Source organism: Chiloscyllium plagiosum, unplaced genomic scaffold, assembly GCF_037043375.1.
Source record: "Chiloscyllium plagiosum isolate Xiang-an unplaced genomic scaffold, Cpla_swu_hap1 HiC_scaffold_5, whole genome shotgun sequence".
In the NCBI taxonomy this organism is placed as follows: Eukaryota; Metazoa; Chordata; class Chondrichthyes; order Orectolobiformes; family Hemiscylliidae; genus Chiloscyllium; species Chiloscyllium plagiosum.
Genome location: NW_028270143.1, coordinates 34,147,369 through 34,219,457, shown reverse-complemented (window position 1 = coordinate 34,219,457; position 72,089 = coordinate 34,147,369). Strand labels below are relative to the sequence as shown.

Here is a 72,089-nt window from a genome sequence, read left to right as displayed (position 1 = left end):
CATCCTGAATCATGTACTCCTTGGAGGAGCTATGTAGCGATAATTGGTATAATGGGAAGCACAGTGGTAGTGTTCTTACCTCTCAACCAAGAGGCCTTCGGTTCAAGTCTCATCATGCTACAGAGGTGTGTAACAGTAAGTCTGCAAGGTTAATTTAAAAAAAAATCGGTTGGGAGTAATGGGCAGTGTGCCTGTTCTACAGTTCAGCAGATTTCCAATGCATTCATTTAAGCAGGGAGAGAATCTGAAAAGCTGCAAATCAGGCATTCTACACCATACTGACCAATATTCAGATCCAGGCTCCAGGCTTGTGATTTTCTGCAGGGGGTAGAATTGAAAATCTACCCTTATACTACAGGAATGTTCAATATTCTACACTGTAAGTAATCTAAGTGATCTAAACTTCAGCAGAGGATGATAGAAGCTTGTCAGAAACTGTTGAAGAAAAGCATATAAGGACGAAGGAATATGACTATTATTTATCAGTGTGAGGAGCCACCATTAAAACTCACCTTTATGCCACATCATCACTTAACTTTGGATTATATAACAATAAAACCTTTTTTGTTATTGAGATAAAAGAGTGTGTTTTAAATTCTATCTTGTTAATTATTTTTAGCATGAAATTACATCTTTACCAAACGTGAAATTTAGCTAGGGCAATAATTTCTGCAAATCATGCTCCAACTGTTATGGATGCCGTTCTAACAGCCAAAGTTTCCAGCCTGCTTAAATTTCTATTTCACATTCCTTTCAAAGCCAAAATGCTTTTTGCCAAACTTTTAAAATAGCAGTACATAAATTCATTTTCCTAGCAGCAGTATTTTAGGAGAGTCTGCAATCTACCCCCTGGTGGTAGTTGCTGCTTTTACTTTCCTTGTTTTCTTTGCTAACAGGAAACATGATGCTCACATTCCAGCAATTGCTATGACAATGCTGAGAAACTACAGCTGCACTGGGGTAGCTGTGCTATGAAGTAATCTCAGGCACCAGAGGCTAGGTAAACACTGCTTCAGAAGAGCAACTATAAAACTGTAAGCAATACAAGCACAGTGAAGGAAACTTGGCCATAACTCTCCTCCCTTTTTCCAAATAGTTTTTATTATAGTCCTTGATAGAATTCAGTTTTCACTTTCTCATCATCATTTAACACTCAGATTTGTTTCACAAAGTTCCACACAATTAACTTAACTGTGAGTCAAATGTACATTGTCTTTAAGAGACCCTTCACTTTGAGGATTATTTTCCTATGATATTTTATTTTAATGTGTTAAACACTTGATTTTCCTCAAATAGTTCTCATTTTTTTGACATTGTTATAGCTAACATGATGTCAAGCAGGGATGTACAATGTCAGCTAATTTGTCCGTGCTAGATTTTATTGTGGCTTTTATAGTTAAGGTGCTTTTTGGTGTATAAGTCAGTTACTGACTTGAAAGTATTAGAAGAGCTTCACCCACTCATTTATAAATGACCGTTTATGGGAAGGGCAAGTCAATTCTAGTTTGCTGCGCAATTTACAGTTTGCAGCCAACAGCATAGACCAAGGGATGAATTTTATCCATTTCCAGTGAAATTTATGCTGGGCAGTCTGCCATGGGCCAGGTCATCTTCTCTCACTCATTAATTATGCAATCAGACTCTTTGGCACCCATTTCATTAGATTGTGTTATGAAAGAGGCCAAATGTAAGCAATACATTTGTGAGCGGCACGGTGGCACAGTGGTTAGCACTGCTGCCTCACAGCGCCTGAGACCCAGGTTCAATTCCCGCCTTCGGCGACTGACTGTGTGGAGTTTGCACGTTCTCCCCGTGTCTGCGTGGGTTTCCTCTGGGTGCTCCGGTTTCCTCCCACAGTCCAAAGATGTGCAGGTCAGGTGAATTGGCCATGCTAAATTGCCCGTAGTGTTAGGTAAGGGGTAAATGTAGGGGTATGGGGGGTTGCGCTTCGGCGGGTCGGTGTGGACTTGTTGGGCCGAAGGGCCTGTTTCCACGCTGTAATGTAATCTAATGTAATGTAAACCCCAGCTACACACCGCTTTAGATGCTGCAAGCCCCTCACACTGTGGTGTTCCAGCTTTATCCTAAAAGAAATGACCCCCCAGATGGGTGTTAGATTCCCACTTTGTAGACAGGACTTGGAAATGCTGGTGAATGGTCCTGTGGAATTTGGTGGGTAGTGTTGGGGGGGTTAGGGTTAGGGTTGGGGTGGGGGGAGGTCATCCTTTATCCTGGTGACCAGCAAAGGATGCTATACTACCACACCTTGCCAGCCTGCAGTGTCCCAGTGAGATACAATGCATAGAAAAGCAGGAAGAAGGTGAATGATCTCCCACTCTCCACAAAGATCGGTGTCATCATTTTCTCTCCACTGCCTCATACTCATGGGGTCACTCACTTTAACTTTGCCACTGCAGACACCTCTCTCCAACTCAACTGGGCTACAACTCTTATGATTGTATGCAGTATGTCCACTTAAAGCTTTTAATCATCGCATCCTCTGAAACTATTACCTCCTCCTGGCCTATATGCTTCCTACTCACTCACTGGGAAGATCCCACAACTTCTCCTCCCTGCAGCACCAGTAAGGCTTTTGAATCCACTTCCATCATTCTCAACCTGCCTTTTGTATCATTGCAGCAACAAATGCTTCACAACCAGACTTGGATGGCCAAGAATAGTGGAGGCGTGAAGATCATAAAGCTCCACAGCATGAGAAGAGAACATTCCTGATCTGGCTGGAGCACAGTGATCATATGCGGATGCACAGTCCAAGAGAAACCAGGAAACTTCATTGTGCTGTTTTGCGGTGTTATCCCACTAACACTGGCGTTACCTCATTTTTAATTTGCATTTGCTTTAACACAGCCAATTCCCTCACTTCTTTAAATAGACACCCAAGCACCAGAGATGGTCAGATCCATCTCCAAGCCATTCAACCCTCAGATTATGCTTCAACAGGGTTTTCACTCCTCCAACTCAGAGACCTTCACCTCAGTGGGCTTTAGTTTTAGATTGGACCCAGGAGTAAGATCCAGTAAGCACTCATGAGCACATCTCTGCAGATGGCTGGGGAAAGAACAGTCAAAATCTCTGACACTCAGAACTGCCAGAAACCAGACAGCTGCTCGGCCCCAGGCAGAGGTTGATTCCACACTCTTGGCTAATAATAACAGCCAAAACACAGAGACAGACACAGAACTAAGAGGTAGGTATTCAGAGGCAGTCAGTACAATGGACTGGAGGATGGAGGAGTCCTTCAACTTTATTAGTGTCCTGTTGGCTGTGGATAGGCATGTGTCTGGCTGCTTTCTTCGACAGCTTTGTGATCTCCTCGGAGACCCAGGCCCAGCATTCTCAGTGTCTACAGAATATACATACAGACCAACACTCCATCACCCTCGCTTTAATTATTCATCAATGGTAAGGGGAGATGGCACGAGGGACCTTGACCTCACTCCATGAGCCCTTTCTTTCAGGGATTCAGGGTTCTTTCAGCAGGAACCCATAGGGAGGAGGCACCATGAACCTCTGAACCATCCTGTCATTATGTTCCTGAGGCGCTCAGCCCTTCTAACTACCCACTACCTCTGGTGCCAAAGCCTGAACTAGTCCAGACTGAGGAAGGTGAGCCTGCATTGAGGCAGGACACTATCATCAGGCCTCGACCCTTTAGGCTCTTAAGTTCCTGGGATGACCAGCTAAGACTTCCCAGTGCACAGGGCCAACTCCAGAGCTGCCTCCTTCCACCTTAACTGCAGAAGCTGACAGTGCACTTACAGATAATGGGAGGAAAAGGAATCTTACTGAGGGCACATACGCAACATGGCTGACACTTCATTATTAAGTATTTTGCATGTTTGGAATTATATGTACACTTGGTTTCTTAAAATGCCCACTTCAGTTTATTTGTCATTGCTGAACATTGTGAAGTCACACCTGTTTGAGAAATGAGCAACCTCTTTAGATATCTAAAGGATAAAGAAAGTTGTAATGGTAAAACATTGGTCATTTCTCACAAGCCACCATCTTCTTGACTGCCGATAGAATTAGACATCAGGGGTCTTTGAACCATGATGTTGTTGACTGCAGCACTTCAATGCGGATAACATTGTCGTAAACAATGTGCAGCAATTGTGGTAGGCGATGCCCCGCAAAAATCATCCACACTTAAACCCACCTTGGGAGCGATATCTCAGGATCAGTGATGATTCCATACATCTCTGGAGGCAAAGCTTCATTAGCTTTTCAAGGGAGCGAACCACCATTCAAGACTGGGATGTGTTTATTGGGCAGTTAACATTGTGCTCTCCCTTATCATGCAGTGGTTTGCTGAGAGAAGCTGCACAAAGCACTTCCTTTCTCAGATTCACTGTCCGACAGGATGCTTAAGTGTAAAGGAAGAGGCAATTAAATTGAGAAATTAAGGTGTTAATTAAATGAAAATAAATGAATAAAACAAATATACACTGAGCAGCATTTGATCACTAAGTAGCTGGTGAGAAGACACTGTTTGGAAATTAGGGTCTCTTAAAGACCTTGTAGGCTTTGCCTTTGGAAAACCTCTCGACACCTGTGACAAAAACCAGATAAAGGACCAGTGAAATCAAACATTCATAAAAAGACAATTCAGGAAAAATGATGTCTTAATTTAAAATAAATTGTTTTCTTGTCTTTACAATGAGCAATAAAAATCTGTTTAGTAGCAACAATGAGAAATTTTGAATTGCAAAAAAGCCAGCACACATGCACACGCATGCACACATACATGCATGCACACACAACAGACGCAGGAACACAAATAGACATGAATGCTCACACACACAACACATGCACACACGCACACATGCATACATACATGAACACGCATGCACACACGGTCATGTACAAACAGGCAACACATTCAAGTGCACGCGCACGCGCACACACACACACACAGGTGCATACACATGCACGTGCACACATACATAACATACGTACAACATACACAGGGAGAAAATTATCTTGGAGATCAGAGTCAAAAAGTGTGGTGCTGGAAAAGCACAGTCGGTCAGGCTCCTGCTCCTTGGATGCTGCCTGACCGGCAAACTCTCCTTGAAACTTCAGACAGATACACTAAAGAGATTATATTAGATTGTGAGTACAGTTTTCTTTAAATTGCAGCTTTTTGAATATTATAAAAGGGTTTTTAAGGAGGATTTAAAAATTGTTTGTAAGCCAGAATACTTACGTTTAAGCTATCTTTGACTGTTATAAGAACTTGTCATTGATATTTTGTGCCTTTAAACTAGTGGATTGCAGGGAGAAAGAGCTTTTAAAAAACAGGAATTCACCAGGATGACTGCATAATTTCACATCAAGGAGTTCAATACTTTGTGAATTCTATTTTTGTTTCTGTGGTTGCTTGCAATGTTTACAAGTGAAGCTAATTGATTCTCAGCTAACTGAGCAGGTTGGAACTGGAAACAAGTTACAGAGATGAGGCACAGAGAGAGGAAAAGACAAAGTATGTGATGTTCTGCCTAACAGAAGCTGTCTGTTCTCTACAGGAAGAAGAAACTCAATTTAAATTTGAAGAAAACCACAATTATCTTTTCTGCAGCAGTTGCTGTGAGCTGAAAAGTCAGATACATTTTCCAAATGAATCAGTTACTCTATACTTACAAACCAGGAGAGGCTTCCAGAAGAAAGACATATGAACACAAAGGGGCTTAGCTAGCCAAAGAATGATCACCTCAACATTGAATTCAGGAAGCGAAGACCATCAAATTAAATTTTCAGTTTCTGTATATTCGCCAATAATCAATTTCCATATTTGTTTGCTTTCATGTGTATAGGGTGGTGTTTATAAGGAAATAAGAGTTTTAGTTAATAGTGTTATTTGCCAATGGTTTATGTCTAGTTGTAGCTCTAGTCTAATTATTTTGAAGAAATAACTATTCTTCTTATGTATAGAACCCTGATCTGTTCTTTCTATCAACCTTGTTCTGAAAGTCGGGTACATTGGGATGCTATATGAAAATGAAGAAAATAACATGTTATCATTTGGCACAATTCTAGACAATGGGTCTTGATTTACAGCTACTGCAGTGGATCATAACAATGTATAACTAACACTCATTATTAAGAGAAAACAGCATTTGATATTTATTTTCCCTAGGTAGTCATGTCTGTCTAAGTGAATTGATAGTCTTCATGTATCATATATTATGCGATATACTGTATTACTAATTAGTGACAATTATAGAAGAATGGTAGTATCATGAAGCATCACAGGCTGAAGGGTGATCTTATAAATGTTTACATGTTTACAAATCATGAGGGGCATGGATAGGATAAATAAAAAAAAGGTCTTTTCTGAGACTGGGGGAGTCCAGAACTAGAGGGCATAGGTTTGGGGTGAGAGGGGAAAGATTCAAAAGGGACCTATGGGGGAACTTTTTCATGGAACTGGAACTGCAACATTGAAAAGGCAGCTGGATGGGTACATGAATAGGAAGGGTTTAGAGAGAGATAAGTCAAGTGCTGGCAAATGGGACTAGATTAGGTTAGGATATCTGGTCGGCATGGACTAGTTGGACTGAAGGGTCTGCTTCTGCGCTGTACATCTCTATGACTCTACACCCTCATGAGTCTGTGTCTAGATGATATCCTTAAGCTAGGATTCTCAGTACTGATATTAGTAAACTTTAAAAAAAAGCTGTTTTTCAATAATACACCTTTGGATATAGTCTATCTTGATAAGTTTGCTAGTTTGAAGACTCCAAGGAGGGAGGACACCTCATTATAGAACCAGTTAAAGCTGATAAAACTGACAACTTCTTTTGTTATTATGTACTTTGTCTTGGTTGAGTTTTAAGTTGACAATGAGTTTGACTGGGTAGGTTCACCTTGCCTAGCTGGGTAAAGATTGGAGATGTTTCATTCAGAGGAATTTAAAGAATTCAAAGAATTATACCCTGCCCAAAAAAGGAAAGCACTCTGCATATGGCGGTTGCCATATTGTTTTGCAATTGGGTTTGGATTGAAGATGGCATGTTTACAGCTTCATAGGTGGAATCTTATAGGGATCTGATCAAAATAGGCTATGGCAAGATTTGTTTCAGTACAGTCAGTTCTGATATAACATGATAGCTCCGTTGTCATGTGATCATGCATTATAAAAAAAATTGTGCAATAGCCGCGCCATTTAAACTAATGGGGCCGGAATTGCGTTCTTACCAATGCAGGTAAGGAAAACTTGCATTCTACAAATAATGGTCTAAATTCTTCAATCACAGTAAAGCCAAAGAAGAAACATGCATTATAGCAGAACAAACTGTATTGAGAAACCAGTGCAGTGAGATTCATCTTGATATTGAGATCATTTTGCTCCAACTCTTATGCTTTTCACTAGCTGAAAGGTGAGATTCTTGCTAGGCAAAATGCCAATTGAAAGTTATTACTGATTGTTAGATAACTTGTTAATGTCATGTTTCACCTCATTAATAGTTATTCTCCCATCTTATCAAACTCATCAAGCAGGCTAGACATTGAAATTTGTCACCATCCAATTTCTCAGGGAAGGAGAGAATAATTGGGAGCTGCATAGAAATGAGGCGAGCTTAGCTAATAATTAGATATAGGTGTAGGGAAACTAATCCATCACTCCTCATTAGCCAGATTCAAGACTTGGTGTTTAAATTCTAAAAGGAAAATTAGAAATTTGAGAAATTTGTTTTCAAATCTTTTTCCACTTTTGCTATATTTTCTGATTTCATACCATTGCCCACAATGCTCAAGGTAGTGGAAAATTCCAACCATTAGGCTCTCTCTTGTAGGCAATAACAGCATTTAAAAACAATACGGCTTTGCTGCAGCTGTATAGGGTGATGTTGAGGCCACACTTGGAGTACTGTGTACAGTTTTGGTTTCCTATCTTGGGAAAGGATGTACTGGCACTGGATGGGTTGCAGAAGAAGTTCACTAGTTTGACTCCAGAGTTAAGAGAGTTGGCTTGTGAGGAGAGATTGAGTAGACTAGGAGTATACTCATTGGGATTTAGAAGAATGAGGGGGAATCTCAGAGAAACATATAAAATTATGAAGGGAACAGACAAGAGAGTGATAACTGATGGTGGTTTAAGCTGAGGGTCACCATAGATGTCCTTATTTAAGTACACTATACTTAGAATATGTCTGAAAAATTTTGTGATGAGAGGTCAGAGATTTTTTGAGGGATTCTTGCATGTGGGATGTTGGTGTCCAAAGCTGAATGGAAGAAGGAAAGGCAGGAATGAAAGAAAGGAAGTAAAGGAAGACAGATTATCAAAAATAGATAAATAAATAATATGGATTAGTCGTGCTGGAAGAGCACAGCAGTTCAGGCAGCATCTGACGAGCAGTAAAATCGACGTTTCGGGCAAAAGCCCTTCATCACATCTATGGTGACCCTCAGCTTAAGCCACCACCAGTTATCACTCTCTTGTCTGTTCCCTTCATAATTTTATATGTTTCTCTGAGATTCCCCCTCATTCTTCTAAATCCCAATGAGTATACTCCCAGTCTACTCAATCTCTCCTCACAAGCCAACTTTCTTAACTCTGGAATCAAACTAGTGAACTTCTTCTGCAACCCATCCAGTGCCAGTACATCCTTTCCCAAGATAGGAAACCAAAACTGTACACAGTACGATGAAGGGCTTTTGCCCGAAACGTCGATTTTACTGCTCCTCGGTTGTTGCCTGACCTGCTGTGCTCTTCCAGCACCACTAATCCAGAATCTGGTTTCCAGCATCTGCAGTTATTGATTTTACCAAATAAATAATATGGTCCATTTTGTAACCTCAAGATGTTCCAAACGGCTTTCAATCCAGTGACATACCTTCAAGTATAATTATTGTTATAAGTGAAGAAAAAGTCCTTTTTGTACAGCAGGTTCTGACAGAAAACAGATAGAGAATGACCAAATAATCTGTTTTAATGATGATTGAGGAACAATGTGGGAAGAAAACACCAAGAATTCCCTCACTATTCTTCAAATAGTGTAATTGATCTTTTGTATCCATTTGAGAGGGCAATAGAAGTTTTGTCGCCTTCTTCCTACATGTTATTATAAGATGAAACCTGTGACTGTATAGCTGTACTTGAGGTGTCAGTCTACCTTGAATCTTCAAATCTTTGGAGTAAAATACAAAACGTTTGACCTTTTGACTCAGAAGCAAGAGGGCTACAATAAAGTCAAGCCTGACAATTTGTTTAGACATGGTCATACATGTCATCAGCATGTGGAATTGACACAAAGAGATTAATCGCTACTCCAATAAAAGCACACTGCCCACTTTAGTTCTGCACAAGACATTAATCAAAATCGTTGAAGGTCTTTTTCCCTACACACCCACTTTGAGGAAACACATTTGTACAAGAAATGGGAGCAATCCCTCCCCACAGATTCAACTATTTGCTTCAGATCACTTCACATAATTCTAACAGTTCTTCCTTCCCCCTGACATTTTTTATTTAATCCTCATGTTCTGAATGCTAGTCTCTTGAGCATCCACATTTGAAACCACTATCAGCCTGGCTTGGACTGTTCTTACTATATAAATTCAGCATGAAGTGTTTGCAGATTTTTATGTATTTTTGCACTGCTTTGATAGGAAACTTGGCAATGGTGTAACACAGACACCAAAGCAATCAATACGCGCATGACAAAATGTAACTCCTTCACACTTGCCCAATCCCATCTATATTGGACAAGTGGAGAAAGAGGCTGTCCAAAACGGAGGCCTCAAACAGGCAATAGTCTCTTTTGTAAAAAGATCGGTTGCTTTGAGTGCAGATGGTGTCAGATTGCCTTTATGGAAGGAAAAAAGAACAGCCCATTTTAGGCTATGCTAGCAAGCACTGATGTTGTAAAAAACTTTTCTAAATTTGAAGGCAGAAGACCTTCCTAGCTCCATTGCAATGATAAACACAATTGCTGACTTCCACTCTGCTCCATTGCATCTCCCTCTTTTCAATTGTGCACACTGACTTTACAAATTTCCCCAATTTCCAATTCCTCCTTTCTTCCATTTCTCTCTCCTTTTACCTGGCTTTGCCCTGCCCCTTCCCCAGATTTATCTGCAAGCTGCTATTGCAAAGCAGTGATGGAAAACGCAGATACCTATTCCCTACTGAGATGCATAGGGATATCCAGAAGGCAGGCACTGCTACTTTAAATGAGACCTCAGGCTCCATATCAGATTTGCACCAATGCAAAAATATCAATTTGTAAATCTATATTTCAGTACACCTCGAAAAAATGCTGTCCCAATGTTAATCAAATGTTTCATTCATGTCTTTGTCCAAATTCCTCTCCTCCCCATTGTTTCCCTACCCCATCCCCAAGCTGTTTACTTATTCTAGTGATTCAAAAAATGGATTTTGATTTGCCAAATGGCTGCACCGAATTTTTCATAGTGTGATACTTCAAGGAGATTCAGAATTGTTGCAGGAATGACCAATACAGAGTGATGTGTGTGAAGTGGTACATTAATTAATGCTGCTAGTAATGCTGTTGCCCTTTTTCTTTTAAAGCCTTTTTTTGTAAATTCTCAGGCTAGGGATAAATTAATAAAGTTGCAGTTTACATTGCTGCCTCAGACTTTACTGGAGCCCAGTGATAAATGAAACATCATTTTGATGACATATTTATTCTTTTAGTTAAGTATAATCAATGCAGTAATGTGTTTGTTCAGTGGACTGTATACAAAGGACGACTATATCATTGACAGACTCAGCCTGCAGTCATGTAAATTTACAGCACTCTCCCACATCCATTACTCCTTGGTTGCCATACAAAACATAGTGATAACATCATAGAGATGCTATCAGTGCCTGCTTAAGATGACATTTGGTAAGAAAAGACAATCCTAGGCTTATTTGCTGTGTCATATCCAGAACTCGCAGCTTAGTCCTTTTGTTGCTGCTACATTGCCCACCTTCAACCACTCAATCCTCCGACCACCCACATCTCTCCACATGCACATATCCACTCAGATGCAAACACACTCATCAAGTTAATGTACTCATATTTTCTGCATTTATTTGTCAAAGAGAAATGAATATTTTTTCATGCGCATTGACCTTTAAATTCAGAGTAGCAAAAGCTGACTCTTGAAAAGCAAATGTAATATCGGTTATATTGCTTGCTCTTCCTGTTTCAGATAGCTATTGGTTTGAGTAATTGATCATTCTGTCAGTTTTTTGATTGACTTTCATGCAAATTAAATGATCTTTTTATTTCCTATAGAATATTGTTTCTCAATTTTATCACAGAATTGCGAATAGCTTTCTGGCTATTAAACAGCGTTGCTGACTATTGGGTAGTAAAACATTCAGCACCAAGCCTTGGAATGGGGCATCAAACATGGTGGTGAATGGAGAGATGTCGGAGAACCTAATCATATAAATGTGATAGATCTGTTTGGTGGTGGAGAGTAGCATGTAAACTTCCACAGCTTTGCTCCTCTTTGTCCACCAATTCTAGTCAAGCACTCTTTATAACAGCTGTCTATTTCCAGCGACCCAGGAAATCTGAGCAAGCACTATTAAATCTGGAACAAAGACAAAACTTTAAGCGTGCAGCCTCATTAAAATATTTTGACGATGGCCTCCAGTTAACTGGACAGTTACCCTCCCCCAACACACTCCCAACCACCCTGCCTCTACTGAAACTAAAAGTGAACAGGTTGAGGTCTAGTTTCTCAACATTTTTATCTTTAAACCCCCGTGTCACCTGCCTTTCCTTAGGAGCTAAGATCTTTCATTCTGGTAACAAGGGACGCCATGCAGGGTGCGATGTAATTACCATGTATTTGTGTTCCATCTTCCTCTAGAACATAGAACATAGAACATAGAAGAATACAGCGCAGTACAGGCCCTTTGGCCCTCGATGTTGCGCCGATCCAAGCCCACCTAACCTACACTAACCCACTATCCTCCATATGCCTATCCAATGCCCGCTTAAATGCCCATAAAGAGGGAGAGTCCACCACTGCTACTGGCAGGGCATTCCATGAACTCACGACTCACTGAGTAAAGAAGCTACCCCTAACATCTGTCCTATACCTACCACCTCTTAATTTAAAGCTATGCCCCCTCGTAATAGCTGACTCCATACGTGGAAAAAGGTTCTCACGGTCAACCCTATCTAAACCCCTAATCATCTTGTACACCTCTATCAAGTCACCCCTAAACCTTCTTTTCTCCATGAAAACAACCCCAAGTGCCTCAGCCTTTCCTCATACGATCTTCCTACCATACCAGGCAACATCCTGGTAAACCTCCTCTATACCCGTTCCAGTGCCTCCACATCCTTCCTATAGTATGGCGACCAAAACTGCACACAATACTCCAGGTGCGGCCGCACCAGAGTCTTATACAACTGCAACATGATCTCAGGACTCCGGAACTCAATTTCTCTACCAATAAAAGCCAGTACGCCATATGCCTTCTTCACCACACTATTTACCTGGGTGGCAACTTTCAAAGATCTGTGTACGTGGACACCAAGATCCCTCTGCTCATCCACACTACCAAGTATCCGACCATTAGCCCAGTACCCCATCTTTTTGTTACTCTTACCAAAGTGAATCACCTCACACTTAGCTACATTGAACTCCATTTGCCACCTTTCTGCCCAGTTCTGCAGCTTATCTATATCCCGCTGTAACCTGCCACATCCTTCTTCACTGTCAACAACTCCTCCGACTTTCGTATCATCCGCAAACTTGCTCACCCAACCTTCTAGCCCCTCCTCCAGGTCATTTATAAAAATGACAAACAGCAATGGTCCCAAAACAGATCCTTGCGGAACACCGCTAGTAACGGCACTCCAAGATGAACCTTTACCATCAACTACTACCCTCTGTCTTCTTCCAGCCAGCCAATTCCTAATCCAAACCTCCAACTCACCCTCAATGCCATACCTCCGTATTTTTTGAAGTAGCCTACCATGGGGAACCTTATCAAACGCTTTACTAAAATCCATATATACCACATCTACTGCTTTCCCCTCATCCACCTCCTTAGTCACCTTCTCAAAGAATTCAATAAGGTTTGTGAGGCACGACCTGCCCTTCACAAAACCATGCTGACTATCCTTGATCACATTATTCCTATCCAGATGTTCATAAATCCTATCCCTTACAATTCTCTCTAAGACTTTGCCCACAACAGAAGTGAGACTCACCGGCCTATAGTTACTAGGGTTATCCCTACTCCCCTTCTTGAACAAGGGAACCACATTTGCTAGCTCTAGTAATTGTGCACCTTCAATTGCTAAATATTAAGCTGAGCTCTGGCCAATATTGTTTTGTTTTTGTTTTGGCTCAGCCTGATGGTACAATTGCCCTTGTTTTCCACTACTCTGTCGGTTTGATGCAGTAACTCTGCAATTTTGTTCGGTCATGATAAAGTTATCCATTCTGCTTTCCAACTGAGGCAGCATTCTTCGGGCAAAGAAAATAAAGTTACTCAGTAACAAAGACATGCTTTAACTTCTCAAGAGTGCTTGATACTGAAAATTGCACAAGTTAATGCAAAATCTCTTCACAATCAGAATAGTGTTGGGTAAAACTTCACTAAATCTTTATGCCAGACTTAAGTGCTCTGGCTTGTGAGTTTCATGTTCAGAATCATTGCTTTCTTTCATTGTTTGATAAGAAATATAGTCAACAAAACATCAACTCCGTGAGATTTTGTGGTCCAATACGTTGCCCCCCATTTTGAGTCATGATATGCTATTCTCGTATTATTCATTATTCTTAATGTTTTTACCCAACAAATGCTTGTTTTAATTACCATTAACTGGATGCAAGGGATTGAGCAAGTGACATGGCTGCACTATAAAAATATGCAAGTGTTTAATATATTCTCACACAGAGCAGCCTCCGCATGGCGAATGACAAAGAGAAGGCACCTGACAACTTGGCATCCTTCCCAACAAGGCAAATGAAGTTGGTTTCGAGCTAAACATTGCTACATTTGCTAACTTGTTAAATCCCTGAACTGCAACGAGGGAATTACTGTTTGACAAAAACTTATATGAGAAAGAGAGAAGAAGGAATGTACTCTGGAGAAGATGTCCAAGAATCAGTATCCAACAGCACAGGGACAGCTACTGGCCAGATCTTGAGAAGCGTGTATTGGAATTGGTCCTTGAGAATTGTCAGAATGGTTACATCATCACCAGAAATCCCATGCTTATATGTAGACTTAAATGAGCCAAATCAAACACTGATCCCAGTGAAAATTTCAGTGCAACAACTCATTGGTGTCTCAACTTTATGGAACAACTTGTCTCTTGCTGCAGTGGAAAACCAAGACTGGCAAAAGATTGAAATGCTAAAAATGACCAGTTTTCAATGATCCATGATCAGCCAGTGGTTAAAACATGAGGAGCCATTATGCTCCATCTGCAGTATGGATAAAAATGTCTATGAATTTCTACATACCCAGCAATTGAACAATGGAGTGGAATAGTCCAAAAACAGTTCTAATGAAAACCAGAGAACATGAGAAGGCAGGATTTCCAGTTGCATAGATGATGGAATGAAATTAAAGTCTATGTTACTTTGCAAATATAAAACCATGCCAAAGATCAAGTTCCCTTTATGGATTTCTGTGCAACCTCATGCACATGTACATCTTTGGAGATGTTGATGTCATGTTAATGATAATGGCCTTTTAATCATTTCTCAGAGATCAATTAATTTGAGGCACGGTTTATTTATGGCCCCTAAAATGCATTGGCACAGAAATTCCATCTTCATTTGGAGGGTCATAGATGGAGTTCCATGTCTGGAACATGCGGAAACCCAGATGTAGCAGACTCCATAGGAATTACAGGAAATTGATTTTTCAAGTGGGCAATTCTCCAAGAGAATCCATTAAAGACAAAGGATTTGGAGGGTACTGCTTCAAGTAAGCTAATAATTGCCCAGGAAAGGTTAGGTGTTCAGAAACCTAGCCTAAATCCTGATTAGACTGACATAGCCCCATTCCTTCCAAAGCTACACTCACCCCTGGAAATGCACCTCCCCTGATTCATTATGGGCTCCTGATAACCACCCTTTTGACTAATCCCTCCCTAGCCAACACATTTCCACTTTTCCCCATTCCAAGCCCGGTAACCAGAACAATTGGACACCAGTCTGAATGCCTAGACCTCAGCTATCCCACAGACAGACCGAACACCTCTCCTCTGCTGGCCCATCATCTTCTGACAGTCAGTTATGATACCTCACTTCTTACCGAACTGGACATTCCTATAGGATTTGAGAACCCCAATCTCACCAGTCTGCCTACCACTGTCAGAACCTACCCCTTCATTTTCCCTGCAAAGTTGAAACCTCCCTTTCCTGCTGGACATAACATCTTGCCCCCACGAGACCAGAGTCTCACTAAGAAAGGATTGCGAGGATGATTCAAGAGAAGAGTGAAAGTAATAGGGTGGTTGTTATGGGGGACTTTAACTTTCCTGATATTAATTGGGAAAGCTATAGCTCAATTTCTTTAGATGGGTCAGTGTTTGTCCAATGTGTGCAGGAGGGTTTCCTAACACAATATGTAGATAGGCCAACAAGAGGTGAGGCCATACTGGATTTGGTTCTGGGTAATGAACCAGGCCAGGTGTTAGAATTAGAGGTAGGTGAGCACTTTGGGGACAGTGACCACAATTCGGTGACCTTTACTCTAGTGATGGAGAGGGATAAGTGTGCACTACAGGGCAAGAGTTATAGATGGGGGCAGGGAAATTATGGTGCTGTGAGGCATGACTTAGGATGTGTGGCCTGGAAAAGTAAGCTTCAAGGCAAGGGTGTAATTGATATGTGGAGCTTGTTCAAGGAGCAACTATTGAGTGTCCTTGATAAGTATGTGCCCGTCAGGCAGGGAGGAAAGGGTCGTGTGAGGGAGCCGTGGTTTAATAAGGAATTAGAATCCCTTGTTAAATGGAAGAGGGCGGCCTATGTAAAGATGAGGCGTGAAGGTTCAATTGGGGCGATTGAGAGTTATAAGGTAGCCAGGAAGGACCTGAAGAGAGAGCTAAGAGCAGCAAGGAGGGGACATGAAAGGTCCTTAGTTGGTAGGATTAGGGAAAACCCTAAGGCTTTCTATAGGTATGTCAGGAATAAAAGAATGACTAGGGTAGGAATAGGTCCAGTCAAGGATAGTAGTGGGAAGTTGCGTGTAGAGGCTGAAGAGATTGGGGAGACACTGAATGAATACTTTTCGTCAGTATTCAATCAGGAACAGGACATTGTTGTCAATGTGAGTACTGAGTCACAATTAAGTAGAATGGATGGCTTTGAGGTATGTAGAGAAGAGGTGTTGGAAATTCTGGAAAGGGTGAAAATAGATACGTCCCCTGGGCCTGATGGCATTTATCCTAGGATTCTCTGGGAAGCAAGGGAAGAGATTGCAGAGCCATTGACCTTGATTTTTATGTCCTCGTTGTCTACAGGAGTAGTGCCAGAAGATTGGAGGCTAGCAAATGTGGTTCCCTTGTTCAAGAAGGGGAGTAGGGATAACCCTAGTAACTATAGGCCGGTGAGTCTCACTTCTGTTGTGGGCAAAGTCTTAGAGAGAATTGTAAGGGATAGGATTTATGAACATCTGGATAGGAATAATGTGATCAAGGATAGTCAGCATGGTTTTGTGAAGGGCAGGTCGTGCCTCACAAACCTTATTGAATTCTTTGAGAAGGTGACTAAGGAGGTGGACGAGGGGAAAGCAGTAGATGTGGTGTATATGGATTTTAGTAAGGCGTTTGATAAGGTTCCCCACTCCCACTGGACCAGAATCCCCCTCCCCCACTGGACCAGAAACTCCCTCTCCCACTGGACCAGAATCTCCCTCCCCCACTGGACCAGAATCCCCCTCCCCCACTGGACCAGAATCTCCCTCCCCCACTGGACCAGAATCTCCCTCTCTCACTGGACCAGAATCTCCCTCCCCCACTGGACCAGAATCTCCCTCCCCCACTGGACCAGAATCCCCCTCCCCCACTGGACCAGAATCTCCCTCCCCCACTGGACCAGAATCTCCCTCTCTCACTGGACCAGAATCACCCTCCCCCACTGGACTAGAATCCCCCTTCTCCACTGGACCAGAATCTCCCTCCCTCACTGGACCAGAATCTCCCTCCCCCACTGGACCAGAATCTCCCTCTCCCACTGGACCAGAATCTCCCTCCCCCACTGGACCAAAATCTCCCTCCCCCACTGGACCAGAATCTCCCTCCCTCACTGGACCAGAATCCCCCTCCCCGATTGGACCAAAATCTCCCTCCCCCACTGGAGCAGAATCTCCCTCTCTCACTGGACTAGAATCTCCCTTTCCCACTGGACCAAAATCTCCCTCTCCCACTGGACCAGAATCTCCCTTTCCCACTGGACCAGAATCTCCCTCCCCCACTGGACTAGAATCTCCCTCTCTCACTGGACTAGAATCTCCCTTTCCCACTGGACCAAAATCTCCCTCTCCCACTGGACCAGAATCTCCCTTTCCCACTGGACCAGAATCTCCCTCCCCCACTGGACTAGAATCTCCCTCTCTCACTGGACTAGAATCTCCCTTTCCCACTGGACCAGAATCTCCCTCCCCCACTGGACTAGAATCTCCCTCGCTCACTGGACTAGAATCTCCCTTTCCCACTGGACCAGAATCTCCCTCTCTCACTGGACTAGAATCTCCCTTTCCCACTGGACCAGAATCTCCCTCTCTCACTGGACCAGAATCTCCCTTTCCCACTGGACCAGAATCCCTCTCTCCCACTGGACCAGAATCTCTCTCTCCCACTGGACCCGATCAGTGTATCTCCCCTCAGAACCTATCACTTACCACAGTCTCACTGCCGGGCACAACATCACTTTGCCCTGCCATTGACCCCAACATACTCTGAGCACTCTATCACTTTCCTGGCTTCCTGTCACCTTACCCGCCTGGCACATTGACTTTCTTCTTACCTGGCACTCTACGCACCTGGGTCTTAACCCCACCCTTACCTACATGCGTACTCTTTCACAGCAGCTGTCAATCTGGTTTACTGTGATGCTGGGCTTTTACATCAAAGAACTGAGTATCTATTGCCCCGATAAAGGGGGCATGGTTTGACTTCCTTTGCCCTGAGTATTCTGGACTATGAAAGTATTGTTGGATCTCAGGTCCACTCTGCAGTTCAGAAGGAGCTGAGGTCAGGATTACTGGGGAGGAGTACTAAGCTCCAGCCTCATGCAAAAATACCATGGAGTGGCAATCTGACTGCGATCTGAATATCTGGGTCATTATATGTTATGGAAACAGACACTAGTGCAGACCAACTGGTTTTTGTATATGCAGCCTGCAAGTCCCAGGCAGACTGGCTGGCAGGGCAGAGTATGTACAATATCAGGAGTTCTGAAAGATGAAGTTTCTTAAAAGCAAGATACACATACAATGTCCCTCTTCTGTTCAAAGCAATATTTGTCTTTGTACAGGAGTAATGGAGCTTATGAGTCTCTATAACATGTAAGATCTTTGTTGCTCCATTGAGATGTCATGATGGTGGCTTATGCATCTGATCTAGCCATTGCTATTGGTGTTTTCATATGCTTTTGGTGTATATAGGGAAGACAATGGTGAAAGAGAGTGCAATTACAAAGCTATCAACAAGAATAGCAACTTCCAGTGGTTACCACGCAGTCTCTCAAGAGAAAAGCAGCAGAGATGAGCCCTGTAGATGTGGACAAGGACAAGCTTCAAATCTACTAAATTCCATATTTGGTGTGAGGTTAAGGTCTCTCTTTCCCGTTCTCCTTGCCAGATGTCCATGTGCAAATCCAGCAGGCACTGCGTGTGTGTGGAATCTGGGTATCCACAGCAGCCAGACTGTCCACAGAATAAACCTCACCTACGCATACTGGACATATAGTTTGGTATACATAGCATTGGTGGACTCCTCCACCCGTTGATCCAGTTTACTGATCATCTCTGTCAAACCTGCCTGTCTGTACAGGCAGTAAGGCAAAAGATGGGAAATTATAGACCAATCAGACTGTTCCATAAGAGTCAGTGTTGGGACCACAACTTTTCATTTTATATGTTAATGATTTGGATGAAGACACTGATGGCATAATCAAGAACAGAGATAGATGAGTTCTGATTGCCAAGGGGATCAAAGGTTAGGGGAGAAAATGGGAAAATGGGGTTGAAAAACCTATCAACCATGATTGAATGGTGGAACGGACTCGCTTGGCTGAATGGCCTAATTTCGGTTCCCATGACTTATGGTCTCATGGTCTATTTTGACAGTTATTAATGGCCAGGACCATGAGATCATCTTCTACCTGGGATTGCGCAGGAGCCTGTTCTTTGGCATTCCTCTGAACGACAGAGACCTGGGGCATTTCTTCATCAAACAGCTGTGGACACATGACAGAAATATGGTCACCAGTTTGCTCTCCCAAATGTAACTTTGGAGAAAATACCCACTGTGGTGGATGTCTTTGAACTGGTGGAGAGTGTGGGTGAAAGCCTCATCATTGCACCCTCTGAGGGTTCACTGGTGACCTGCTTCGCAGTGGCGTTTCAATAGAATAGACCTTCATAGAACCTCTACAGTGTGGAAATGGGCCATTAGGCCCAACAAGTCCACATTGATCCTCGGAAGAGTAACTCACCGAGACACATTCCCCTACCCTATTACTGTACATTTACCCCTGGCTAATGCACCTAAAGTCCACATCCCTGAACACTATGGGCAATTTAGCATTGCCAATTCACCTAACCTGCAAATCTTTGGACTGTGGGAGGAAACCCATGCAGACACGGGGAGAATGTACAAACTCCACACAGACAGTCGTCCGAGGGCGGAATCGAACCTGGGTCCCATATGCTGTGAGGCAGCAGTGCTAACCACCCTGCCACCGTACTGCCCCAGTTGGAGCTGAGAGTTGGTGGTGCCAGGGAGGAAGTTCATTGGGTGCCACTAGAACCTGTATAAAAGAACAGATGGAATTAGTTATACATAAGAGATAAAAGCTTGTGTAGACTAAAGATGAGTTTGCACTGGTGTTAATGGGAGAACAGTTCTGTGCAGCACAATGGAGGGTTCACTGAGTTGGTGGCCATGGAGGTCTCTGTATGCCCATATGAGTGGTCACTCTGCTGTCCCTGCTGCTCGTGTGGTGCAACAACCCTTATGTCTGCCACCTCATGCACATCTTGGCCTCCTCAGCCTTTTGTGAGGGTTGAGTACCTTTAGAGGTAACACAAGAGTGATGGTTTGGTGTTTCCAGTGATCGAGTAAGAAGTACAGAGGGGATGAAGGGTTAGTACCTTTGGGGGGGTGGCTGGGTGTGGGGGGGGGGGGAGGGGGGGGATGTTGAATAAGATGAGTGAAAGCCATTGAGTGGACATGCTTCAAATTAGAGTACATGAGCCTTGGTGAGAGCTATGTGCAGTGACAGAGCTACAGTGAGCGGTGGCCTTGTGACTTTGAGGCAGCAGAAACAAAATGGTGGCACCTACCTTTGCAGAGCACGGAAGGTCATTAACTTTCTTCCTTCCCGTTATATGTTGTGTTGTGTCACCTGGGCCACTACACCGAGTCAGGCCGCTATCTCAGTTCAGGCTGGATAAATCTGGTGGTGCCGTCTGGTTGCTGGTCAGAGGAGAAAAGCATCACCCTCAGCTCCACTGTCCTGTACACTAGGGCCTTCAAATCTCTCTCAGCAAAGCAGCTATGAGCTTTCCTTTCTCAGCATTTCTGGGTCTGAAGTGCGGTGTAGCTGCAGTTTAAATATAGTCATTGACAGGAACATCGCAAAGACACTGAAGTGCTGGGAATCTCTGCCTCTTGTGTTACATGATTCTATGAGATGGGTACTGAAGGAGCCAGTTCTATACTTAAAACCTGAAGAGCAGCAGATTACATGAGAAAAGTCAAGATGGACCAGAGTGGACGAGGCGCCAAGTGTCTCAAAATACTTTGTAAAAAGTGGGAAAATTCAGCCCTCTGTGAAATGGGCAGAGTCAGGAATAGAGTGAGGAGAAGGAGAGATAGTTAATTTTCCATTCAAAATCAACTCAGTTTTAAAATACTTATGTGTATTTGGTCTGTTCAATGAATATATTTATGTGGGATACCTTAAAATGGATGTCAGATAATTTTTGCTCACTCTTACCGATGTCAAATCTGTTCTATGCTATGGCTCCACCATGCGGTTCAAAACCAAACTGCAGCCTAGATGATAGTAATCTCGCACTTTCTGAAGGTCGGATGTTTGCTGTTGAAATTTTGCTTTCTTTTCTTATTACCCAATCTCAGAGTTCAAAGTTATGCAAGACATTATAAAGGCCAACTGCACATTAAGTTAGGCTATTTTATAAGGTAAGAACACATGATGTTGGAGATAGTACATTAGCATGTATAAAAGATTGGTTAAGACAAAGCAGAGAGTTAGGATGAGAGGTGCATTTTCAAGATGGCAACCTGAAATTAATAGAGTGCCACAATTATTTACAGCAGATACTAATGACTTGGATAAGGAAAGTGATTGCACTATAGCCAAGATTATGGATGATAAAAAAAAAACTTGGAAGGCATGTACTGAAGATGCCACAAGGAGTCTGAAGAAGGATATAGATAAGTGAAGTGAGTGGGCGAAAGCTTGGCAGAAGGAATATAATGTGGGAAACTGTAATGTTCTGCACTTCGGTAGGAAGAACAGAAGAGCTGAACATTATGTAGATGCATGAAGCTACAGCACAGAAAAATTGGCAATTCTTGTGCATAAAGGAAATGGAGTATAAAAATAAAGTTTTCCTGATTAGATTTCCTACAGCATGGAAATAGGCCATTCAGCCCAACAAGTCCACACTGACCCTCCAATGAGTAACCCATCCAGACCCATTCCCCTATCCTATACTTCCCCCTGCCTAATGCACATAACACCATGGGCAATTTAGCATGGCCAACTCACCTGACCTACACATCTTTGGATTGTGATAGAAAGTGAGAACACCCAGAGGAAATCCGCACATTCACGGGGAGAATATGCAAACTCCACACAGTCGCCCGAGACGGGAATTGAACCCAGGTCTCTAGCACTGTGCCACACTCTGTAAAACTGTACAAGGTACTAGTCAGACTACAGCTGGACTACTGTAAACATTTTTGACTCCCTATCTAAGGAAAGATATATTGGCATTGAAGGCAGTCCAGAGAAAGTTCACTAGTTGATCCTAGATATGGAGGGACTGTCTTGTGAGGAGAGGTTGAGTAGATTAGGACAGTACTCATTGGAGTTTAGAAAAATGAGAGGTGACATAATTGAAACATACACGATTCTGAGGAAACTTGACAGGGTAGACACAGAAAAGTTGTTTCCCCTTGTGGGAGAGTCTAAGACCAGAGGACATCAATCTTAAAATATCGAGTCACCAACATTAGACAGAGGTGAGGAGGGTTTTTTTTTTCTTTCAGAAGGTAGAGAATTTGAAGAAATGTTTACAGCAGACAGCTGTTGAGGTTGTGGTTCAAGGCTGCTATAGACAGATTTGTAATTAGTAAAGGGAATCAAAGGCTCTGGGAAAAAGGCAGGAGAGTGGATTTGAGGATTATCAGATCAGTCATGATGTCATTGAATAGCAGAGCAGACTTGATGGGCTGAGTGGTCTATTTTTGCTTCTACATCTTCAACGCTGACAGGGGTTCAGTTTGAAAGTTTTCTCGTATTAAATCAGCAATGGGAAATTTTGGTTAGACTTTCCAAGGCATCTGCCCAGATGCAAAGTGAGATATGATAATAGTCTGCTTCAAAGAAAAGTGGTCAGAATAAAGTCAGCTTGAAGCATGTGTCACGGAAATAGGTTTCATCATTTTCTGACATTGTGAGATAGGCCAGATTGCTTCAGGGATTAGTGAGGAATTCCCTCCTTCCAGTTTGTCAGAGGTACAATGTCAGTTATATTAGTTGGCATACATCACAAGATAATAATTAACAACACCAATAATAAAAATGTTCATGAAAAACCTTGGTATGGAAAAAGCTATAATTTTTTTTGGTTTGTTGCTGTCTTCACAACTGTTTGGAAGATCTTCCACGTCTAAAGTGCCTGATGTGGATATACATTCAGAATATTTTTGGTATCTTTATTTACAATCAACCATAGTAATCTTTATCCAAACATGATGATTATTCAAGTGGGCCTGGTATTCAACAAATGAAACTTAAAAAATCTTGATCCTTAGAGGAGGTTCTCTACAATGTACATTCACATAAGTGAACACAAATATCACAAGCAGACAGGCACAATGACACACAATCACAACATGCACACACAACCACGCATTTACAGGCTCAAAGTAATGCAGGGACATACATGAAATACAAATTGCAGCCATACACAATGTGTATGCCTGTGGCCTTTTGGCATATTCCTGTGATATTAGGTTGCTCAGCATGTGAATCCACAAACAAAATGCCAGTGTTTGCTCTTTAGTCTCTTCTCATAGCGATTGCAGGTTGAATGCCACCAGAGGTGGATTGAAGCTTTCAAGTGAGCAATAAATTGAGGAGTAGACATGAGCCTTGCCATCCTGGAATTAATAAGGATATCAGTGAGAAAACGACAATATCCCTACATGACAGCCTTCATCTGATTAAGTACTAATCACGTCTCTAAACATTCAATTTTGCCTGAAATTTCCATATAAGATCAATACCTTTGAAATGGGGAAATATTTCATACAAACTCAAGATATATAATTATTATTCTGGTAACCTGAAGAAAGCACCAATCACTTTGGCATGACTGGAACATCTCAGAATCGCTGAAGCAAGAAGTAGACTGGCATCTAATGTGATAAAGAAAAACTCATTTAAATCCTTGAAGGAATTAAATCAGTTTAGTTTGAAATTAAATAATATCAGTTTATTGGCACAGAAAATCAAAAAAAAAATCAGGTTCTAAAAGAGAACTTGGATGATTGGCATATTATCTCTACATTTCTTTATACTTTATACTTAAACATCTCCAAACTGTTGCCTTGAAATTGGGAGGACATGGGGATAGAAAGTCAGATAAAGTGTACAGGGAATCATAGAATCTCTATAGTGCAGTAGAGGCCATTTGGCCCATTGAATCTGCGCCGACCCTCCGAAGAGCATCCCACACTACCCCTAGCACATGGTGGTTCAAAATGTGGTGCAAAATCAAAGTCCACTAGATTCCTATGGTCCTGTAAATTCTAATCAAAGGGAGGGTGAATGAATTTTCTTTCTGCTTCATGTGAAAAGAAGCACCAAGATCCCAGGCCACAGTGGATAGGTTACCTTCAGTAAGCTCATGATAGTTGCAGGCTCCCAATTCATCACATGTGGGCAAATACATTGTGAACATTAACTTTTAGATCCTATGGATGAATGGTGGGGAACTCCCTGACATGGAAGACTTGCCTCAGTTTAAAAGATCCCATTAGATCCAATTTTCAGAGTGGGGAAGCGAGGGTAGATAAGAGTAGGGCCCACCAATTTTGGAAGAACACCATAGGCAATCATGGAGAGGGTGAGCACTGAATCTGGCTAGTTAAAGAGCTCAAGTTAAATAGCTTGTTTTTGTCCCAGCTGTTTTAGAAGCTGTTAGGTCCTCTAGCCCTCACTCCTCAGACACCATCACCCTGTCATGCCAACCACCACAACCTCTCTATGGCAATTCATGTCTTTCACCACCACATACCCTCAATGCACCATGACTATTACCCTATGCCCCCTCATACTCCATCCCAAATCATTTCCGTAACGACTCATCCAGAATTCATCTTGAGCAAACCTCTGCAGCTGGAGCAAGAGTAAACACCAAACAGTCTAACATAGCTTTCAAACACACATAAGGGTGGCTCAGCAGTTAGCATTGCTGCCTCACAGCGCCAGGGACCCAGGTTTGAATCCCGCCTCGGTCACCCGTCTGTGTGGAGTTTGCACATTATTGCCATGTCTGTGCAGATTTCCTCCCACAATCCAAAGATGTGCAGGTCAGGTGAATTGGCAATGCGAAATTGCCCATGGTGTTAGGTGTGTTAGTCAGGGGTAAATATAGGGTTGGGGAATGGGTTTGGATGGGTTTCTGTTTGGAGGGTCAGTGTGGACTTGTTAGGCTGAAGGGCCTGTTTCCATACTGTAGGGAATCTAAAATAATATCCATTTGTGAAACCTATTCAAAGGGAGGCAACGTCCCATTTTCACTTAATTTTTTCTGTCAAGTGAGATTCACTTTTCGGAATGCCTTTTCTCATGCAATCCTCTGCTATTTACCTCATTAATAATGCAACTGGGTTCCTGATTGACTTTCTGGTGAAATCACATGGCTGGAGAGGCCAGACCTTCAAGTGTACCCTCGGTATCCTCTGATTTATAGGTCAGGAATTTCTGCTATTTAGTTTCTCAGGGAATGGTGGAGAATTGGAAATGGCAAAGAAATAATACATAATTGCACTTTAATGAGATGCAAATGCATGAAATTAAGTTTGTCATCACTCATTGGCCAGATCCTGAAGTCTCCATTTACGGTTTGAGGGAAAAATTGTAAAATTTTCTCTCATGTTTGCGTGCTGGTTATTTTCATTGACTCCATATTTTTCTCACCTTTCTCACCATTATTCCTGTCACAACAGGAAGGGGTACTTTCTAGACAAAGCATTTAACCTTTTCAAATATCTTTTAAAAACAAACAAACTTCTAATCAGGGCCTCATTGAAGACCACTAATCCTTTAATAGCTTCTTTAAAGTATCAATCAAAATGTGAACGCAGAACACAAAACTAATATAACAGTATATTTTCAACCTTAACCAAGCATTCATGATGTTGTAATGATAGCCTTGGGAGATTTCAACAAGAAATCAATCAAACTGCACAACCAGACCAATGTTTTTAATCCATCTTATAGCAGAGCACTTGCCAATCAAATAATTGGTGTATTTGTTTTTTTCTCTGACAGCTTAAGCCTATTTCTAATTTAAAAGTTTCAAATGCAGGAGATTCAAAAAATTTCAGATCAGAACACTTAAACAGATTTCATCCACCCTTTAAGCATGCTTAAATCTACTTCATCCATTCATGGTTCCAACTTTTGAGATCTATGACCGACTAAAATGGGATCTGTTTGACTCAGCACTAACATAAAATGGCTCTGCTGATTTTGGGTTTCCCTCCTATGTAGTGTCTACCCAGTTCCTTTCCAATGTTGACAAAGCATGGATCTGTTGGAAATGGAGGAGTAATTCCATTATACTGTCTTGCTGATTATTTTTGTCAGTCTGTGGAATCATCTTGACTCTGTGCAAATTGTTCTCAGAGAGATTACAGAGCACAACACTGAACCAGCACTGGAAATAGTGATAATCAAATTATTAACACAAATGTCTACAGCTTACTGCATTTAGAAATGCAAGCTCTGATTAGTAATAGCATGGCTTTGTGCATGAAAAATCCTATCTCCAAAACTTGATTGAGTTTTTTGAAGATGTGACCAAGAAGATGGATGAAGGCAGAACAGTAGACATTGTCTACATGGACTTTAACAAAGCCTTTGACAAGGTTCTGCATGGTAGACTGGTTAGTGGGGGTAGATCACATGGAATCCAGGGAGAGCTAGGCAATTGGATACAAAATTGGCTTCACTGTAGGAAACAGAGGGTGGTGATAGAGTGTTGTTGATCAGACTGGAGGCATATGATCAGCAGTGTGCTGCAAGGATTGGTGCTAGGTCTACTATTGTTTGTAATTTATATAAATGATTTGGATGAGAATGTAGAAGGCATAGTTAGTAAGTTTGCAGATGACACCAAAATTGGTGATAGAGTGGACAGTGAAGGAGGTGTACAACAGGATTTTGATCAACTGGGCCAGTGGGCCAAGAAATGGCAGATGGAGTTTAATTTAAACAAATGCAAGGTATTGTAGTTTGGTCAGACAAACCAGGGTAGTACTCAGACAGTTAATGGCCGAGCCCTGGGGAGTGTAATCAAACAGAGGGACCTATGAGTGCAAGTACACAGTTCCTTGGAAGTGGTGTTACAGGTAAACAGGGTGCTGAAGGCGGCATTTGGCACGCCTACCTTCATTGGTCAGAGCACTGAGTGCAGTGCAGGTTTTCTGTCTAGGTATTATGTCCTTAAAATGCTGTGCAGTCTAAGAACTGAAGCTACAATACAAATAGCATGTTTAAAAACCTTATTTAACATGTACAAATACATCTTTGACAGTGCGGAGGGCATAGAGGTTTGAATGAAATAATCTTTTGTAGTTACTCTGTTTAGCAAATTACATTAAGGAGCTCCCTTTCTTCTTACTTCTGTGTGCAGCATGTGAGCTTCTATACAGGTTACTGTCTCGTATTAACTTAAAAGGAATTGAAGATCCACCTCCTTCTTCCAGTTCTCAGGTGTTCTTCATTGGTTTGAGCATTGAGTACAGGAATTGGCACATTATGTTATGCCAATACATTGGCAAGGCCACATTTGGAGTACTGCATACAACTCTAGTCGCCCAGCTATACTGATAATTTACAAGGACATTACTGGGACTGAAGGGTTTGAGTAATAAGGACAGGCTGGATCGGCTTGAATTTCTTTCCCTGTAGTGTAGAAGCTGAGAGGTGTACTTATTGAGGTTATAAAATCATGAGGTGCTTAGATAATGTGAATAGCCAAGGTCTTTTCCCTGGGGTACAGGAGTCCAAATGTAGAGGGCATAGGTTAAAGTGAGAGGGGAAAGATTTAAAAGGACCTGAGGAGCAACTTTTTCTCACAGATGGTGGTGCATATGTGGAACAAACTGCCATAAGAATTGGTAAAGATAAATGCAATTACAGCACTTAAAAGACATTTGGACATGGATAGAAAAGGTGTAGAGGGATATGGGCAAAATGCAGGCAAATTGGACCAGTCCAGCTCAGTAAACATGGTCAGCATGGCCGAGTTGGCCGTAAGGTCTGTTTCTGTACTGTATGACTCTACGACTACTCCATGACAGAAGTTCTGGCTTCAAGTCCTACTCCAGGAGATGAACACAAAATCAAGGTTGACGCTTTAGTGCTGTATTGAGGAAATATTGAAGGAATCCTGCAATGTTGGCAGTACCCGCTTTCAGAGCAGGTTCCTAGCTGCCTATTCTAGTTGATGTAAAAAATTGCTTGGTACTATTATGAAGTAGTGCCAAGGAGTTCTTCCTAATGTCCTTGTCAATATTAATCCCTCAATCAATAACACAAAAATAAATGAATTGGTCATAATCATATTGTGGATTGTGAGACTTTAGAGTCATAGAATCATGGAGATGTACAGCATGGAAACAGACCCTTCAGTCCAACCCGTCCATGCCGACCAGATATCCCAACCCAATCTAGTCCCACTTGTCACCACCTGGCCCATAGCCCTCCAAACCCTTCCTATTCATATACTCATCCAAATGCCTCATAAATGTTGCAATTGTATCAGCTTCCACCACTTCCTCTGGCAGCTCATTCCATACACGTACCACCCTCTGCGTGAAAAAGTTGCCCCTTAGGTCCCTTTTATATCTTTCCCCTCTCACCCTAAACCTATGCCTTCTAGTTCTGGACTCCCCGACCCCAGGGAAAAGACTATGTCTATTTACCCTATCCATGCCCCTCATAATTTTGTAAACCTCTATAAGTTCACCCCTCAGTCTCCAACGCTCCAGGGAAAACAGCCCCAGCCTGTTCAGCCTCTCCCTATAGCTCAAATCCTCCAATTTTGGCAACATCCTTGTAAATCTTTTCTGAACCCTTTCAAGTTTCACAAAATCTTGTTGATAGGAAGGAGACCAGAACTGCACGCAATATTCCAACAGTGGCCTAACCAATGCCCTGTACAGCTGCAACATGACCTCCCAACTCCTGTACTCAATACCCTGACCAATAAAGGAAAGCATACCAAATGCCTTCTTCACTATCCTATCTACCTACGACTCCACTTTCAAGGAGCTATGAATCTGCACTCCAAGGTCTCTTTGTTCAGCAACACTCCCTAGGACCTTACCATTAAGTGTATAATGTGGACAAAATTGGCTGTCACATTTCCTGCATTATATCAGTGGCCAACATTCTATCTAACCTTTACAGCCTTGCCAACATGCAGCTCCTGGGAGTTTCCATGTATTGCTGATGAATTGGTCTGCTTCTGGAAGCCACTATCACACAAGGGCTTGGAGATCTGTGCAGCAGACAAAAAATTAAAGGGATGTTGATTGTGACTACACTTCAAAAGTACTTCAAACAGCTGTAAAACATTTAAGATGACCCATGGTCACAAAAAGTGCCAAAGTTACAGTTCACTTCGGGCATCAAAAACACTTGGGCTGGCCCTGCAGACAAGAGCATACTAGACTTGATCAATGTTGGCAACTTACACAGTCATTGGGCAACCTAGTTTATATATATAATACTAACCTTTCACTTTTTAAATACACAATTGTTCTTGTATTTATTCTTGATCCTAGCAGCCCATGTTGCAGTGGGAGCCACTCCTTCATTGAACCACTCCTTCATTGAGATTTCATGTTTTTCCTTCCTGTCGTATTTCAAGGAATGCCCATGTGGGACGGTCTTGCCCAAGTTGAAATATTTGCTTCTCACTCGCAATCAATTTTAATGAATCGTTTTAATGAATGCGTAAAAGCTGCATAAACTGAAATAAGTATATGTATAAATGTCAACCTTCTGTGGAATGCATTTTAAGTGACAGCCAAAATAAGATGTATTCTACACATTGCAGCAAGTAAAAATTGAGGATGTGTTGACATGTCTTCGCATTCACAAGTTCTTCACAGTGACTTCCTGATTTCCATGATGGTTTTTCTTACTAGGAGCAACAGGAAAGTTATCATATTCAGTGAATTTGGTGCTTCTTCACAAGAATTGAGCTCTTGAGATACAGTACAGCTGAGTATGCCTGAGGGTCTTTAGAATGGGCTGGCTTTGGGCCTCTGCCTGCATTGCCTTCAGTTGAGCCTGCTTCTGGTTGCTGCATGGATCAGTCCTGTATGAACTCCAGTTCCCCATAGAAGTCATTGGAGGGAGTTGGTGGCAGGGAGGAGTTCAGATTGGTAGGGTTATTTGGCACTGAAGGAGACAGAAATATAAGCTGTCAGCTTTGGCCTGTCATTGCTGTTGATATTTAAGCCACTTACACTAAATTAGCTTTGGCAGAGATGTTTGTGAAATCCCTTTTTAACCATGATAACCAGCTATCCCCTCTAAGTAAAAGGTACCTATGCACCAGAGAGTCTGTGTGACAGCAGTCCAAACCGTCAGGAGAAATGCTAAGATTAGGAATGAGCTACTTCTCATTCCAAGGTTGACTGCATACTTTCCATGTTATGTAACAGGATCCTCTGCTCAACGATTGTGCAGTGCTCTATTTTTCTCATCATGTGAAGAAAAGCCCCACAATTTCAACAATTTCTCATTTTGGAAAGAATCTGTATCCTTGCCAATTGTGACCAGCTGCCTCCATCTCTAACTGCTTTACTTTAACCTTATTGTCTCTGGATCACCCAGTTTTGTTCAAAATATGGTCGCTTAAATCAACCAGTCTGTGAACAACGTGCAGCCCTCCAATCCCTCTGCTCCAATCCCACCCTCACCCATCAAGCCAGCAGATAAAGGGGGCGCAGTGGTAGTCTGGCGCACTGACCTCTACACCGCTGAAGCCAAACGCCAACTCGAGGACACCTCTTCCTCCCGCCCCCTCGACCATGACCCCACCTCCCCATCACCAAATCATCATCTCCCAGACCGTACAGAACCTCATCACCTCAGGAGATCTCCCACCCACAGCTTCCAACCTCATAGTCTGGGAACCCCATACTGCCTGGTTCTACCTCCTTCCCAAGATCCACAAGCCTGACCACCCTGGCTGGCCCATTGTCTCAGCAGGCTCCTGCCCCACTGAACTCACCTCTACCTACCTCAACACTCTCCTATCCCCCCAGTCCAAGAACTCCCCACATATGTTCGAGACACCACCCACACCCTCCACCTCCTCCAAGACTTCCATTTCCCTAGCCCCTAATGCCTCATCTTCACCATGGATATCCAATCCCTCTACACCTCCATCCGCCATGACCAGGGCCTCCAAGCCCTCCACTATTTCCTTTCCCGACGTCCCCAACAGTACCCTTCCACCGACACTCTCATTCGTTTGGCCGAACTGGTCTTCACCCTTAACAATTTCTCCTTCGAATCCTCCCATTTCCTCCAGACCAAAGGGGTAGCCATGGGCACACGTATGGGCCCCAGCTATGCCTGTCTCTTTGTTGGCTATGTAAAACAGTCAATCTTCCGTAATTACACCGGCACCACTCCCCACATCTTCCTCCGCTACATTGATGACTGCATTGGTGCCACCTCGTGCTCCTGTGGGGAGATTGAGCAATTCATCAAGACATTCCACCCTGACCTTAAATTTACCTGGACCATCTCTGACACCTCCTTCCCCTTCCTGGACATCTCCACCTCCATTAATGATGACCGACTTGACACTGACATTTTTTACAAACCCACCGACTCCCACAGCTACCTGGATTACACCTCTTCCCATGCTACCTCTTGCAAAAATGCCATCCCGTATTCCCAATTCCTCCACCTCAGCCGTATCTGCTCCCAGGAGGACCAGTTCCACCACAGAACACACCAGATGGCCTCCTTCTTTAGAGACTGCAATTTCCCTTCTCACATGGTTAAAGATGCCCTCCAACGCATCTCATCCACATCCCGCACCTCCGCCCTTAGACCCCACCCCTTCAACCGTAACAAGGACAGAACGCCCCTGGTGCTCACCTTCCACCCTACCAATCTTCGCATAAACCAAATCATCCGCCGACATTTCCGCCACCTCCAAAAAGACCCCACCACCAAGGATATATTTCCCTCCTCACCCCTTTCCGCCTTCCGCAAAGACCGTTCCCTCCGTGACTACTTGGTCAGGTCCATGCCCCCCTACAACCCACTCTCCCATCCTGGCACCTTCCCCTGCCACCGCAGGAACTGTAAAACCTGCGTCCACACCTCCTCCCTCACCTCCATCCAAGGCCCTAAAGGAGCCTTCCACATCCATCAAAGTTTTACCTGCACATCCACTAACATCATTTATTGTATCCGTTGCTCCCGATGCGGTCTCCTCTACGTTGGACGCCTCCTAGCAGAGCACTTTAGGGAACATCTCCGGGACACCCGCACCAATCAACCACACTGCCCTGTGGCCCAACATTTCATCTCCCCCTCCCACTCTGCCGAGGACATGGAGGTCCTGAGCCTCCTTTACCGCTGCTCCCTCACCACCAGACGCCTGGAGGAAGAACGCCTCATCTTCCGCCTCGGAACACTTCAACCCCAGGGCATCAATATGGACTTCAACAGTTTCCTCATTTCCCCTTCCCCCACCTCACCCTAGTTCCAAATTTCCAGCTCAGCACTGTCCCCATGACTTGTCCGGACCTGTCCTACCTGCCTATCTTCTTTTCCACCTATCCACTCCACCCTCCCCCCGCCCCAGACCTATCACCTTCATCCCCTCCCCCACTCACCTATTGTACTCTATGCTACTTTCTCCCCACCCCCACCCTCCTCTAGCTTATCTCTCCACGCTTCAGGCTCTCTGCCTTTATTCCTGATGAAGGACTTTTGCCCGAAACGTCGATTTTACTGCACCTCGGATGCTGCCTGAACTGCTGTGCTCTTCCAGCACCACTAATCCAGAATGTGGATATGTGCTTACCTGTGTGAAATTGAATTATGAGATACTAGGAAGGGCGTTAATACATCGTTTTCAGAGGTCTTTGGGGCATTTTCATCTGTCATGTTTGCAATCACAGAACAGACTAAAATCCTCTCCGAAATTATTGGACAGTTGCCTTTGCAAACAGCTGCTGATGTATACTGTTCTGTCAGCACTCATGTAAGCAAGTAGGAGAGAGTGTAAAGGAACATTTAATGTGAGACATGCTCCAAATTGCTGCCATGCTCCTTCTCTCGAATATTCTGCTTTGTCCACCATGTCCTGGGTTTAAATTTGAATGTGGTGTTTAAAAATGTGTTGCTGGAAAAGCGCAGCAGATCAGGCAGCATCCAAGGAACAGGAGAATCGACATTTCGGGCATAAGCCCTTCTTCTTCCTGAAACATCGATTCTCCTGTTCCTTTGTTGCTGCCTGACCTGCTGCGCTTTTCCAGCAACACATTTTTAAGCTCTGATTTCCAGCATCTGCAGTCCTCACTTTCTCCTATTTAAATTTGAATGGACCACTCTTTGAAAGAAATCAAATGACCACCAGTTTCTGTGTTATTCCCCTCTTGTGGACGCCCACAATGTATTATGTGCTGCCTCCTACTTTAACTGTGGAACATGTCTTGATTGTTTAATATTAGCTAAATGATGTATTTTGATTTCCACCACCCTGTCGTGATTGTAAACATGGGAATGTACAATGCGTAGGTGCTGGCCATAGAAGGTGTTAGTGAATTGCCTTGCATTTTGAAGGAGATCTCACAGAACATGGAAATAATAGAAAGTGCTTGGAAAAGTGGAGAAAAAAAAAGGTTAAGTTGACAGAGAGCTTAAATATGAGATGGCATTACGCCCAATATAGTTGCTGAACTTCTTTCCAGTACAGAAATCTCAATTCTGGACAGTACTCACAACATTTGAAACAAACACAGAGAACTATGGAGGAACTCAGCAGCATTTGTGGAGAGGGAAACAGAGTTAATATTTCAATTCTGGGTACAACCCTTCTTTGGAACATAGCACTTATCTTATCTGTCAATTCTTAATTTGTGATCTTTTTTCTATGTTCACCATATGGTTATGTCAGGGAAATGGAAGTTCCTTTGCTATTTTATAGTAATATTTCAATACTGTTGGGTCTGAAAAGGGGAGCCTTGCTCCTTCCAGCAGTGCTGCCAGATATCAGAAGTAATTCCCACAGGAAAATTCCATGTTTTGGCACCCAACCTTTGTCAAATCTAAATCAAATTCCAAAGCAAATTATTACGACCCACAAGTGCAAAGCAGATAATATCAAATTTGTGTGTTCAAAAATGTCATGAAATGTTTAAGCTTAAGTTTTAATACTGTGGATTTTGTAATAGAAACTATTTTAAAATAACAGCAAACATGTTTGAGACTGAAATTTGTAGTTGGTCATAGCTTTACCAGATCTTTGTTTTGTTTTACCTTCTCTGCGTTGGCCTCAACTCTTCTCCGCTGATTAAAACATAACAAACAGAAATGTCCCCTCTCCCATCAGGCGTCACAGGAGGAAATTTGTTCTTAGTGGAACAGGGCACTGAACAAGATTCCTGTGTCTAAATGCTATTCATGTGGTGGGTGGGCGACCACAACAAACAGCTCTTGCTCTGCATTTCAGGTAGACTTCCCACCTCATTCTTCTGTCACCAGTGGGTGGCTTTTTGCTCTGAATACATTGAAAATTGCATTTCATTACAATGCAGCATGCGTCTATTGCCAGCATAGAAAAATCACCACACAATGAAATAAATGGATCGATATATTATACCAGTCTAAGCCTTAGACATTTTAGAGCCCAGTATGTTATATTTCTGATGAAATATTAATACATTATTAAATTGTAAGAACTGCTTAATAACTCACTGAATGTAGTAGTGAACCTGAACAAGAATTATATCAGCTAGAGATTCCATTCATTGTGGCGAGCCCTTGTAACACATTAACAACATCTGTCAATATAAGTAACATAATATATCACAACATGCGGCTCTTAATGTCAACTTCACTTTTCTATCCAACCAGTTGATACTAATCAAATGTTGACATTACCAGGAAATACAACTTTGCTAATTGTTGGACTATGCATCTGACATTTTACAGCTAACAGCTGTGCATTTTAGTCCCATGCACATGCTCTGTATTCCAAATAATCTAAGATACCCAACATGAAACAAATACAAGACAATCAGTTTCTTATAGCAAGTGAGGCACTGAGCAGACAATGGGAATAAGATTTGGCTGATTCTCACAATGCTCTGAATGACAAACGCTAGGGCAAGAAAATTGTGAAAATTGAGTAATATATTGAGTGAGGCCCTTCTCAACAGTATGAGTAAAATATTGCACTTTCCAATCAAGTCCTGGATATTGAAACAAGACTCCTGCTGGTGAGCAGCAAGAGGCCTATTAATGTGGATTATCACTCATTATCACCCTCATTCCTACCTAATCTCTTCTCATTAATATGCAGGATCATATTCTGCCACCGCCCCCTCCCCCCGCCCCCTGCTCGCCACATAAATAGAAACTGGAGGCCAGGAATTCTTGACATGAAAGGCTGACCATGTATCTGGTGACTATAGCTCAGTGCTTGGTCCTCTGGACCTTCGTTTTCAACACCTAGCACCAATATCTCAGGCATGCCCCACGGCCAGTGGCCACACACAACCCACATCCATGGACATTGGTGTAAAACATGTGCCAGCCTCGTCACATCATCATGGCACATCTCTGATCCATTTAAAGTACATTTTGCACTTTAGATTACTTACAGTGTGGAAACAGGTCCTTCAGCCAAACAAGTCCACACCGACCCGCCGAAGCGCAACCCACCCCTACATTTACCCCTTCACCTAACACTACGGGCAATTTAGCATGGCCAATTCACCTGACCTGCACATCTTTGGACTGTGGGAGGAAACTGGAGCACCCGGAGGAAACCTACGCAGACACAGGGAGAATGTTCAAACTCCACACAGTCAGTTGCCTGAGGCGGGAATTGAACCTGGCTCCCTGGCGCTGTGAGGCAGCAGTGCTAACCACTGTGCCACCGTGCTGCCCTTGCCACTGTGCCGCCCTTTAATGTTGCACTTTGGGGTGTACCAACACTTTACATTGGCATGCTGCTGCGAGGACCCTTAGCATGCAGGGTGAAGCAGATCAAGAAACATCCCAAGGCTGCTTGCTCACTCTCTTAGCGCCCACTCACTTTATACCTTCCTGGATATTCAAATCATCTCTGCTTTGGCTTGCTGTGCCTTTTTGTGCTTTGCCCATCAGCCAGAAGTTAAAGACACACAGTATTTCTGTCTTGCCATGATGTTCAGTGCAGACAGAAAACATGACACTATCCTACGTCAATATCACACCTACAACACGCTCTCGCAGCCTAAGCAGCAAAAACACTTAGAGACATTGAATTTTCACAGTGACTACCTTGAGACTAAAACATGATCTGCAGCACTTTTCAAATTTGCTTCACCATCTTCCATCCTCACCTGTTATTTTCCCACATCAACTAGGAGACCATGTCTCAAATTCTAATGTGGATAGCCCTCAGACAATTTTAGGGGGCTGCAATGAGTCAGGGAGTTTGTGTACAGCCATTAAAAGTTTCATCCAATATCAATCCAAAGGTATGGACATGGTCAGTCAACTGCACAGGGCACTCGCAATTTGCGTGATTGGCCGGTCTGGCTTTGTCCTGCTTTCGCAGACAGAATACACCGGTTCAATTTAGCACATTACTGGGTAGATTTCAGTGTTGTGACTGTTTTAGAACAGCTTGGCTAAAAGCATAACTAGTTTGGAGCACAAGTCTTCTATTTTATTGCCAGAATGTTGTCAGGGACAATTGTGTGAGGACAGTAGGTCCCTGGCATAATGTAACCATAATGTCACAGAGCTGCATATCACTGAGTATAAATATCATAAAGTTAGAACACACTAGATGAAACTCTCTGGAAGACATACAGAGGGGACTAGGACATGATTACATGAAGGAAATTGATTAGTCCTTACTTAACTATAAAGCCAAAGCCTGATGTTTTTCTGATTGTCATGTAAAGCAGTATTTAGCATTAAGCATTAATGTATAATAAACAGGGTTTCTTTGAAGTCTAAGCCTGAAGATAGTCCTTGACATAGCCTTCTGTTCGATCAGTCAGTTAGAACGCAAACACATATTGTAGTATTGCATCATGTAATAAAATAATATTTGCTGACTTTGCAATATCCTTGCCTTCAGCCATTTCATCATTGCATCACATGGAGTGAACCAAATTGGCTGAAGTCTGGCATCTGTGATGGTGGAGACCTCAGGCAGAAGCTGAGAGGGGTTCTCCTATATATTTATAAAGGTAGGGGTTTGATTACATCTAACAACTCATTCAGCACTGTTCATTTGATTCCAGATTGTTGTCTGATCAGCATCTGCAGCTAGGTTACTGCATGACTTCCTGGTGTACATAAAGCAGAACTCCTTGTAAAATATTACCTCATTTGGAGAATAGTTGAGGAGAATATGCAGTCTAACGCAGGTAGTGTTGTATTTCTGCTGGGCAATGACACCACCTGTGGTTTGGGTTTCATTGCAAATTGACCACATGAAGTATCATAATAGTAGCAGCTTCCCTGTGAAAATGTAACATTTAATGCAGCCACAAGAACATTAAACAATATAATGACTATCTCATATGTCCCTTGCACTTCTTATGGTCATTTTGGACCTATGGACTTCCAACATTGAGGTGTCTTGCATGGTTCAGTATTGTTTCTATGCACCCACAATAATGCAACCCACCAACAAGCATTTGTGATGATGCCAATTCCCTCCCTCTGTTCACTTATACCTCAATCAGCAGTCCAAAGTGCCCTTCTGTGCATCATCTCCTTCAGATCACTGGAAGAAGACCCAAAGGTCAACCTTCAATGCTGCTGTATTCAGAAGGTGACAATACAGAGGAGAACACACCTGAACATGGCTCATTTTGACTCATGATTCTTGTTGTGTCCCATTTGTTGACCAATTGTGCTCACCTTTGTCTCCATTCATTCCAAAGTCTATTCTTCCATGTTCAGGCATTGCACTTTCACAGTACTGCCTTGAGACTAAAATATGACGCATTTTACATTTCGAACTCACTACAACATCATCTGCCCTCCCCTGATATCTTTCCCCTATCACACTTGGCACACTCAATGTAGCTCTTCCTCTGTCCTCTAGTACTCTTGAACACCCTTCTGTTACCTTTGATCCTAAAACCATTGTGTATTTGCTCCCCTTCAAATGTACACATGATACTGTGCCCATGCCCACACTGAGCCTGAATCTCCCCATTACCTACCCACTTCCTTTCTCTGTGTCTGTGATCATCCAGCATGAGGCCATCTAATCTCTGATAATTATCCTGGTACTGCCAATGTGACTTTCTATGCTGCTTTATGTCCTTAGTTCAACCCAGGAAACCACTGTAGACAGAAACCAACATGCTCTTTACAGCCATCGCACTCTTACCATTTCCATCTGGACATCTCCTCCATCCCTCATTCGCAAGACACCAACTCCAAAGATGCACCATCTTTTCCTTCCTCACATGCCCCTGAACTCTTACCTTCCGTCTTTCCCTGCCATAGCCTCCCACTCTTCCTCAGTGAGTCTCCCTTCCTCATGCCTCGTATTGCCTGCACCAGATATGAAGCACCATTGAACAATACTTTAGCAGGAGGGTGGATACAGTGATGAGTCACTCCAGCTCCATCATGTTGATGCTCTCATCTGCTGCATTGTACTGTTATGCAGTTGGCCATATGAAGATATGCATTGCTCACACACAGACATCTAATTGGCTAAAGGAAATTAACTCATACAACATCACCTTTCAATGAGCAAGCATGACATGCCAAAGTTTGCAAAAGGTTTTCCTGATGCTTGATTGCTCAGAAAGCTCAGATGGCCTTCAATCATCCTTACATATTATGATGTGGTTTAAACCTGGCACTGGGAATTGATTTGTGGCCTCCTGTGGGATGAAGTTTTTGGCCTGCCTTGATTTCTGTTCCCAGGAGCAGGACAAAATTCCTCCCAATGTATGAAAACTTTCTGTGGTCTACATCATGCTAAATAGGAAAATGTTTTGTGTTTTGGTTGGTAGCTGCAGTCATAGCAACACACATCCTGTTTTTATTGTTGTTAACAAATGACTTCACCACAATTATAATGGTGTAGATATTTAAAATCATTTACTGTATTGTTGCATCGTTTGATTTACTTTTAAATGCACAGTGACTATAAGATAAAGAAAGATTCCATAGAAAACTCTACAAATATATGAAAGGAAAACTGATGCCAATTTGGAAATGGAGATCATAGGATAGTAAGAAATAGTAGTAAAAATAGGCCATTTGTCCCATTCAGCCTGCTGTTTCATTCAATAAGAACTGAAGGTGTTGGAGGTGATTTCCTTGAATTCCAGGAGCAGCAATTACTGTTTTATATGCTGTTGCATTGTTTTGGAACTTTGTATAAAAAAGTCAAAACAACAGCAGTTTTAAAAGGGAGAAGAACAGACAAAGCAAGCACATGGTGAGGACAGTGCAGGAGAGAGAGAGAGAGAGAGAGAGAGGGAGAGGACCTGCATAGTTACTGCCTTTGATGTTTGATGGAATGAGCTGCCAGAGGATGTGGTGGAGGCTGGTACAATTACAACATTTAAGAGGCATTTGGATTGGTATATGAATAGGAAGGGTTTGGAGGGATATGGGCAGGGTGAAGGCAGATGAGACTAGATTGGGTTGGGATATCTGGTCGGCATGGACGGGTTGGACTGAAGGGTCTGTTTCCATGCTGTACCTCTCTATGACTCTATTACTCTATCTGATTATGGACGTCACTCTACTTTCCAACCTGTGCATGCCCCCTTCCCCGTCCATATCTCTTGGGACTTTGGTAAATCTAAAATCTGTCTACATAACCTTGACAATATTCAGTGATCTAGCTTCAACTGCTGTCTGTATAAGAGAATTGAACAATCAATGGGGTGGCATAGTGGGTCAGTGATTAGCACTACTGCCTCACTGTGCCAGGGACCTGGGTTCAATTCTAACCTCAGGTTTGCATGTTCTCCCCGTGTCTGTGTGGGTTTCCTCTGGGTGGCTCTGGTTTCCTCCCACAGTCCAAAGAAGTGCAGGTTAGGTGAATTGGCCATGCTAAATTGCCATTAGTGTTCAGGGATATGTAGATTAGGTGCATTAGTTAGAGGTCAAAATAGGGTAGGGGAATGGGTCTGGGTGGGTTACTCTTCGGAGGGTCGGTGTGGACTTGTTGGGCCGAAGGGCCTGTTTCCACACTGTAGGGATTCTGATTCTGAATCTTGTTTCTGTCACTCTCTTGTGTTGAATAGGGATTCTGGATTTGTATTCTTCTAATTTCCTAGGGTCTCTCCAGATTCTTTGGAAATTTTAGAGGGTGAGAATCTTCACTATTACTGGAGCCACTTCCGTTAAGACCCTAGGCCATCAGTTTCAGGGGACTTATAAGCCTTTAGTCCCATTTGTTTTCCTGGTAGTTTTGTCCAGTGTTCAAAATTGTTTAACTCCCTTTGTCATGATTCCCTACAACCCTTAGAAATTTATTTTCTACAGTGAAGACAGTTATAAAATACTTGTACAGGATCTTTCCTATCTCTTCTTTTCCCATTACTAATTCCCCAAACACCACCTTTAAGATACCAATGATCCCTTCAGCTACATTTTCCCCTTATTTATGTATTTGTAGAAGTTTTTAAACTCTTTAAAATTTCTTTCAGGGTTGCTTTCATTCCTCAATTTCCCACTTTTTATTTTCATTTGTCATCCTTTGCATGTTTTGAAAGTTTCCTTTCTTCTGAGCTAGCAGCAATCGTTTCAGCCTTGTATGTCTTTTCTTTCAATTTGATAGCATCCTTAACTTTTTAGTTATCTGAGGATGACACTTTTTGTGCAGTCATGACTTCTCAATGGAATTTATTTTCGCTGAGTTATGAATTATCTCCTTCAATGTCTGCCTCTATTTCATTACTGTTTACTCTTTAACATGTTCTTCCCAGTCAACTGTCTTCTTATACATAAAGTTGCTTTTACTTAAGTCTAAGACTCCCCTTTCAATCTAAGAATAATCCACTTAAAATTGAATTGTCATATTATGATCATGGTTGAAGGGAACAGTATCAACCCCCCCCCCCCTAACTATACTATCCTAAATGAGGAAAAGCGTTTGATGATTTGGTCAAAAAAATTGGTCACAAAGATGATTTTACAGCTTAAGATCTGATAGATTTAGGCATTTAATTGAATGAAATTAGTTTTATTGTCACATGTAGTGACATGAGTGCAGTGAAACGTTTACGAGTCACCATTTAGATTCTTGAATACAAACACCTGGGAAAAAAGTTAGGAAAATAAAGAAATAAAAAGTCCAGCACTACAGAATTTTAAAGGTATGATATCATAGAAATAAATTAGACAAATAACAAAATAAAAAGTTCAGAATGACAATGCTTCCACAACAAAGAAAATAATTTAAGAAACAAGAATAAAAAGACAGTACAATCCAAGTCGGCACTCCCTGAGCATCTGGCACTGGGAGGGGAGGGGGCTGCACAGGGGTGTTGTCAAATGTTCCATACCAATATCTGTTGATGAGGGTTGCCCATGATTGTGTTTTGAAGTACTATTTGGTGCTGAACAAAATGAATACTCCTGTTGCCAGTGGCAAACTGACGTCACCAGCTACCCTCTGACTTCCATATCCTGACCAAATATATCCAACAACACTGCAAGAGGCTAGAGAAGAAATTGTGGGAGCTCTGGCTGATATTTTTGCATCATCATTAGCCATGGTGAGGTCCCGGAAGACCGGAGGGTAGTGAATGTTGTGCCATTATTCAAGAATGGCTGCAAAGAAAAGCCTGGGAACTATAGCGGTGACACAGTGGTTAGCACTGCTGCCTCACAGCGCCAGAGACCCGGGTTCAATTCCCGCCTCAGGCGACTAACTGTGTGGAGTCTGCACGTTCTCCCCGTGTCTGCGTGGGTTTCCTCCGGGTGCTCCGGTTTCCTCCCACAGTCCAAAGATGTGCAGGTCAGGTGAATTGGCCATGCTAAATTGCCCGTAGTGTTAGGTAAGGGGTAAATGAAGGGGTAAACGTAAGGGTTGCGCTTCGGCGGGTCGGTGTGGACTTGTTGGGCCGAAGGGCCTGTTTCCACACTGTAAGTTATCTAATCTAATCTATAGACCAGCAAGCTTAACATCTGTGGTGGGTAAATTACTTGAGAAGATTCTGAGGGATAAGATATACATGTGTTTGTAAAGACAGAGTTTAATTAGGAGTAGTCAGCATGGCTTTGTGAGTGAGAGATCATGCCTCACAACTTTGTTAGAGTTCTTTATCAAGTGACCAGTAAGGTTAGCAATATGGATTTCAGTAAGGTCTTTGATAAGGTTTCTTATAGTAGGCTGCTATGGAAGGTTAGATTGTATGGAATCCAGGGTGAGCTGGATATACAATTGGTTTGATGATAGAAACTAGAGAGTAGCAGTGGAAGGATGCTTGTCAGGCTGGAGACCTGTGACTAGTGGAGTGCCTCAGGGTCGATACTGGGCCATTATTGTTTTTTATCTATATTAATGATTAGTAAATTTGCTGATGACACCAAAATATGCTTATCATGCACAGTGAGGAAGATTACTAGCAATTGCAATAGGACCTTGATCAGCTGGGGAATTTAGCTGAAAAATGGCAAATGAAGTTTAATATGGATAAGTGTAAGGTCTTGCATTTTGGAAAGTTAAATCAAGGTAGGAGTTTAGTGGAACAGAGGGAATTCAGGTTCACAGTTCTCTGAAAATGGAGTCACAGGTAGACAGGACAATGAAGAAGGCTTTTGGCACACTGGTCTACATCAGTCAGGACTTTGAGTATAGGTGTTGGGAAGTTATGTTGCAGTTATACAGGACGTTGGCAAGGCCGCAGTTGGAGTTTTGTGTTCAGTTTTGGTCACCTTGTTATAGGAAGGATGATATTAGACTGGAAAGAATACAGAAGAATTTTATAAGGGTGTTGCTTGGACTCAATGGTCTGAGTTATAGGGAGAGGTTGGACCAGCTAGGACCTTTATCTTTAGAGCATAGGAGACTCAGGAGTGACTTTTATGAGGTGTATAAGATTATGAGAGGAATGGATGGGGTGAATGCACTCAGTCTTTTCCCCATAGTTAGGAAATCGAGGACTAGAGGGCATCAGTTTAAGGTTCGAGGGAAAAGAATAAAAGGGAACCTGAGGGGATAGGAAAGGATTAGAAGGACATGGGCCAAGTGCAGGGAAATGGGGTTAGCCTGAATGGCCATTTTGGTCGGCATGGACCAGTTTGGGCCAAAGGGTCTGTCTCCATGCTGTAGGACTCTATAACCCTATGACTCTATTTCTCAATATCCTGCTTGTTTGGTGCATTGGTAATGTAGGAAGCTGAATATTAGTGAAGTGAGTTGCACCGGTAATAAACTGGTTAACAAGCGATTAACCCCACATTTTCCTGATCCAGTGCCTGCAGTGAAGGCACACTTCTTTGGTTGTGTGTAGCCTTTTGCAGTTGTAACAACATATCTGGTCATTCACATTCACTTCTTACAATTGACACGACAACTTCTCTATACAGGTCTAAAGTAACCACGTGGAGTTGTTTTTGAGGGCATTGAATATTCACATTCTGGCTTCAGTAGTTTTTTTGTTAGCTTTTGGAAGATAATTTGGGTATGGTATAACTGTGATGATGCTGCTCCTTTGAAAAGGTTAGGTTGTCCTTGGCTTTTTTTCAGAGAAGTTGTATAAGTAGTGATTCCAAAAAGTTTGGTTTGGATGGGATTTAGGGCTAAGTTGATTATAGCTAACAGATATTTTCGAGTTAAAAAAAAAGCACTTGTACAATGAAAGAGGAGTGTCCAGTTTCCCAGCTCAGCTTTACTCTGGTTTGGTTTGGTTTTAGCAGTCTGGCTGGTCACAGAAAGCAGTCAGTTCAGTTTGAGGATGCTGGTCCAGGTAACAGTTACATGGTAGAAGGTATTCCATGCTGAATCTCTCTCTCTCTCTCCTGTAAGACACTGCGTTTGATTTTACCTTTTCGAGTCAAGGAGTGTTTATGGGGATTGCAAATATTTGCAATAGCATCATTAAGTTGGGATAATCTGTTGGGTTTTTGGGTAGGTTAATTTATTTGGTATTCTGTTTTCTTTTGTTTGTGTTTCATTCCGTAATCTTGTAAATAAATTCTGTTTTGTTTAAAATTAAGTGGTTTGACCAGCTGCATCTCTCCTGGAATATCCCCGTTACACATGCTTAAAATAACTAGCAAAGTTAGGGTCTGGGCTACTTTCTTGAAATGTTTTGAGGGGGTCCATAACAGTGACTTTATTCTTTGAACTGAAATACATTTCATGCCCTCACTAAGAGTCTTTCTCCAGTCAATGATTGCGGTGCACAAATTTGTCCTGGATTTGCTTAATTTACTTATGCTCCCTTTGGCAATTTTTGTTGGTCTTCGGTCTTTTCATTTCACCAAGAATAGTGTGGAGATGTTTGCACTGATGTTTCCATCACTTTGTGAAACAGCTGCATTTTTCACTCACGAATTCAGGGCCATTGTCACACATCACAATGTATGGAATGCCACAATGACTGAAGTGTGTTTTCAGACATTCTACAATCACACTGGTAGTTATTGTCATTTGCTGTTCTAACTCCCAGTTGTCAAAATGGTAGTCAACAGGATAGTTGGCTCCAGTGAGATTGAAGAGGTTAATGCCAAATTTCGTTCATGGTCTGACTGAGATGCTGTGCCACAAGTGTCATTTTAGCCTGTTTAGTTTGGTATTTATTACAAGCATGCTACTGGCTGACATGGTTCACAATCTTCTTGCCAATATTTAAACAGTACTCTTGATTTCCTCACATTAGACGCAATCCGTCATGGTTTGCATTGATGAATTTCAGCAGCTCTTTTCTCATTTCCTTAGGGATAGTGACTCTATTTCCTTTGGGCTGTCACTTTGTGAAAAATGCTATCTTGCCAATTACTTCATCTCTATGTGCTCCATACTTTCTTAAAGTAGCAGTGCTTGAGATAGTACCTTGTCAGGTTGTTCCTTATTGTCTAGTTTTTTTTTAAAAGAAATCACACGTCCTTCAGATTAAATATCTCTGATAATTTCTAGAGCATGTCAGGCAGTTGCTTCTCATTGCATTTTTCATTTCTATACTTTACATCCTCAACTTTCTTCATAAAGAATGCTATTCTTAACAACATGCCAGCAATGTACATCTCTATCCCACATTTGTTTTTCATGCTCATGTGATATCTCTGCAAATAAAGTGATATTATTTCTGGATGCTTTTGCTGAGATAGGGGAAGCAGTTTGAGGAAAATGCTTTGAAGAGGTTTGTGGTCAGACTTAATTGTCACTGCTCCTCTCAAACATTATTTAAAATGCTCACAAACAAACACAATAATTTGTCCTTCTTGCTCAATTTGAACATAGATAGTTTAATTTGCATTAATACCACAGATGCAAATACATCTGCTTGTCCTTATGTATATCTGGTAGCTTCAAGTCCTGTCTTACCAGCATCAGTCTATAAGGTAACTTCGTCATTGACACTGTAATATATCAGCACTGGCATTGTCATCACTGGCTGCTTGGTTCTAGTGAAAAGCTGCTTCTTGCTATGCATCCCAAAATGACTTCACATCTATAGCAGTAACCCTTGGTTGACATTCATCGTGATGACAGATTATATAGAACATTGCTAAACAGTTCACAAATGCAACAAATCATTACTATGCTTTCACATCTGTTGGTCACTGTACCTCTGCGACAGCTTGTCAGCAGTAGACTGGCAGGAGGCTGGAAGAACACAGCAAGGAAGGCAGCATCAGGAGGTGTAGAAGTCGATGTTTTGGGTGTAACTCTTCTTTAGGACTGCGAGTTGGTGTGAGGGGAGCTGCAGATGCAGGGGGCGGCGGGGGCAGGGTGGTGAGATGGCGATAAGTGAAGACAGGCAGAGGGTACGACCTAGTTGGTCAATGGGAGGAATGAGTCCGGTTGTTGGCAGGGAGCAGTGCAAGGGAGGGGGCGGGGCTGGGAAGGGAGTCGGGGGATGGGGAGGAAGGCTATTATAATTGGAAGACTCAATGTTCAGTCCTCTGGGCTGGAGGTTGCCCAGGCAGAAGCATCCAGGCAAATTTCTTTTGCTTATCAGTTCATAAGCTATGTATTTGATTTCAAGCATCTTCAATTGTATTTTTCTTTTGTTCAGCTTCAGGTTAATTTAGCCAGTTCTTTCTCTCAATTTTACCAGATTCTGACTGTGGTCTCTGATAGATCCTTCCATTGTGTCTCCTCATCTCAAGACTAGCAGATCTTCCTCATTACTTCCACTCTGGGCAGATTGGCTATCTCATGCTGTGTGCAGGTAATCTTCTGGAGCAGTGGAAATGCCAAGCCGCATGTGCAACAACTGTATCTTCTGAAGGCTGTCCAGATTGTTGTTAGAAAGCTGCTGCTTTCAGCCAGATTCACTTGCCATTATGAACTTCATACTGAGGTTAGTAAAGAACTTGGGTTGACAAGTTGTGGTAAAATTGAGTCAAATTTTGCGAAGGGAAAGTGCGATTTCTTCAAAGCTTTTCATTGAGATCTTTTGGATCTATGCATATTATCAGTTTTCCCTTTCTTTTTACTGCCACTAAACTGCTGAACCAACCTATAGGAGCTGCCACTTCTTGCTTGCTCTCTTCTTTTCCAGTTCATCTGTTTTCTCCTTCAGGCTGGAACTAAGGGCAGATGAAATTCTTCTGGGTAGATGCTGCACTGCTTTCACACTCCCATTCACTTCAAGATGGCATTCATCAAGAAGACATTCAAGACCTTTAATCTTCTAGGATCTTGTTCTGCCGTCAATGCCTTAGTGACCTGCAAAACACCACAAACCTCTTCTTGCAAATTATAGTTATTAGTCCAAGTTTTAGACTTGCCTTAGCTGAGAAGAGATGATTTTGTGACTATTTGGAACTCCAAATATACATTTTTCCCTCTGCATTGGGCTCTCAGATTATTTTGTCCTTTTAGCATGAGCATTGTTTTATCATTTAGCCTCATCCTTACTTTTCAGGGCTGCATTTTTTGGTCGCTTTGTTGATCCACTTTGCAAACTTTCATGGTGTTGCACAAAATACCAGTGTCTGCCAGACTCTTCATATTAACTTGATGCTTTACTTCTATACACACAAAACATTTATCACCTTTAGTCCAAAGAGTGCCAAACTGCTGTGTGCTGGGAAGTAATTAATCAGAATCATTAGTTTCTTCATAGCCAAACACTAACAAGCAAAGTAATTCAGATCCTTGCAGCTAGGCCACAGCTTTCCACAGGCTGGAAATGACTTATTTTCTTTTTCTTTTGTGATGCCCTCCACAATATTTACATGCTGTCCTTTGGCCTTGGTCAACCCCTGTTTTTTTTTTGTAAATATTTATTTCATTTTTCCAATCTGTTGTTAACATTTGACAGTGTGTCTCTCAGCATAATATAAAGACTCATCTGTTTTCCCATTAATATACTTTGCTGATGATTGATCACCTCAGACCATATTGATAGACTTTGTAAGGAAATGTTTCTCTCCTCGTGGTTGATGTGCTCTCTCAGGAGAATTCCTTTTCCTGAGATACCATACCTCAGACCATCTAGTCTTCCTCTCCCCTTGAACTCTAATTCTTAACATATATTGTTCATAAGTAACATTAAAAAAGGGTTTAGATTGTGTTTTTAAATCCTGCAAAATTTCTCCTGTCTGGCTTATCTGCTCCTCAGTGAGATCTAGTTTGCAATAGAGCTTATATATTCTTTCCTTAGGACTGATAGCAGTCATGCAACTCTTATATACCTAAGTTGTTTAAAAAAAACTATTGCTATTCCAATGAGAGTGGAAAAAAAATCCAATTCTGTCTCATATCTCCTTTCATTTCCACAGCAGCAGCAAGTTGAAAGTGCATAACTATTTTGACTCTTTCAGAAATTAAAAGTTGCAGACTTTTTTTTATAACTTCTTTTTTTTTCAGTAATTGGATTAAGTACAGCTATGAAAATCCACACATTTTCCGTTGATAAAAGTGGTTTGTTTAATAGTTGCTACAGACAGCACACAAAGGCACATATCACAGGGATAGTGATCACATGACTACAGCAAGCCAGGTAGAATCACATAGCTCCAAAGTGAGGGATAAATAGATAGTTAAGAGGAAGTTGATTCCACATGGGTTTGGTTAATATTCTCAAAGATATTTTCTGAGATAAGTAAAGCAAGCAAAAATAAAAGAAAACTATGAGAGCATCCTTTGTACTTTATAACAAAAGAAAGTGGGGAAAACGGGATGAGAAATTGAGAGAAGAAAGAAGAAGAAAAAAATGAAATAAAAATCAAATGAAAGAGAGGATGAGTGATGTGGAAGGGAGTTTCTAAATTCACTTAATTATTGTCAGAACCTTTGCTCGCCATTTGAGCAGAGTTCTCTCCTCTGGTGCACTGAAGAAAGACTCACACTTATAAAAGCATCTTTTATGAATGAAAAGTGTTCCAAAAGTGCTTTACAAACTATTAAGCAGTGAAGCACTGTTGGCTATGTTGCAATGCAGTTAATATTGTTTAATAGCAAGTCTGAACGGTGGGCTCTAGGTAAATGCAGTATCCCCTGATGACAAACAAATTGTTTAGATCTGGTGTGCACTGCCTGGAAGTGTAATGAGGGCAGAGTGAATTGAGGCATTCATGAGGGCATTGGATGGAGTTTAAATAAAAACAATGTGCAAGGATAAGGGGAAAAGGCAGGCGAGTGACACAAAGTCATTATGCATGTTGGGGAGCCAGCAAAGACTCAAATGGCCAAATGGCCTCCTCCTGTGTTGTCATATTTCTGTGATACTGTGACAATCCATTCTCGATGTTGTGTTCAAGTCCTGGCATAGTTGTAGAATGAGATGGGAGCAAAGAAAGGTGCCAATGTAAACTGCAGGCAGGGAGGAGTGCCAGTCTGAACTGTGGATGAAGGAATAATGTTATTATAATAACAGATGGTGAGGATACATAGGAAGGCATCATGAAGTGGGTAAAGAGAAAAGAGTGGTAGTGTAATTTCCTACAGTTGGGAAAAGAGACCCAAACTGAATTGAGGGATGTGAGGAATAGAATGGAGTGAAAAGAAAGAGAAAGTTCATGCAAATTGAAGTGGGAGTGGAAGAAAGGAGTGTATTTCACATGTTGGAGTATCAAATTGATAATACAATTACTTCCCAGTTTTGTGGCACCAGAAGGTCTCGGCAGAAATCCAAGTTTCAAATTCCATGTCATTTGATGTTGATAACCATAACTTGTCACTTGAAACAGGTTATTTACGTTGAATTAGGTAGTTCTATAAACAGAAAGACCTTCTGGTTTAAGCAATGTAAATGCTTTGGAAGGAGGTACAACTATAATTGTCTTTGATATCTTGTGCCAGTGTCATGCACACAGCTAGAAAGGAATTAATCATTTTCATTTCTGGTGGTTTACAGGATTTTATTCAATTCTTGGCATTATAGTGAATAGCTGTGAGGTGCTGTACACGTACAAGTCTTCCTTTACTATAAGAGAAAGCAGCTGAAAATGTGTTGCTGGAAAAGCGCAGCAGGTCAGGCAGCATCCAGAGAACAGGAGAATCGACGTTTCGGGCATAAGCCCTTCTTCAGGAAGGGCACAAGAGAAAGCAGAGCACTACTACACAGTGAACAAAAATTCAGACATTAGTTTTGTGAGTTATTTTCATGCAGTGCAAAACGTATGGGTGGTCATGGAGATCACAGTCAATTTTCTCTGATTTAGGAGTGCATTGGGGCGGTTAAAGATGTAAATAAGCAGCGGGAGTAGAATTGTGTTCTCCAATTGTATAATGTTCTATGCCACTCATGTTCACTAAATATGACAGGCAATGAGAAGGGAGGCTGTTAATCATTACCAAGTTTAATTACAGCACTCACAATTGGAAATAAAGAAGCTATAACTTTTGAACAAAGACAATAGCAGTTGTGTAAACATATTTCCGAGAAGGCCAATTTACCCAGAGTGCACAAAAGGAATGGCAATTCAAAACACGCGTAATTAGGGATGTAGCCTGCTCATTGGTATCAATGACAGAAAATAGAGGACAGCACAGTCACTACTTCACAATATTTGTAGCTGGTTGGTGATACTGCCTCTAAGATCAGGTGCATGAAATTACACTGGGTCTCTGTACTGACATCCCGCCACCACGTGGATTGAACTGCTCTCGCCTGGTTCCATTCTTATCTATTCAAATCATGAACAGAGTCTCACTTGCAATGGCTTCTTTCCTCCCCTCTTTATTCTTACCTCGGATAACTTCCAAAAACCTATCTTTGTCCCCTCCTACTTCCTGACTTTGTGCTGACCTTTAGTCATATCACTTGAAAACAGAGAGTTGGCTTGCTATATACGTTAATGAACCTTAGCCTTAACCACACTATTGCATCGCTTGACTCCTGTCTTTAAGTTGACTGATTTTTTAATCTGACATTCAGTTCTGGATGAGCTGAAATTTCCTGCAATTTAATATGTGAAGCGCAAATGCATTATCATCAACCCAAGGAAAAATTTCCATTTCCTAGCTATAACTCCATCCCGCTTTCTGAAAATTGTCTGAGGCTGGACCAGACTGTGGACAACCTTAGTGTAATATTTGATCCTAAGGTGAGCCTCTGTCCACATATCAGTACAATCAATTGTACCTACTTGCACATCTAACTCAATCCCTAATCAGCAGAAATTTCCTTCCACGTTTTTGTTATGTTTTAGACTTGACTATTTCATTGCATAGGCAGGAGTGAGGACTGCAGATGCGGGCATCTAGAAAATTGGAAGTCAATGGTAATTAGGGAGAAAATTCTCCACTGGTGGGAGTCATACCTGGCTCAAAGGATGATACATACTGGTCATTGAATGTCAGTCATCTCAGCGTCAGGACATCACTGCATGAGTGCCTCAGGGTTGAAACATTCCAATCAAACAGTTCAGAAATGTTATTACATATCTCTGGAACAGGTGGAGCTTGAACCTTGGCCTCCTGGCTCAGAGATATCACTGCACCACGAGAGCCTTTAATTCCTTAGGGTGGTGTGCTTGGCCCAACTATCTTCATCTGCTTCATCAATGGCCTTTCCTCCATTGCAAGGTCAGAAGTGGGGATGCTTCACAGTACTACAGTACAACTTATCACTTACTGAAGTCCATGAACAGTTGCAGCAAGATCTAGACAATATCCAGGCTTGGGCTGACAAGTGACAATTAACATTCATGTAACACAAATGCCAGGCAATGACCATCTCCAACAAGAAAGAATCAAACTATCAGCCCTTCACATTCAATGGCATCACCATCATTAAATCTAGCCCCCTCACTCAGTACCCCCATACCCTCCACCCCCCACCCCCACCCCCACCCCCACCCCCACCCCCACTTTCCATCAATAGCCTGGGGTTACCTATGGCCAGAAACTGAACTGGACTAGTCTAATAAGTACTGTGACAATAAGAACAATTCAGAGGCGAGCAATCCTGCAGCAAGTAACTTACCTGCTGAGTCCACAAAGCCTATCCACAACTACTCATCAATTGCCTGATTGTGTTCAGCTCCAACAACAATCAAGTAGCTTGATGCCATTCAGGACAAACCTGACCACTTTATTGGTACCTCATCCACAAATATCCAGTCATTACACCACCACTGTGTAGCAGCAGTGCGCATTCTCTATAAGATGCACTGCAGAAATTCACCAAAACTTCTTAAACAGCACAGACAGACTTCCAAACCTATGACTACCACATGGAACACCATTAACTGCAAAATCCCCTCCAAGCCATTCACTATCCTGACTTGGAATGATATCATCATTCCTTCACTATTGCTGGTCAAAATCCTAGAACTCCCTCCCTAAAAGCGTAGTGGGTCTACCTACACCAACTGTACTGCAGCGGTTCAAGAAGGCAGTTCATCAGCACCTTCTCAAAGGCAACTATGAATGTGTGATAAATGCTAGTTGAGCAATACTAACATCACATGAATAAATAAATCATCCTGTTCACCTATTATACTTGTACTCACTAACTTACATGGGGACCCGATTAATCAATACCTTAATATTAATATTCTCATTATTTTGCAACTGATCCTTCATTATATATGTAATGTCTTCCAGCCCCTCAACACTCCAAGGCATCAGTATTGATTTAATATTGGACTCTTGAGAATCACTGATTTTAATTGCTACCCCATTTTTGCAATACAGCTGTCCAGGACCTAAGCTCTGGAATTTACACTTTCATGAACATCTTAATGTTTTGGAGGTGATGTTTTGATATGAGATGATTATTGTTTTAAATGTGAGGTAATTAAAATGGTGGACTTCAGTTGTCAGAACAATGAAAGAAATGGCAGCTCAGGAGATTAGTTTTGTACAGGCAGACCTGCGTTAAAAATGAATTTTGTTCTGGAGGCTGTTCACAACTCAGAACACAGTGCTGGACAACGTAAAGCTGCTGTTCATAAGTACAGGAAATGCTCTTTAGAATTTAGAATTACACCACCCGATAGGATTGCGTTTGTAAGTACGAGTGTTCGGAAATCGGGGACCACCTCTATGTATAACAGAGACAGAATGAGAGAAAGGGAGCTGTGAAACAGCAGGTGAATTTACCTAGCTGAAGAAATTGTAAATAAGGGATTATTGGTTTGAAGGTCAGCTTAAAGAGAGCCTAGTACAGGGAGCTGTTATGGCTCTGTGTTATTGCCCCTATCTCGCAACAAAAAGGTAAGAGTGCAAATCCCACCACAGGTGTGTATTAACATCCCTAAACAGATTAAGGAGAAAATATATATCCGAGAGTAGTCTATGTTATCATTGAGATGAGTAGAACTTCAGAAGCCACTCTCACTTCAGTTTAGTGGGGGAGGCTTCTATTTGTAGTTTTAAGTCAGCTAAAGTAATTTACAGTAGGTTAGACTTGTGCTGTAATCAATGTAAAATACAAGTTTCATCATGTGGAAATCAGGTGATACTTTATCTCAGTTTGAATTTTAAAAGGAACCAAAGCTGGAAGATTGCCAGTTTGAAGGTCATGGGAGAATTGACTGGACATCCAACAGTCTCCTACACCAAAAGAAAGTAACCAGCAGATTAACTTCAAAGAATTGAAGAAAAACTGGAATGGGGGCAAAATAACCTCATGATTAGTGAAGGATAAATAAAAGGTTTACTTCTGAGAAGGCTGGAGCTGAAGAGTTATCTACAGTAGATGTTGGCATGCTATGGGTATCCCCACAGAAATACATAACTTTTAGATTATTTGTCTTCTAACAGAATTCTTGGGCACATGGGGAGTAAACCAGAGTACTTAACATTTATAATTATAAATCACATTGTGTATAGTACTTACTTTGTTTTTTTTACACAATGATGTTTGTTTTGTTAAAAACATCAAAACATTGTGGTGTAGATTTGTTGGTTAAAAGAAGATATTTAGATTGTTTTTTAAAAGTTAACAAGTCCTAATTTAATCATAACAGCTCTGCAAACTGCTCCATCCCTATTTGTCACTCTCTTACTTTAAGGCACTTCTTAACTCTTTCAGTTCCTCCTAAAGTTGACACAGTGGACAGTGGTACTGGTGTGGGTTTCCGCTGGGTACTCCAGTTTCTTCCCATAGTCCACAGATTTGCAGATTATGTGGATTGGCTATGCTAAACTGCCCCGTAGTGTCTGGGGATGTGCAGGCTAAGTGGATTAGCCATGGGAAATGCAGAGTTACAGGGTCAGAGTGAGGGACTGAGGTTCTGGTGAAATGGTCTTCAGTGGGTTGGTGCAGACGTGATGGACCAAATGGCCTCTTTCCACACTGTAATATTCTATGAGTCTACAGTCTTCCCTGAATATACCTGCTGACTTTGGCCTGTAGTAAAATTGGTCTCATTTTGTTGTCATCTCTTATCTCTCAACCAGCATGAGCACTTCCTCTGCAATCGCATTTGGGAAAAAGAGCCTGATACATTTCAATCCTGATACATAGTAAAATGTTTCACAAGCAAGCAAGGTGAACCAATAATATCAAAACATTCAGTGTTGCCTTTGAGTGTTTTCAATCATTCATTAAAGTTGAAGGACTGTGCCCTTGGTATATCATTAACTTTCTTCAGGATAAAGAATGAATACTCATAATTTTGATCTTGGGTATGATAGCAGTGCCAGTTTACAACTCAGTGATAGCATATGGTGATTTATCTCCTGACAATGTCAGATGGTTTGCACTAAAGCTTATTTATTGCAGCTACCCCCCATACCTGTCTTATTCTTGTTCATCCATGAGGCTAATGCTGATTGGTATCAAACAGATTGATGTTACTGTCGGCAATACCAACAATTTAAAGCCAACGTACCACCATGGTACTGACTAGTGATACTATAAACTATAATCAGTTAAGAGCTTCTGTTTTCAAGAATCCAAAGTTCATGTCTTTGCAATATTTTTGAAGCAGATCTGAAGGTCTACTTGTATACTGTCCATTATCAGCATGTTCTTCTTGTGCCTCTAAAGCAGTGATCATCATGGACAGAACTCATTTTGAACAACGTAAAAGACAAGAAGTGCTGGAGAAACTCAGCAGATTTGGCAACATCTGCTGAGACCAAAACAAAGTTAATATTTTGTGTATCAAACAAATCTATCCGGAACAATCCTGAAGATGTGTCATACTGATCTCAAAACGTAATCTCTGGTTTTCTCTTCACAGATGCTGCCAGACCTGCTGACTTTCTCCAGCAGTTTCTGTTTATTTTTAAGTTTCAGATCTTTAACATCTTCAGTAATTTGCTTTGATTACATTCTGTTTGAAAATTGCTGTATGATATGAAGAATATATAGGAACAGCTTTTCAGCCTGATCGTGTTGTTTATCCTTGAACTTTGCTGGGAAGTTTCAGATCTGACAATGCTTCACCTCAAGGTGATATAGCACATGCCACAATGTTGAATTCTTCATACACTGTAATTTTTTTTAACATTAGATGCTTGAACACCCATTGCAAAATTCTTCAAAGAACAATTTGCAACAGCTAAATTGGATATTCTGTTATGGAAGCTGTTTTGAGGCAAATCATATCTGTCATTTAATTACTTGGTCACCCCTTTATACAAAATGAAGTAGTCTCTCTTACATTTTCCTGCCATATCACTATAGCCTGCCATTCGTAAACCCAACGGAAGCATCCTGAATCTTTCTCTTCACGTTTCTATTAATGTCATACGCTGAGAAGACACTGAACAACAATGCTTCTGAGCATTCAATACAATTCACGAGTGGTTTCAGAGCATTGTTGAGAAACAGAAAGTAAAGCTTGCCAATTTAATTGGCAACCACCTCATTCCCAAGCATCTCCAGGTCATTTTGGGGCACTCTTTCCTTCCTTAGCTCTGAATGTAGCTTGATGCACATTTCTAACATTTGGTACAATAAGGGGAAACACAAAAGTGGGATTATTCTTGAGTGAGATTCAGATTGTACTTGGGAATTTCACAGAAGGAAAAAGCAATAAAACTGATGAATGAGACATACCAGTTCAACTGATCTTGTGTATTCAAAATGGAGTTTCAGTATTCTAATTTCCAAGTATTATAATTTATTTATACATAAGTACATAAGAACAAGAAGCAGGACTATGCAATTTAGCATTTCAAACTGGCTCTGCTGTTTATTACAGTCATGGCTGATCTGATCTCGGCCTCCACTCCACTTCCCTGACCACTCTCCACAACCCTTCAACTAGTTACTAACTAAAAATCTGTCTATGTTCTCCTTAAACTTGTTCAGTGTCCCACTGTCCATCACATGCTGGGGTAGGGAATTCCACAGAACTTTGGGAGAAGTCATTCCTTCTCATGTCTGTTTTAAATCTGCCATCCCTCCACCTAAAACTATGACCGCTTGTTATAGAGCTTAAAACTATGACCTCTCATTAACTTGTTTTTCCCTCTGTATTATTCCACATGGCAAATTGTGCTTAAGAGTCAGACTCTGACATAGAAATTTCAAATTTCAAGTTAGTTAAGTAGCCAAGTTAAATAAGGAGCTGTCAAGCAGTGGCAGTTACCTATCAATCAGCTGAAAGTAGTTGCTTTCAGAAAGTGTTAATTACTCTAGCATTGAGCTAATTAGTGAGTCAGAGGCATCAGAGACTCAATATAAACAGACAGGTTATTAATCTGCCTGGTGTAAAGGGGCGCATCTGAGTGAGACAAGTGTAATCTGAGTGTATCTGAATTTAATTCAGATTATAATTTCTGGTGCTGAGGGGGAGCTTCTTTTACAACCTTTCTTCATCCTCCATTATATCTCAAAGATTCAAATTACTGACCACAAATGGAGGATAAACTAGAAACAATGATGTGACATTGAAGAACTAGACACTGGGTCTTTGAGTGCATTTCAAAGGAAATCAAAGACTGATGCAATATTAGAAAAATAACTTTTGTTTTGTCTTCTTCTGTCCTTGTAAACTGGAAAATTTCAGTTGGGGTAAATACAATATTAGTTAAAATTATAATAACATAAGCACAAACAGGATTAAAGGCATTAATTAAACTTTAATTAATTGGTTAGTTTGCAGATGTAGGACAGGTGATGTGTTGCAGATATGGTATGTGGGAGCTACTTGTGGGCGGCACGGTGGCACAGTGGTTAGCACTGTTGCCTCACAGTGCCAGAGACACGGGTTCAATTCCCGCCTCAGGTGACTGACTGTGTGGAGTTTGCACGTTCTCCCCGTGTCTGCGTGGGTTTCCTCCGGGTGCTCCGGTTTCCTCCCATAATCCAAAGATGTGCAGGTCAGGTGAATTGGCCATACTAAATTGCCCATAGTGTTAAGTAAGGGGTAAATGTAGGGGTATGGGTGTGTTGCGCTTCGGCGGGTCAGTGTGGACTTGTTGGGCCGAAGGGCCTGTTTCCACACTGTAATCTAATCTAATCTAATCTAATCTACTTGATGCCACTTTAATGCACAGCATCCCGAGCTTCAGTAAGTGTCTGCAGCTTGAGAAATTCTGACTCAGTGTTTCTGAGTTGGAGGCTGAGCTTCAGATGCTGTAATGCATGGTCATGTTGCTCCAGAAGGCAATCACAAACATAACAATAGGGTCACCCAATTTGGTCCATGGTCAGAGACAGGAAGGTGTGATAGCATATAACTATGAGAATTGAGAATTTAGAAGTGAAAGAGCCTCATCTCTTGCAATTGTACAACAGGTTTGAACTTCTCAAAGGTTATGGAAGTGCAGAATCTGCAGGTGGACAAGTGAAATGACCATGGGTCCATGGGACAAGGAGTTGTTTATGTTGAGAATGTAAATAGAAATGCAGTGGTAGGGAACAGCATAGTCAGGGAGACTGGATGTAGGTGAAGTATAACGAGCTTGCAGAGATGTTTCTGTATGATTTGGACCCATTCACTGCATGGAAAAATACATGGCAAGTAACATAGAATGTGGATAAATGTGAGGCTATCCACTTTGGTAGCAAAAACAGGAAGGCAGATTATTTTCTGAATGGTGATAGATTGGGAAAAAGGAAGGTGCACTTTCAAAAATGTCATTTATTGCATCTGTTGATCCCAATGCAATCTCCTTTACATAGGGGAGACTGGATGTCTTCTCTCAGAGCGCCTCAGGGAACATCTCCAGGACACCCTCACTATCAATCCCACTGCCCCGTGGTTGAATATTTCAACACCCTTCCCACTCTGCTGAGGACATGCAGGTCCTGGGCCTCCTCCATCGCCACTCCCTCACCACCCGACACCTGCAGGAAGAACGCCTCATCTTCTGCCTCAGAACACTTCAACCCCAGGGCGTCAATGTGGACTTCACCAGTTTCCTCACTTCCCCTCCCCTGACCTTACCCCAGATGATGCTCAGCACCATCTTCATGACCTGTTCTCTCTGACCTATCACCTTTACCCCCACCGACATCCACCTTTTGCACTCTCAACTAACTTCTCCCCAGCCCCTCCCCTTCCCATTTATCTCTCCACCCCCAAGGGTTCCAGCCCCATTCCTGATGAAGGGATCCTGCCCGAAACATCAATTTTCCTGCTCCTTGGATGCTGTTTGACCTGCTGTGCTTTTCCAGCATCACTCTAATCTTGACTCTAATCTCCAGCATCTGCAGTCCTCACTTTTGCCTAAAAAGGAAGGTGCAATGAGATCTGGGTGTCCTTGTACACCAGTGCCTGAAAGTAAGCATGTAGATGCAGCAGGCAGTGAAAATGCAAATGATATTCAGGCCTCATCATGAGAGGATTGAATAAAGGAAGAGGGATGCCTTGCTGCAATTGTACAGAGCCACACCTGTAGTATTGTGTGCAGTTTGTCTCCTTATCTAAGGAAGGGTGTTCTGGCTATTGGAGAAAGTGCCATGAAGGTTTACCAGATTGCTGCTGGGATAGCAGGGCCAATGAGAGACTGAATTGGTTAAGACTGCAGTTTAGAAGAGTAGGCGGGGGGGGGTTCTCATAGAAACCATTAAAATCTCAAATAGGACCGGACAAGCTAAATACAAGAAGAATGTCCAGATGACAGTGGAGCCCAAAATAAGGGGTCACAGTCTATGCATGTAGGCTCAGCTATTTAGGAGTGACATGAGAAGGAATTCCTACATCCAGAGAATCTTGAGATGATGGAATTCTCTGCCACAGAAATCAGTTGAGACCAAAACATTGAGTGTTTTCAAAAAGGATTTAGAGATATTTCTTAGGGCTAAAGGCATCAAAGGAGATGAAGAGAAAGTGGGAACATGGTACTGAGTAGGACGATCAGTTATATGTTGAATGCCAGAACAGGCTCAAAGGGCCGAATGGCCTACTCCTGGTCCTACTTTTTATGTTTCTACATTTCTAAGACCAATACAGTTCTCTTTCACCACAAGCATTGGAATTGCCTGCCTGCTGCCAGCATTTAGGACATCTACTTGGAGCTAAAGAGGAACTTTCAAGGGGGTGAAAAGGTCGATTGGTCATGGTTCATGTCATTACCAATGACACAGGTAGGACAGAAGAGTGCTCACCCAAGACAGTATGGGCAGTTGAGGACTAATTTTTAAAAAAACCAGAACCTCAAAGACAATAATCTCTGGATTATGACCTGAGCCGTAAGCCAAGTGGAATGGGTAAACAAAGTTAGGGAGTTGAATGCATGGTAGAAGGATTATTGTAGGAAAATAGTTTTCAGTTCATGGGGCATTGGCACCAGTACTGAAGAAAGTGGAAGCTATACCATTAGGAATGACTTTCAGCTGAGCCATACTGTGACCAATGTTCTGATGAGATATATAACTGGGACAGTAGAAAGGGCTTTAAACTAGCGGTCACCTGAAGAGAAATAGGAAAAACAATTGGCAGGAGGGGCAAGTGGACAGGCCAGTGTGGCAATGTAGATGATGATAAATGGAACGTGGCAGAAAAGGGAACGTGGCATATAAACTTAAGAACTAGCAATTAAGGCTAGTTTTTGCAAGAATAGTTAAAAGTCAGAACTTATGAGCTGAATCTTACCAAAGCAAGTTGAAGTGTCAATTTCAGGAAGTTTATTGGAGGCTTCATCTCTGTGAGGTGTAGTCAGACATCTCATGTAAACCTCTTTTGCTCACTTCATTATGTCTGCAGCACATTCCAAAAGTACCCTATGTGTGCTCATGTGCTCATCAATGGCAAAAGAATTCATCACGATTGGCCCCTCCTGGATTCCCAGCGCCCGTATCATATTTAAACCTGAGCTGTGCACCAGAGCAAGCACTGCCAGCCAGAAATGCCCTTCATACTGTATAAGTTTGCCCTGATATCATTGAACTATAGGTACACAAATCTAATATCTACCGATCCTTAGTGTCATATTATGTTAGAACTCTGTCTAAGGGAGTATTGCACTTTGCCTAATACCAAGCATAGCAAAACATCAAATTGTTCAGTGTGGGGCTATTGCATGCTGGAAAGCCTTGAAACAGATGAAAACTTTCTTGAACAACAGCGATAGCAAAGATAAAGAAAATTTTAAAAAGTGCAAGGGCTACTTCTGTTTCGAACTCTTATGATCTTTTGTTCAGCAATCTGTAGTAGTCAACAGCAGAGAAAGCTGTGTGGTCACAATTTGCCTGAATAGATTGTATTCCTCCACTTAAACAGTCACAGAACTTTCTCTGTTCCTAAGTTCTGTTTTCAAAAATGCTGAAATGACCATTGACTTGGGAACTGATATGTTCTACATCAAAATCAAGGTTTCTAACAGCACACCTTGTTGCATTGTGCAAGATATGACCCAACTAGTTGGATGAAAAAATGATCTTTAGATTGCCCTGTGCTTTTTGGTAAACGCTGTTGCTCCTTTGGTCAATAATATATCCTGTCATCAGTTAAATAGGCAAGAGGTCTCCCTGGGCTGAAATCAAAGATATAAAATTTGGGTAATATTTCTGCTGTGATTGGTTTTGAGATTTCCTGACTATAACTGTAGGAATGTGAAAATAAATGCTTGGTACCCTTTTCAGAATTGGAGTACTTTGAACTCAGGGGAAAAAAACTTCCTTTGCAGACTTAGTTGAAGCATCATTTGTCAAGGACAAATATATTTTTTCCAAATGTTATCAGTATGTTCTTTCTGGTGCTAGAATGAACACACTTAGTATTCTTATCATAGTTCTCTTGCTTTTCAGATCCCTTACCACAGAGATGTTACTATAGATTTTTTTCTCAACTGTTAATCTGCAGTCAATGCTCCTCTAAGATTGGTGGTACCTCATGGTTAATTCAACAACATTCATTCTGTCAACAACAAGACAATTTCAGAAAGCAACATGATATACCAGCGTTTTGAGAATATTTCCCACATATGCAAAATATTTCATGCATAAGGTGTAAATTATCATGATTGCACAGCACTTGCTGAGTAGTCAGGAGTGTGCTAATAGCAATACTCCAATAACCACAGCTAATTAATTAAATCTATCAAACTCATAATGTGGCTTAGTTATTCTTGCTAAAAGCAACATCCTTCACTCTCAGGGACTGGTTCTCTAGAAATAAAATGAATATGTTCAAGATTTGGGATTACTTGGGAGCTGGGGGAGCTTCCAGCTTGACATTTGCTGAGGCATTATCATGGAGAAAGCAATCAGTCAGCACCCTTTTTTGCCTGGCATAAAAATTGTTGTGTTCATTTGCTATTCAGCGTTTTTGTATTTCTCCTGATCAGTGCAAGATGATAAGTTTCAGGAAAGTGTCTCTCACTTCAGAAATATCATTTTGATTTAAAGTTGCGATATAAATTCAAGTTGTTGTTCCTTAGTTATTTTTCCTGTTTACTGTGCCTTGTACCTATGACATTGAAAACATGCACAAGATCTAGGAAACATCTAAAACCTCATGTTCCCTGGAAATGGTAAAGTGTACTCAGGGCCCAAAAACGTATACATTTTGTAATGTGCCTATTGAACCCTCCTCTTAGACATCATGGATTATATTGATGTAAAGGTGTTTTTCTAATTTAATTTGTAATGTTATATCCCATGTCTGCACTGTGTGTAATTAGAGTGTATGCCTAGCAGTGGCCAACATGTCTGGTCTGCTGGTTGGCAGGGGACTGCCTCAAGATCCCTCCAGCAAAATAATAGTTTCACCCTTTCCTTTCACTATTTTAAAATCAAAGGCATTTCTTTAAAACTGTATTTTAAATGTTTACTTTAAATCTTTGCCAGTCAGTCCAGGATCCTTGATCTATACTCACTTCTAATCCTGGTCTCTTGAAGATTTATCTCCAGTCAACTCCTGCAGATAGCAAAAATGGATACTCTTGATGTGAGGAGTCTCCATAGCAGTTCAAATCTTCGTATTGTTGAAGACTGTGCTTAGGTCAGAAGCAAACCACTGCAGCATTCTCAAAAACTAGGATCCGGTTTTTAGGCTCCTCCCTGGATCTTATGGCATATTTGCACAAAATTGCAATGGGAATTCACCAGAAAAGCCGCTGTCTTTTAAAGGCAGTAATAGCTGAAGGGGGTAATGGTTTATCTACTGAAATCTTTGTCCAGTACTTACCAATATCAGCAATTACTCTTGGCTTTTCAAAGACTAATTGGGATGAATTTTATGGGCTGAAGCCAAAATGGAAAACAAACTCCTCCGCATCAGTAGCTCTGCGAAGCATGACAAGATCATTATCAGATTGTGACTAGAATAGGAAGTTCCTGCCTTTCACTCTACCCAGCCTACAGTCAGACTCTAGTTGGGGGTTAAAAAACATAAATGTATGTTTTAGGCAGTCAGCCATGTATCTTTGCCTCTTTCAGTAAAGTTGCTGATCATATTAATAGTCTGATCTTTATTTTGTTGCTAAAATTACATGAGACCATTCTGCCAAAACCATTGCTTGTGACAGGAAAATCCTTCAGCCTTCCCATGCATTCTTGACAAGGTTTCATTTGATGAAGACTTTCATGTTTAATGTCACATATATGATATAAAAATAAGACAAGTCTTTTCTTGGCATGAGTTGCATGCTGCAGACCACTTCCCTTGTAAATCCCCTTTGTTGGCTTTCCCATGCGTTGTTATTTGCATTCTTTGCAACCACATCCTTTGCTGATTTTCCGAGGGGCATGCTATATAATGTTCCCCAAACTCCTATAAAAAGGACATTCTATCCCTCTCTTTACATCTGGTTTGTGTAGATAGCTGCTAATTTTAGTTCTAACATGCTGGAACTTACTGTATTAAATGTGCCCCATGCCTAGTTTTCCCTATTCATTAGAGTAGCCTCTTTTGTGGCACTACCCAGCCTGTGTTTATAAGTCATTTAAAAGAATCCTGTAATGTTGCTATTGAAATACAACAGTCTTTTCAAAGAAACATTCTCTACAATCTGTAAAATAGCTCTTAACAAGCCTGTACTTAAAAGATTTCTACAACTATTTGGTTTCTTGACGTCATTGGGATTTCATTACATTTAAATGTTTATTTCAAAAATGTTTATTACTCACTGTCACAGAAGACTGTCTGGACTAAAATGCAACATTTTATGATAATCATGAAAAATCTTCTTTTTCACAGTTTCGTCTTCTGAAAATAATGTTCTTAAATTGTTTGTCTTATTAAAGTAAGTTTTTGAGCAACGTTTTCTTCTGCCCTATGAACCAAATGTCTTTCCATACCTCTGTCACAGTTCAGTAAACCCTCCAAGTGAAACTGGCCACCTGCGATAGGGTTAGGGTTAAGCATATTCAGCTATGAAAAATAATTTCATCAATTCCAATGTTCTATCTGTGGCTTGTTTGAGATTGACTAATTTTCTCACATTGTCATGAACACTTGGATTAGATTCCAGTGGAAGCAAAGACTTGGAGCCATTTAAGAGAATTTGGATGATGTGATTATAGCAGAACATGGATTTTATTTTTGGAAGGATGAGCTTAAATAGCTATCCTTGTCTGCATTTATCTTTCTCATCTGGGTTACCAGCACTGGTCAGGTATCCATTATCCGTACATCTAAAAACCAGAAAGAGCAAAAAAAAAACCAAAGAGCTTTTCGGAAGGGGAGCCAAATGGATGTGTAGTAACATTGAGTTTGGGCTCTTTGGAAAAAGCTTTGCTTGGCCTGAACGTGCCTAAAAGTGAAGATCTTTCCCAAAAGTGGAACACAGTTTGTCTACAGGTCTGTTCAGATTTGTTCAGGCCCTTTTGAAAAATGCTTTTGCTTTTGGGTCCATTCAGCTAAAACAAGGTTGATTTCCCAAAGGATCCGAACATACTGTACAGGACCCAAAAATCCAAAACATCCTTTATCGAAAAACCAGCTGGCCCCAAGATTTTAGATAAATGATTCCCAACTTGTAATGCTAGTAATCATCTAATATAGATAGTGGAATAAGAATGAATTTTGTTTGGTATTACAATGTGGCTTTGAGCACTGCTGAATGACTGCATTAATTATATTAGCTCATATAAGCTTGCAACCATCTCTAAACTTGATCAATAATGGGTTACGTTGAACACAGAGGTAGACATAGAGAAGCTAAATGATATACTGCACACATTGGAAATTGTTAGCATTTATAATGTGGAGAAACCAAGACAAATATAGTTAGTGCCAGTTACAGTCTTAACTAAAGACAGACAGACAAAGGGTATTTACCCCACCCGTTGCTTGGGTGCTAATCAGATGAAGTTCACCTGAAGTGCACACTGTCTGACTTAACCTTATCGGAACTTACTTATATTTCCTGCTTGAGATGATCTGCATAGTGTTGTGAATCAGACCAAATCCCTTTCAAATATATCAAGGAGATAGCCTACACCCCAACCTTTTCTTATTTAAAGGCAAGCATAAGGTCCTGTGTTCTAGACATAATTTGGTTGGTTACGTTACTTGGCTTTAAGCAAAGCACACTTTATTCTTACCGTAGAGTTAAAATACAAACAGAAGAAAGAGGAATTGGTATAATTCTAACTCTACTGGAAAATCTAACAGACTAATAAATTATTTAACTACTAAACAGCAACTGTTCCAATATAGTAACATCCCATTAACACACCCTGGGCAAAGGCAAAGTCAGTAAAACAGATTGTCTCACATACGATGTTTCTCCAGTCCAGGAGAAAAGAAAAGCAAGAGAAAACTCTAATCAAGAGAAAGGTATAACAGCTTCTACACCCAACTTCAAAACCCCAACAACTGCTGAAAGCTAAGCTAAAACTTTGGTTCTGTGGGAACCTGACTCCACCCATTTATGCTGCTTCTATTGTTCCAAATTTAAAAACAAAACCAAGGCCCTGCAAGCTGTTTACTTTATTGGCTTGGAACCATTAGCTTTAGACCACTTTGACACCTCTGTCTCAACTTCTTTTCATTAACAAAGGGACAAAATATACCTCTTAAAGCCATAGTATCGTCACAATAGGCCTCTAGTTCAAGCCAATTCTTCAGAAAGGTGCACCCAGAAAAAAGGGAAGAAAGGCAGTAACCCTTTAGGTCATTGGGACCTTCTGGTTATTGTCCCAAAGTCAAAGACATGTAGCCCTCAAGGCCAGAGTGTAACAAAAGCATTCCTACCTGGTAACCCCATTAAGTGGTTATTTGTCGTTTTTCCAATTTGCTCAGTAGCTAGGGGTGGTATAAACCCAAACGTCTCATGGTGTTGGCCTCACAATGGGTCACCCCTACTTCATTCCTGCATCCTTTATAATCCTATGCTGACACTGTAAGGAATAAAAGCCTATGTGTACATTTTCAGCATAAATGTGGTAAAGTTATGGCACCTAGAGTTTTCATCCTTGGGCCATGCAGCAGATGAACATTGGAAAATCTTGGTTTGTAGCATAAAGCCTTTGAGGTTCTGCAGATCATATATTTTAATTTTTATGTATTTCATTTGTGGTCTGAACTGGAGAAAGAAATGTTTTAAAAGTCAAGGATCGTTGAAGAATTGTTGCACTCTTTGTAAGCATGTTACCTGACACTCATTTTAAGTGTTGCTTACACAGCTGTGATTCCAGTCGCAGTGAACGATCTAGTTGCAGACAAGGTGGAGTTAAGGAGAGTTGGCCGGCAACAAGTAGCTGATGAGTCTATAGAGTAGTAACCAGTTATCGGAAACAAAAGCCTCCTACCTGCCAACAATGACGTGACTGGCTCTCACATAGCTAAACAGCTTGCATGTGTGATTGCTTTTCCCCAAACATTCAGAATCCTGAGAGGAAGAGGAGGAGCTGTATTTCGGTTCTGCTGTAAAAATTAGCTCAAACCTGAATGCAGCCAGTTTATTTCCCCTCGTTATTTGCTGTGAGCTCTGAATTTTAATTAATAAATCCAAGACTTCTTATAAAAAACAGTCACCTTTTGCAAACATCTTGCCCATCAAGATGGCAGCAGAGTTGCAGCACAGTGTGCAGGCTCCTGCTCAGGGCTTGTGTGCTCCGTCTGCTTCTACTTTTTTTTCACTTCTTTCTTTTTTCACCTTTTTGTCCTTAGTTTAATCTGCTTACCTTATTTAAAGTGCCAAGTTGTGCAGCGCAGAGGAAATTTTCACGGAGGAGATCAAGCCAGCGCAGGGCTGGGGGAGGGGAGGGGAGGGGGGTCCCAATGTGGCGGCCCTTGCCATCACTGGCAGACATCCCAAGCAGTGTCAAGAACAGGAGTATGTGGCCGGCAGTGAGAATGGGAGCAGGCGCCCTGAGGTGGTCAGTAGCGATAGTGGGAGCAGGTAGCTGGCAGCAAGAGAGGGAACAGACTGCCTGAGCTGGCCTGTGTGTTGAAAGCCAGACTCGACAGTCCAGTGCAGCAGTGGTGGTAGGAACAGGCTGCAAGGTGGCGAGAGCAGGCAGCCCAGCATGGGGGCGATGTCGAGCACAAAATGGAGGAGGCTGAGCCCTTGTGAGGAGTGCGAACTCAGCATGGCCAGGCACTTATGGACTGCAGTGTTGAACTGTTAACTGTTTCTTTGCTTTTCTAGTTTTTAGAAAGAGGGACTTTTTAACTTTGTTTTGTTCATTTTTCAGCTTGTACCTAAGATTCTGTATCTAAGATGATGCTGTAAGTGACAACTTGTAAATTTTTCACTGTACTCATGAGTACATGTGACAATAAACCCTTATGCAAAATTAAGATTCAAACAAGTGAAAGTATGTGGAGAAGGAAAATTGAGAAATGACAGGATTATGTCAGTAAACCTGCAGGCAGTGACCAACCTCCCCACGGTTCTCCTTGTAAAAGCACCCAAGCAATTTTTGTGCTCATCTGCATGTGTGTGAGGAGGGGGAGTTTTATTATTGGGTTAAAGTTTTAACTATTAGTGCTATACGTCAACAGATCAAAATTTATATCTGTATTTAGAATCTATTAATTTGTAATAATGAGAAATTCTTGTTTGGTACAGAAACCTGATTCATGCTCTCTGTCAACCTGGGTATACAACACAGGTAAATTGGGAACTTTTGCCTAATTTTAAAAATCTTTAGCTTTTATGGTGACTCTGGGAATAATGGGGCTTGATTTCCAGCACATTATCCCAGCGAGGCACAATGGACGCCTCTCTCAATTATCACCAGTGGAAATTCCAGTGAATCCCAAAGAAATTATGCTAAAAACTCTTTGCAGTATTTCTTTTATGGTTTCCATGAATCTTGCCCCAAAGATACTATAGATGAGTGGGAATAACCCCACAAAACAATGGTGTGGCGATGCAGGGACACATTTGGAATATTGCTGGCTCAAGTCTTGTTGTTACTGTGAATTGGATATTTTGTTCTTTACATTAGTGGGAAGAGAGCATAGCATGTGACATAAAATATATATTATATAATTGAAAGACACCATACATACCCTATCTACAGTGTCACAATAACAACCTGCCTAACCGAAAGAAGAGTGGAAGCAGTGTTTACTGGAGATGTAGTACTCCCAAGGCAAATATAAAATAACTACTCTGCAAAATATGTAGCTGTTCTATTGATTAGGAGATTTCTCCCTTTTGTTCATAAGTTTCTCATTGAATTCAGGTTGTAGCAACTCACAGCGAATAGCTGTGCAGTAGAGAAAATGCTACCAGCCATTTCACTGTCTTGGTAAACATGCCACTAAGTGCCTAAGTGACTAGGGTCAATTTTCAACTCGAATGCATATTGGGTAGCTAGTGAGTAGTGCAGCCTGTGCTGTGTTCACCCTAACTCTCCCCAAAGGAATTGATGTGGTGTTCATGTCACTTTTGTGGCTGAACCTAATTTAAATTAAATTGATATCCTGCAACACATTAAGTGGGAGGCACTTTTGACAGTCGTGAATAATGAGCAACAAATCTTTGCTTCAGCAAGAAAGTGATTTCACCCAAAGCACTCAGGTTTTCTGATGATTGACCAAGTAAGCAACAAGGAAGAAATTTCATTCCATTCTGGTGGATACTAAGACAATTTTTTTCAACAGGTAAGCAGTAGGGGTAGCAGAAAATATTAAAGCCATCAACATTTTGCCCAGGATTTGATTGCAGATTTAGGAAGAAGTAAATGAATGATCCGATCTCTATTCTCTATTCTTCTGTGGGATCCATCTTTATGATCAATTCTTCTTTCCTATTTAATTATATTATATTTTAGCTTGTATTTACTCCCCTTGTGTTTCTGTCTTCAAATCTGTTTCTTCCTCTTCTACTTTTGCTGCTTTTTCCTGTCATTATTCATTTTCTAACCTTTTCAAACCCGTTGACCAGAATACATATTAACTCATCTTTCTTCTTCCTACAGGAGAAGCTGACATCCTACAGCAGAGACAGCCAAATTATTAAGAGACCGAGCTGCTCCTCAAACACTGACAAGCAGGAGAAAAATCACAATGACTAACATTGACTATGACTAATTAACATTGGGAAAACACACTAGGCTCACATGGTAGTTGAACATCACACCATCATTTCATTTTCTACATAATATTTTCATTCATCTCGATATGTTCAGCATAATGACTTGGTGGTTGAATGTAATGCCATTTGTCTGCTACAGCTAAGTTATGTCTCTCTTCACCTTTTTCCAGGATAAACTAAAAACTCAACCGTTGCAACCACATAAACTGTGGAGTAGATCAATCACTCTTGCCCTTTGTTATAATCCCTGCAGGGAATAATATTTACATAAGCAAGATGAATGTTCGTAACTGACAGAAATTGCCAAAGGACACCATTTAATGTTTTAAGACTTTTACTGTAACAACAAACTAAAATCAACAGATATCAAAGATTACTTAATGGACAAGTAATATCAAGCGAAGGAAAGGTTAATTTAACATTAATTAACTAATTAACACAATTGAGATAAGTCTTATCATCCTTTTATTGTGCACCACCTCTCGCAGGTGTTTAGCCTCATAGTGACAAGTCCAGCATTACTCTTGGGGTTCATTTTTCACTGTCATGCTTGACCAAAACTTTCAGTTTCCATTTAAATTTGTTCACTCAGTTCGAATCCTTCCACCAGCAAAGCCTATCTTGATGACTTCTCTTTCCTCAAATCTTCAAAATTCTTGCTGTTTCTGATCCTTTCTTTTCAACTAGTAAATTAACTCTCACATGCATTCTGCGTGGTTGTTAACACAAAACCATTCTTCTCTCCTCTTCACAGCAATTTCATAGCTACTTTGTCATTCTACACATCCGAAGCTGCTTTGAAAGTCGAAGGAGACATTTTTAAGCATAACTGTCTTGGAAATTTCAACATAAAACCTTCCAAGGAGCAGAACAAAGATTTGCCCACAACACAGTGCAGATAGTAAATTGTTGATATCACAATGGAATGATTTTCTGAACATGATTGTGCTAAGTTAAAAAAATCACACAACACCAGGTTATAGTCCAACAGGTTTATTTGGAATAACTAGCTTTCAGAGCGCTGCTCTTTCATGAGGTAACTGGTGGGGCAGGATCATAAGACTCAGAATTTATAGCAAAAACTCAGTGTCATGCAAATAAAACAATATATTGAACAAACCTAGATTGCTGTTGGACTATAACCTAGTGTTGTGTGATTTTTAATTTTGTCCATCCCAGTCCAACACCTGCACCTCCACATCGTGATTGTGCTAGCATAGATACTGATGTAAAAGAAAATCCCGAAAATCTCATACCAGATGGCAACCTCAGATCCCAGCCTGATTAAGAACAGATATATGTAGGCTTTGGCAACTGATCTTTCAGATGAAGTTGGTTGAATTACTAAACTCTTGCCAGTGAGCTACCAGAACTTGTCAGAGAGCATGGGGGCATCCACCACCAACTGATATGGGGTTCTGCCATTTGCTATCAACACTCTGTAGTCTACTGTGGAATCTTAGTTGCTGAAAGAATGCTGCTTACATGCCTTTTTTCTGGGAAAAAAAAAGCACTTTTAAAGGGTGCTCATACAAAAGCAACAGGTTCTAGGCTATCTTGGCCAATCATCAGCATAGAGATGTACAGCATGGAAACAGACCCTTCGGTCCAACCCGTCCATGCTGACCGGATATCCCAACCCAATCTAGTCCCACCTGCCAGCACCCGGCCCATATCCCTCCAAACCCTTCCTATTCATATACTCATCCAAATGCCTCTTAAATGTTGCAATTGTACCAGCCTCCACCACATCCTCTGGCAGCTCATTCCATACACGTACCACCCTCTGTGTGAAAAAGTTGCCCCTTAGGTCTCTTTTATATCTTTCTCCTCTCACTCTAAACGTATGCCCTCTCGTTCTGGACTCCCCGCCCCTAGGGAAAAGACTTTGCCTATTTACCCTATCCATGCCCCTCATACTTTTGTAAACCTCTATAAGCTCACCCCTCAGCCTCCAAAGCTCCAGGGAAAACAGCCCCAGCCTGTTCAGCCTCTCCCAATAGCTCAAATCCTCCAACCCTGGCAACATCCTTGTAAATCTTTTCTGAACCCTTTCAAGTTTCACAACATCTTTCTGATAGGGAGGAGACCAGAATTGCACACAATATTCCAACAGTGGCCTAACCAATGTCCTGTACAGCCGCAACATGACCTCCCAACTCCTGTACTCAATACTCTGACCAATAAAGGAAAGCATACTAAACGCCTTCTTCACTATCCTGTCTACCTGCGACTCCACTTTCAAGGAGCTATGAACTATCACTCCAAGGTCTCTTTGTTCAGCAACACTCCCTAGGACCTTACCATTAAGTGTATAAGTCCTGCTAAGATTTGCTTTCCCAAAATGCAGCACCTCGCATTAACTGAATTAAACTCCATCCGCCACTTCTCAGCCCATTGGCTCATCTGGTCCAGATCTTGTTGTAATCTGAGGTAACCGTCTTCGCTGTCCACTCCACCTCCAATTTTGGTGTCATCTGCAAACTTACTAACTCTACCTCTTATGCTCACATCCAAATCATTTATGTAAATGACAAAAAGTAGAGGGCCCAGCACCGATCCTTGTGGCACTCCACTGGTCACAGGCCTCCAGTCTGAAAAGCATCCAATAGTTCTGTGACTGAGTCATAGCACTTTCCTGTTCAGCAGCTACTGGAGTAGTATTTTGTAGGAGCATTACAATTGGTATAATGGCAGAGAGAATAGACACTGGAAGCTCACATCAAAATGATAATTAGTTTGTAAGCATTTATATTTCAATGAAACCATATCATTTTTAAAGTTTATTCTTGAAATAACCAGTTGTTCTGCAGTCCTAATTGATGTGAATATTGTTAATACTGATCCTTAGTCAGATAAAATTTATTTAAGGGTGGAAAGATAAACAGAGATATTGGGCATTGTTATTAATGACCAAGACATTATGCAATTGGAGCTCCCCACAATGAGTTGCTATCAACAATCTCCAACAGTAGGATAAGGTTAGGATTAGGGTTAGGGTTAGGATTGGGGTTAGGGTTAGGGTTAGGGTTAGGATTGGGGTTAGGGTTAGGGTTAGGGTTGGGGTTAGGGTTAGGGTTAGGGTTAGGATTGGGGTTAGGGTTAGGATTGGGGTTAGGGTTAGGCTTAGGGTTGGGTTTAGGGTTAGGCAGGAAAAGCAGCTCCACTTGCCCAGCACCCTCCTTGCGATCTTTGCCTTCTCAATCTCTAGTTGATGATGCTCATACAATGGTGAGCCCAAGTGTTGCCTAATGCCAGATAAACACTTTGCAAGTCATAGAACCACTCACCCATCACCCCCCCTCCACATTGCGGACACTCTTTCTGACATCATAAGACTCTACTCGTATTCCTTTTTGATATTCAAGCCCAGACTCTCATTCCAATCATTGTTTAGTGGCTAAGTGGGAGGAACAATGTGAGCAGCAGGAGCCTCCGCTGTCAGCCAAGTCTTGATGGATCAGGACAGTGAGAGGGTGGAGACAGTGGAGACTCAAGGTGCGCTTGTGGTACGCGCTGCTTTTTAATTGGGCCACAAGGAAACTGAAATAAACTTATTTAAATTTACCTTGTGGATCTCTTATGGTCTATGGCCAACTCCTGGCAGATCTGCTCTCAAATACTTACTGGAAGGTTTTCCTCCTCCCCTACTCAGGTTGCAGGTTGAATTTGCAGA

At 41.6% G+C, this 72,089-nt stretch overlaps 1 long non-coding RNA gene across 1 annotated transcript; it reads right to left on the bottom strand.

Moving 5' to 3' along the window:
- Window positions 1-23,009: 23,009 nt before the first annotated feature.
- On the bottom strand, window positions 23,010-62,090 carry LOC148149906 (uncharacterized). Its single transcript, XR_015757095.1, has 3 exons — window positions 61,793-62,090; window positions 29,479-30,150; window positions 23,010-23,606 (listed from the first exon to the last, which is right to left on the bottom strand). It is a non-coding gene; the product is annotated as an uncharacterized LOC148149906 (long non-coding RNA).
- Window positions 62,091-72,089: the final 9,999 nt, after the last annotated feature.